Genomic DNA, 72,089 nt, shown 5'->3' with positions numbered 1-72,089 from the left:
GTCCCCATCTGTATCATCTATCAGTTGTCAGCACAGGGAAGGGATTTCTTTTTTGAGTTTGTTAATTACTACAAGGCTTGTTAAAAAATGAGTTAAGAAGTTACTGACAAGTAACTTAGTTTAATTGTAGAGGATCAAGCAGAAACTGAAGTACCCTGACCAACAGGGAAATCAGTGCCTAATTCTTGGTACCTTTGTTCCTTATTTATAAAAGCTAGTATATTTATAAGAAGATATTACACTCAAAGTGATACTCAGTTTTTGTAGTAGAAATGTTATATGGATAAAAGAATCTTCAAAGGGCTTGGAGTAATTAATAAAGAAGGTACGAATTTTGTAGTAAGTTCCTGATATTCCTATACTGATTTATTACTAAAACTTCAGATATAAGGGCTGGGGGTGTGGCTCAAGCGGTAGCGCACTCGCCTGGCATGCGCAGAGCGCTGGGTTTGATCCTCAGCACCAAATAGAGATTAAAAGGAATGAAGATGTTGTGTCTACCGAAAACTAAAAAATAAATATTAAAAAATTCTCTCTCTCTTTAAAAAAAAACTTCAGATATAAAATATGAATAACACTTATGAGTCTTTTGTATCAGTTCTTCTCAAACTTTCTTAATATATAACCCCCTTTTAAAGGAGAACGGTATCTCACAGACCTTTCAGTGTTGATTTACTATTTTGATTTTAATGTAGTATATTAACAAACATAGAACTAGGTGTAAATTCCTCAGGGTTGTCACTCTTTTGTAGCTGTAGATAGAATGCCTTTATTTTGTTTATTTTTATGTGGTGCTGAGGATTGAACCCAGTTCCTTTTGCATGCTAGGCAAGCGCTCTGTCGCTGAGCTATAGCCCCAGCCTGGGTTGTCACTCTTATGTAACTGTAAACTGATATACAGATTTTGAACAAACCGTAAAACCAGTTACATTCAAATTAGCAGCATACATTTGATGTGCTTGATGATATCTCTAATACTGACAGTATGTCCTACATTCTATTCTTTGTTTTATGAGGTAAAATTCACATAGTATAAATTTACCAATTGAAAGTATACAATTCAGTGGCTTCTGACCATTCACAGTGTTGTGCAACCATCACCACGGTCTGATTCCATAACATTTTCATCACCCCAAAAACAAATTCCAAACTCGTGAAGCAGTCACTGTAATTTCCTTTTTGACTTCATTGTACCATTGCTGCTGTGTACCTGTGAGGACTCGACTCTTATGCCATTTTTCTGCATTCAAAGCACTGAGAAATTCTGATTCATAATGTAATTTGACCACCCCCCACCACACCCACACACCAGTGCAGAGGATTGAACCCCAGGGCCTCATGCATGTTAAGCAAGCATTCTATCACTGAGCTACAAACCCAGCCCTGGTGTTCACTTCATAGAAGGCATCATTTACCTATCAAGCCCACTTTGATCCTTTTTTATCAGCCCTCCACTAAAATACTTGGTAGTAGTATACCCCTAAACAGAAATGTGAACACCAAAATCATGATACAATGCTTGATCAGCAACTGATCCTAAATATGCTTATATTATTTCTTAACACTCATAAAAGTGAAAATACATTATTTTAAAATGCCCACTGGGAACTCATGGAGCACCAAGACTATCTCAAGATCCCATGTTGAGAAGCACTAATATAAATATTCTTGAAGTTTTACGTGTGCTGCTTAATAAGAATGAGGAGCATGGGCATTTTAAATCTGTTATTATACTTTTAAATGTTTAAGATAATTGCCCTGCTGTCTGGAAACTATCTTTTTGGGAAAATTTTATTTGTATCTCATTTTAGTAAGAGCAAAATTTTATTTACATAAGTTTTTTCACTGGGAATATGAAAAATACTCCCTTTTGGAAACTTCAAATTGATAATAAAGTGAAATAATTTTATATTTAGCCCTTGCATTCTTATTTTGTTCGTATATATTACTTTCTAACTTAAAATAGATAAATGTAGGCTTTGCCTACAGAATGCGCCCATTGTTTTCAAGTAGTAACTTATGTGGGGGTTTTATTTTATATGCTTTTTTTTCTATTGACACAATTGCACATATTTTGGGGGTACGCTGTGATAATTTGATATATTTATGCAATGTGTAATGATCAGATCAAGGTAATTAGCATTTCCATCTCCTTCAACATTTATCATTTCTTTGTGTTGGAAACTTCTAGTTCTTTATATAATAAATAATAAGTTGTTGTAAGCTGTGGTCAACCCTACTGTGCTCTAGGACACTAGCACTTATTCTTCCTCCAATATAACTGTATTTTGATACCCTCCAGCCTCCCTGTCTACTCTCCCCCAAGACCTTCCTAGCTTCTAGTGAGTAGTATTTCATTCTCGGAGAACAGCTTTTTAAGCTTCAACATATGAATGAGAACAGTACTTATCTTTCTTTGTCTGGCTTTACTTTGGGATTTTTTAGTAACTTTAGAGTAATTACTTCCAATAATTGCGTCAGGATTTTTCTCTTTATACCAAAGTTAAACAAGTCAGGTTCTTATAAAATTGTAATATAAGTTAATTCAGGTGGATAATTTTTTAAACTGTATGTCAGAAAAACATCTTCTTCAAACAGGCACAACTTTTCAAGGGAAAAAAATTATACTATCCTAAAAGATCAGAGAATAAGTAACAAAGTGGCAAGAGATGGACTATGCCCAAACCATGACATGCTTTATGAACTAAGCTAATAAGATTTAATTTTATTCTGAAAGCCAAGGGGAAGTCATTGAAGCATTTTTTTTAAAATATAATTAGCAAGCATTTACTAAACTAGCCTTTTTAAAATTTTTTATCTAAATTTATTATATATTAGTGGATGGGATAAGAAAAGCATAAATCTTTTAATCTACCCTGAATTTTATCATGTATTTAAGAACAAATTAGTTATTAACCTTTTTCATAACTGAAATACCTTTGCTTATAGAGATATAGTTTTCAAGTGTGAAGTTGATCTTTATACCACTATACTAATGTGGTTAAATCTAGCCCTCAGTAGCCAAAACATGCTGTTTGAAAATTTTGTCAGAGGTTAACCAGATATGTTTAAATCCATGATTTTGTATGTTGCAGGGATACGGTGCTGGGTGTAGGTCCTCAAACACTAGGCAGGTGCTCTACCACTGAGCTACATCCCTAGCCCCCATGAGTTCTTAATGATATTTATAAGTAATGATAAACTAAGCACAGTGGCACACACCTATACCAGCCACTCAAGAGGCTGAGGGAGGAGGATCACGAGTTCAAGGCCACCTCAGCAACTTGGTGAGACCCTGTTTGAAAATAAAATAAAAAAGAACTGGGATTATACTTAAGTGGCAGCATACCCCTGGGTTCGATCCCCAGTGAGACAAAAATAAATGAATTAATTAATAATAATAATAAAAATAATTGGTCACATGCAGAGAATGGTAGGAGAACAATTCATTATCTTAAAAATTGGTCAAGAATTGAGTACCCTGCCTTTTCTATGTGATTATAACCAATGAATAACCAAATGGTCAATGAAGAACAAAATACTTTATAAATGTATTTCCACTAACAAATGATAAAGAAATGATATAAGTGTCACCATTTCACAGTCCCTACTGACTGAATAGATGGGGTAGTAAGCTTCATTGGTTCTTATAATCACAAAGAGAGGCATTTCTCTTGCCAAACACTCCCTGTGTATGGTCTTGCCAAGGATTGCGGAACCTAAGTCTGATCCAATCTCTGGATCCATCTGTCAGTTTTTAGAAAATACCCAAATCTGAAGGACTATACAGGTCGAATAACCTAGGTTCTTCCATAGATAAATTACAAAGAAGTGAAAGAATCCTGAGAAACCAATGAATTAAAAGAAAACTAAAAGACTACATTGTTTGCCTGAGCACAGCTGAACTGTAGAATCTAGGGAAGCACACATAGGTGCTGAAACCACAAAGAGAAAACAACTAGAAAGTAATCACTATAAAAATCAAATAACAGTTGCTTACATCTAGAGGGGAGTGTGTTATGTTTGGGGTGGAACACATGGAAAAGGCTTCTGGGGTGTTTGGCAAAGTTCTATTTCTGGATTCAAGTGATGTTCACTATATGATAATTCTGTTGGTCATACATTGTAGCAAATAGTGTTCCTAAGTATTTCTTGCTAAGTTGGAAAAATTGTAGGCATGGTGATGTTTTTCATTCACAATTCTCAAACTTTTTGGTCTTAGGAGAACCCCAAGTGCTCTTGTTTTTGTGGGTTATAACTAAAACATTTGCTATATTAGAAATTAAAGCAAAAGCTACATGCAGTGGTGCATGCCTGTAATCCCAGTGGCTGGGGAAGCTGAGGCAGGAGGACCACAAGTCAAAGCCAGCCTCAACAATTTAGCAAGACCCTAAGCAACTTAGTGAGACCCTGTTTCAAAAAGTGAGGGTTGGGGTGGGGGTGGGNTCAAGTTCAAGGGCAGCCTCAAATGAAGCCGCAAGTGGAAAATTTCATACCTGACCACAAGTGAGGGGTCACAGTCAAAACTCAGCCACACTAAAAAAAAATTTATAAAAAAAGATGGGGCTGGGGTGGTGGCTCAGTGGTTAAGCACCTCCGTATTCAATTCCTGGTACCCACCCCACCGCACCCCACCCAAAAAAAAATTAAAGCAAAACTTTTAGGATATATTTAATTCACTTAAAATAACCATCATAAACTCTTTATAATAGCCTGAAAGAAAAAATTTTCCAAGACAAAACACTAAAATTTTAGTAAGATATCATTTGCATTACTTTAAAAATATATATTTTTAGTTGTCAGTGGACCTTTGTTTTATTTATATATGTGCGGTGCTGAGAATCAAACCCAGTGCCTCACACATGTTAGGCAAATCTCTACCACTGAGCCACCACCCCAGCCCCATCTTTTTTTATAAATTTCTTTAATGTCTGTCTTAATGGACTAAAGGTAGATTCTCCCTTTTGTTTCTGTTTGTTTTTGTTTTGTTGTGTTGCTGGGTCTTGATACCAGGGGCACTTTACCCTAAACTACATCTTTACTCCTTTTTGAAGACAGGCTCTCACTAAGTTGCTTAGGGCCTTGCTTAATTTCTGAGGCTGGCCTTAAACTTGAGATCCTCCTGCTTCAGCCTCCCAAGCCGCTGGGATTAAAGTGTATGGATTGAGGGAAAGTATTTTAATAACCTTTTCAGATAATTGTGGATGTTTCTCAGTACTGTTTAAAGTGGTCATTTTGTAAAGCTTACTTGCAGTATGGAATCTGAAACTGTATCTGAACTTCCCTTGCTGTGCTAAGCAAAAACCATTGGTATGCTGCACAAGTATTTTATGCATATTTCCATTTTGTCACATGGAATATTAAAAATATATCTCAAGGTTGAGTTTAATAAAAAGAAATGTTCTCCTTCTTTCATCAAAGATGTTCTTAAGTCTTGAGTTTCTTCTTTTGTTTTAAATGAGTGTGTTGCAGCACAGAGCACAAAGGCTGCCGGTACACTTTAAAACCAATGCCTTGATTTGCAATGAGGCACCAGTGGTTTTATCCACCATTGCCTTTGTACCTTTGTGTACCATTTGTGTCAGGACAGTGAAGAAAGTATAAATAATAACTTGGTGTTATTGTGAAAATAACCTGCATCCTACAGACCTTCCGGAAGAGTCTCAAAAATCCCCAGCAATCCTTTTACCACATTTTTGAGACACATGAACTAGAGAACTTTGTATATTCTCTCTGGCTGTTATAAGTCAGCACTCATCTTGGTTATATTTTAGAGAGATATGAAAATAACTTGTGTTTTTAAGGAATTGACATACAATATGGCTTTTCCTGGCTTGTCAGGAATTAAGAACTTGATATTTTATGGCAGTTTCTTTTTGGGTGTCATCAATTAAATAAAATATTTAGGACTGTAGTGATAAGGTGAAATAGTGATTGACAGTGTGATTCAAAATAGTCTATTTCCCATCATCTGAGAAATATATATGCCCCTTTACTTTCTGGATTACTGTAACTGAATACATTTCTCTCATAAGTCACATCCCCAGCCCTCCAAAGCATATTTTTAAGGTCATCCTTACTAAGGTCTGGATTTTGGGAAGGGTTGGGGGAGGGGGGTGACCGCTTTTTGTTTAATTAGCACATGTCTGCCCATCCCAGCAACTTTGGAGGCTGAGGCAGAAATATCACAAATTTAAAGTGAGCTTGGACAACTTAATAAGACCCTGTCTCAAAATATATAATAAAAAGGGCTAGAGATGTAGCCCAATAGTACAGTGTCCCTGGGTTCAATCCCCAGTACCCTCCCCCCCACACACACACACACAAAAAATAGCATGCATGTTAGATTAGGTTTGTTTTTTGTTTAACTCACAACCTAGACTACTCCAGTATCCATTTGGGCTGAATGAATGTAAATTATCTTCTCAAATGTAGTTTATTTTTTGTGGGCTTTTAAGGACATTGTTAAAGAAATCCTTGCCTGAAGACTTAATTAGTATTAATATCATTTGTTGAGGTATATTTCATGTTCATAAACTACAGAAGCTAATTTTTGAGAAGAGTAAGTGATATCCCCTTCCAATGAATAAGATTTGTTGGGGAGATTATGTTGAGGTGATTAGGTTGTGTGCGTCCTTTTGTTTCTATGAACATTATTGAGTTCCTTTCATTTTATCTTCTTTGATTCTGCACATTTTGCATAGATTTTCCTTGGATGAATTCAGATTGAGGTGTCTTGCATTAGATCCTGGTAATTTAATAAAACAACAGTGTTTTATGAATTAAGCATATATGTATGTATGTAGTACATTCATGCATATTCCTGTTTGTATTTCCATAGATGTTCTTTAAATTAACTCATGTGAAGTATGTACTTGTCTTTCATTTGTGTGTGTGTGTGTGTGTGTGTTGCTAGGAATTGAACCCAGGGCCTTGTACTTGTGAGGCAAGCACTCTACCAACTGAGCTATATCCCCACCCTAACACTTTTTTAATTTAAATGAGCATAACAACCAATGGAACTTTAAATTTTGTATAGAAAATGAGATGTGCTTGCATGCCTGTAATTCCAATGGCTTGGGAAGCTGAGATAGGAGAGGATTGCAAGTTCAAAGCCAGCCTCAGCAACTTAGTAAGGCCCTAGCAATTTAGCAAGACCCTGTCTCAAAATAAAAATGACTGGGGTGGCTCAGTGGTCAAGCACCCTTGGCTTCTATCCCTGGTACCAAAAGGAAAAGAAATACGTTTAAAATACCTAGCACATAGTTGGCACCCACCCAGCAAAGTGATCTTTCCCTTTGGAGGAATGTGTTTCATCTTACCTATTGAGGAGCCTTCTTGAGACGAGTAGATGTGCCTCTTGGCTAATTTCTTCACCCCAAAAAATGTGGATTCATTTTTTCGCTTTTCTATGAGGCCTACCTTAAATACTGTAACCTGTAGCTCTCTCTATCCTTATATGTACATATATACACTTTCTTAATTCTCCTTATTCTGCTCTAGTTTTTCATAGTGTATATCATATTCTAACATAGTTTATAGCTTATTTATTGTGTTGAGTATTATTTGTCTTCCCTTACTATAATATCAGCAGCAGTGGTACGCAGGGATCTTTGTTTTGTTTGTTAGAATGGTGCTTTAGCACATGTTAGGCACTCACATTTGTTGTTGAATAAATCATGTTTCCTAGGTGATAGGAAAGAGACACTCAAGACTTAGGGTATTCTCATGTCACATAAATAGTCTGGAGCAGAATGGCACATAAAACCACTGATAAAAACTCTCTTCTCTGACCTTCAAGTCTGTGTTCTTTTCATCAGCCTGCCTTTCTTCGCATTTAGTTTAAATATTGATGCAGCCTGTCAGCATTTGGTCACACTTGGAGAATTCAGTAGTCATATAGGTGTGTAGTCAACTGTTTTCTTACTGTTTCCAACTGCTGCTAATGTTTTTCAGAGCCTCGTGTTCTTAGTTTGGAAAATTCCTTTTGAAGTGTATTTATAGTACTGGAACTTACATTAAGTTCTTATGTTAATTATGCATATATATTGTTTATAGTCAATTATGAGTTATATGGTTATGTTGATCCATAGAAGTGATGGAACACAGCAGTTAATCAAGATAGGATGGTGACAACTCAGTCCAAACTCAGAACATTTAAGTACAGTTCATCCAGTCCCACATGTACATTGTGGGGAAGTGTCTCCATGGTGTTGGCTTTTTCCTGGGATGTCATCTACATTTTGTCTACCCATTTCCTTTGTGAGAATTAGCTCAAAAAACATAACACCAGTTTAGGATGAAAGAGATGGTAAAATACCTGATACTTGTAGTCATTTCCTACGAGTTTGTTTAAAAAATTTTTTTAGGGGTGTTCAAAAATAAGTTTTTTGATATGATACATACTTTTTTTGTTTCACATTTTGTTATACATGCGGCAACAAATCTGTTACAGTTTACTGTCAACTGTTCCTCAGGTGAAGTGAGTGTTGTGTTTTGTTTTTCATGGAAACAAATGCATGATTAAGCTGGAGGAACTTAAAAGAGAAAAATTTTCAATAGTTGAATGTCCAGATTGTATTTAGCATTTTTCAGAGAAGGGCAGAACACCAGAGAGGGCATATGAAATAGCAGATCCCTAAGGCAAACCAAACTGTTTTTGTGTCCCATACAGACAAATATTTGAATGGGTGGTAGGGTGTAATTTAGAAAAGTAACAGTAATATATGTCTATGTGAGCATTACTTTGAAACAATTATAAGTCTAACCATTAAAGATTTTTCTACCAGATAGGTATAGTGTAGATTCCAGTTTAGATAGGCAGAGAACCACAGTAACATAACCACGGTTACATCTTCTCTTACTATGAATACCTGTGTATTAAACTAGAGAATGGTATTCATTCTGCTGCCCTGTCACATACACCAGTGGTCGGGTAGGGTGTGAGCACTAAGATATATAATGACAGTGTTTTAATATATAAATACCATGGGTTAGTAAACCCAGAAAAATATTAAGATAAAAATTGAGGCGGGAGAGTTGGACTTCTTAAACTGGCAAATTAAATTTGGTTTTTGCAGACTTTGTTTTTTAGAACCATTTTAGGTTTGTGTAAAAATTGAGCAGAAAGTACAGAGAGTTCCTCCACAGCCAGTCACCCTGCCCTCCCCTGTTTCCCCTATTTATTAATGTTTACTCTTTGTGGTGTACAGACAAAGGTGTAATGGCAGGTACTCCATGACAGTGTTAATACAGAGGCATTTCACTGCCTTAACATCCTGTGCTCCACTGTTCAACCCTCCCCACAACCCCGCACTCATCTTACTACTGCCTCTGGTTTGCTTTACCTTTTCAAAAATGTAAAAATATCATTGGAATCATTCAGTATGTAGCCTTTTTAGATTGGTTTCTTTATTTAGCAATGTGCATTTAAGTTCCTCCATGTCTTTTACTACCAAGTTTGCCACTTATAAATAAGACTTTTATAAACATTTGTGTACAGGTTTTGATGTAGACATAATTTTTCAATTCATTTGGGTAAATACCATGGAGCTCAGTTGTTGAATCATATGATAAGAGTATGTTTATTTTTATAAGAAACTACCAAACTGTCTTCTAAAGTGGCTGTACATTTTACATTCTCACCATCAGTTTCTGTTTCACGTTTTTGCCAGCAGCTGGTATTATCAGCGTTTAGGGTTTTAACCATTCAAGTAGGTGTATAGTGGTGGTATCTTTACTGTTGGTGTAATTTGTAGTATCCTCATGATTCATAATGTTTGGCTGCTTTTCATATATTTACTTTCCATCTGTATATCTTCTTAGGTGAGGTCTGTGTATCTTCTTAGGTTTAGACTTTTTGCTTGTTTTTAAATTGGGTTCTTTTCCTGTTGCTGAGTTTTAAGAGGTCTGTGTGCACCATAAACATACATTGGAGAAAAGATAGCCTCTTCAACAAATATGCTGAGAAAACTGAAAATCCATATGTAACAGAATGAAATTAGACCCCTGTCTCTCACCCTGCACAAAACTCTGCACCTACTAGGAGAAAACGTAGACCCAACTCTTCATCATGTCAGCTTAGTAACCAAATTCCTCAACAAGACTCCTAAAGCAAAAGAAGTAAAATCAAGAATCAATAAATGGGATGGTATCAAACTAAATTAAAAGCTTCTTCACAATCATAAATGTGAAGAGAGAGTCTACAGAATGGGAGAAATCTTTGCTACCTGCACCTCAGATAGAGCATTAATCTCCAGGATACATAAAGAACTCAAAAAACTTAACACCAAAAGAACAAATAACGCAATCAAGAAATGGGCTAGGGTCTGTGGGTATAGCTCAGTTGGTTGAGTGCTTGCCTAGCATGCGCTGAGACCCTGGGTTCAATCCCCAGCACCATAAAAAAAGAAAAATGAAACAGAAGAAATGGGCTAAGGCCGGGCATAGTGGCACACACCTCTAATCTCAGAGACTCTGGAGGCAAGGGGATCACAAGTTCAAAGCCAGTCTCAGCAACTTAGTGAGGCACTTAGCAACTCAGTGAGACTTTTGTCTCTAATAAAATATTTTAAAAGGGCTGGGGATGTTGCTCGGTGGTTGAGCACCCCTGGGTTCAACCCCCAGTACCAAAGGGTGGGGGGGGGCCTAAGGAACTGAACAGACACTTCACAGAAGAAGAAATATGATCAGTCAACAAATATATTTTTTTTAAAAATCAACATGTCTAGCAATTAAAGAAATGCAAATTAAAACTACACTAAGATTTCATCTCACTCCACTCAGAATGGCATTATCAAGAATACTGGTAACAATAAATGTTGGCAAAGATGTAGGGGGAAAGATACACTCACTCATACATTGCTGGTGCAACCACTCTGGAAAGCAGTATGGAGATCCCTCAGAAAATTTGGAATGGAACCACCATTTGACCCAGTTATCCCACTCCTCAGTAAATACCCCCAAGGACTTAAAATCAGCATACTATAATGACATAGCCACTTCAAAGTTTATAGTGGCTCAATTCACAATAGCTAAGCTATGGAACCAACCTAAGTGTCCTTCAACAGATGAATGGATAAAGAAAATGTGGTACCTATACATAATGGAATATTACTCAGCCATAAAAAAGAATGAAACAATGGCATTTGCTGGTAAATGGATGGAACTAGAGACTATCATGCTAAGTAAAATAAGCCAATCTCAAAAGAAACGAAAGTCAAATAATATGCAGATAGTGACTCACAATAGGGGGCAGGGGGTTCACCAGATTGGGGGAGGGAGGGAGAGAAAGGAGTGATGGGAATGGAAAAGAAAGTAGAATGAACCAGACATAACTTTCCTATGTTCATTTATAAATACACAACCAGTGTAACTTTACATCATGTACAACCACAAAAATGGGAAGTTATACTCCATGTAATATACAATATGTCATATCTACGGGGGCTGGGGTTGTGGCTCAGTGGCAAAGTGCTCACCTAGCACATGGGAGGCCCTGGGTTTGATCATCAGCACCACATTAAAATAAAGGTATTGTGTCCAACTACAAAGTATTTTTTAAAAATACAAAGAACACATTTTAAAAATTTTTAAAAAGGTATTTGAATATATTTAATACCACTACTATGTCAGATTTTTGGCAAGATTTTCTGCCAGCTATAGCTAGTTTTTGTTGTTGTTGTTGTTGTTGTTGTTTTTCATAAGCAAACTTGATTTCATTTGTAAATACATTTTCTATCAATCTTGGAAATTCTAAGAATTAGTAAATAGAAGGGTGAAAGCCAAAAATTCTTGAAGTTCCTTGAACATTTTCCAAGTCCATTTACATTTACATTTATTTGGGTAGCTTATTAATTGCTTTGCTTGAATATACCCTTTTCATGTAGTTAATGCAAAGCAGTGCTGAAGCCTGATGATTGGTGGACTCAGAGATGGTGATTGTGTTTGTGATCACTTCCTTTGTTATATATATAATTCAGTGTTTAAATGTGGCTTTTAATGTATTAACAGTAGTCTGCACAAAATGCCTCTAGTACTCTGAAGTTTGAATGTTGTACCAAATTGATATTAAAAACATAAATTTAAAACAATAAGTATGCTCTGGCCCTACAATGTTCCTCTTCAGGGTAACTTAGAGAACTAAAAAGACAAACAGCTCTTGAAAACCAGGACTAAATGAAGTGAGTGTTTAAACTACTTTTATTTTTGTTCCTTTAATACCTAACTAAAAGGCTATCACTTTCTGAACTTTGGAAGTCAGTTGTTTTACCACGCTTGCTACATGGTAAAGATCACTATTAAGTTTGTAAATCTGCTAATATCAAGATAGTTCACACCAATTTAAATTGTTAGAAATGTATGGTAATATTCTTTTCAGTATGGGGGAAATAAACCCAAAGCCTCACACATATTAGGCAAACACAGTACCACTAAGCTAAAATAATTTTATTTTGAAACACAGGGTCTTACTAAGTTGCCCAGGCTGGCCTTGATCTTGCAATTTGCCTGCCTCAGCCTCCCAAGTAGCTGGGATTACAGGTCTCTACCACTATACCCAGGGTATGGTGACATTATAAACAGAAGTATTAAACCTCTGTCATGAGGATTGTTGTCCCTATATAGATCTGCTTATTAACATGGAGTTTTAAGGGAAATGTATTTACATATATAATTATTTTAAATTATAAATTTGGGTTCCCAAATACCTAGATGTTGACTTCCTTTCCTTAGGTGATTATCTCAGCCTACATAATCTACTTTCTTACTCAGCTATTTTCATAGCAGAGTATATTGTTTTGGTCTTTTAATACTGACAGCATAGCAGAATCAAGTCCCATAAAAGGCAATTTAGAGACCAACAGATTCTTTTTGATAAAGAAGGAAGTGAAGGTGGCAAAAATGCTAGTATGTGATGTTTTTTTTCTTCTTCTTCTTTTTGGAACTTCATTTGCAAATCACAAGATACAGAATTTTTTATGCCCAAAGCTTATTTCTCTTAACCACTACACTATGTTACTGTGTAGTGTCTATTTCAAAGCCAACCTTCAAGGTTGCACAACTGCCCTTGTCTTTGGAATGTTAGTTAAAAATGATTTTGCAGCTCTATAGAAAAACTTTCCAAAATTTGAAGGAGAACATGACTTCATCAGTTGAAGGCTTTTTATGTTAATTAAAAACTTCAACATGGATCAAAGTAAGGACTTAAAATGAGAAATCCCACACAGGTATTCTGTCCTCTGGTTAAAGAGGCCAGTGGTGGTAGGGATCTTGGTAGAACTCCACTTGTCCCTTGAGCCACTCTGCTTGAATAAGTCCTGGATGGTCTCCATGCCCGGCTTACTCTTCAGTAGTTATCCTGGGGTCTGTCTCACTTCTCCGTCTTCTCCAGGGATTCCCTTGATATTCTTGTCCTGTGTTGGATTCCCATGCTCTCCCTTCCATGCTTACCTTTCTCATGAATTACTTTTATTTTGATTTGAAGCACAATCTTTAATGGCTCCTTGAAAAAGGGAGCATGGATGAGAGGTTTCTTGGCCTAATATTCCCCAAAATAGATTTGTCCTGCCCAGCCCTTGCTTACCTCTGGCTGGGTAGTCTTCCAGGTTGAAGTTCATCTCTCTTCAGATTTCTGCAGGAACTCCTCTCAAGTCTTCTCGTTTCCATTGTTGCTTTTGTGATGTCCAGAGCCTTCAGACTCCTGATCCTTTATATGTCACCTATTGTTTTGTCTCTTGGTCACCATTCTGGCAGCTTAAGGAATCTTTTTGTCCTTGGGTGGACCTTTTCATTCTAGCAACTGATATTCTTAAGTTCTAGGAAGTTTCTCTGAATTTTTTTTTTTTTTTTTTTTTTTTTTTGATGATTTCTTCTTTCTCCCCAATCTCTGTTCTCTTTCTAGAACTTCTGGAACTGGATGAGGGACATTTTTCACTGGCCTGAGCTTAAATTTGCTCTCATATTATCCATATAGGGTCTTCTCTGCCGTCTGTGGCGATTTTTACTTTATTTCTAATCTGCCAGTAGATTTTTGCCTCTAATGTCACAATTTTATTCTCTAAGATCTCTCTCTTCATGTACCTAGAATGTCTCTTCAGTAGGCTTAATGGTATATCTTTTTTCCTGGGTGGGAGGTGGGGTACACTGGGGATTGAACTCAGGACCTTGCTAGTCACAAACCTAGCCCCTTTTTTTCTTTTTTATTTGGAGACATACATGGTCTCACTAAATCGCTGACACTAACCTTGAACTTCAGCTCCTGCTTCAGCCTCCTAAATAGCTGGGATTACATGTGTACACCACTGTGCCTGTCCCAGATTATTTTTGTGTACTTATTTAGCTCTCTCTCTCTTTCTTCCATGTGAAAGGCTTTCTTCTGATATCTGGTACTCCTTGACGGCTCACTATCAAGATTAGAGACTCCAAAGCCAGTTGGAAGCTTGAAGAGTTTGGGTGAGGCTTGTGGGCTTGAGGCATTGCAGGAGAATCATTTGCCACTTTTGGGGTAACCCCCATATCACTGTATCGTCAGCTATTTCCTTTGTGACTACTGAGATTCTTGAGGGGGGAATCTTTTAAATTCCTGCTTAAAGAGAACCATTTGTATATGACATATCTGGGTAGATGCAGTAATCGAAGACACAGCCCCCTTCGGGGTGGAGGCAGCCACTTTATCAACCCATTTGGTATGTAGTGCCCTTATCCTCAAGTGTGCACTCAGCTGGCTTGGTGTCTCTTGAGAGATGGACAGACATTTAGAGGCACAGAATAGGGGAAGATATCTGGTAATCATAACTTTTCAAAAAAAAAATCTTTGTTGTTCTTCCTCATCTAAGCCTCCCACTGTACCTCAGTGTCTAAGCAAGTGCTGTAAATCAGGTTGGTTTTGTGTATTCTAAAATTTTTTTGCTATTGTCTTTTGTCCTCTTTTCCCTATTCTTGTGGGAATATGAGGTAGTGGTTGTTGTTTTTAATGCACTCTTAACCTGACCATCCAATGTGTGTATACATAACTAATACAAGTGGCAACTTTAGCAGATTATTGAGACAATTCAAGAATTTTAAACAACATTATATATATTAATATGGAAGTTATGCAAATAGATTAATAAATACCTCTGTTTTAACAAATGACTTGAAACAATGGGAATAAATATAGTTGTTTCCGTGGGAAAATATGTAACTGGTACCTCCAGTGAGGCCAAAAATATGACTGCATTATAACTTAATTGTTCCCTGTAGTTATGTTCTATAAAGTCACCAAGAACATACTGAATCATTTCTGTTTGGGGAAATACAAAGTTAAGTTCCTGTCAAACTCCAGTCACAAAATTTTCATCAACCAATCAGTATATAAACTTGCTTTATGTGTGTTTCTGTTTAAAGGTGTTATATTTAATGCATTTTGTTGATTCACTAATCTTGAACTCTGGACCAAAATATAGCATTGGATTCTTGGCCAAAAGCACCGTCACTCATGCCTCAACAAGCTTTATCTGAGATACACATTTTCTCTATCAAGCACATCACAACCTTCTTGCACATAGGCACACTAGACAGCACTTCAGCATTGTGCTCAGGGCTACTCTAAGCAGTAAAATCAACAAAATGCCCAAAATTACCCAAATACTACCCAAAAAAATGCTACTAAGTAAAACATCAAACGGACTGTACACTTGTTTACACTGTGAGATTTAAGATAAGAAAGCAAAGTGTTACAGTGTTCAGCCTCAGCTGGAAATGTATGTCCAGTAACTCAAATTTTTCTCCCCTCTGTATATCCATGTAAAACTCCATGAGCAAATACTGATTTGTGAGTTACAAATATATTTTAGTAAGTAGTGAATTCACAAAAACAGAATCCATGAGAGGGAGGACCAGTTGTATATCCTGTCCCCAGTCCCTCTAGTTCTACAGGGAAAGGGCATTTATAATTCCTTTAGAACAACCATAGCATATTAAGTAACGCATTTGTGCAAACAAATATAAAACTGCTGTTTTTTAGAGCTTTTAGTAGCCAGTAGAATAGATAATAGCCAGTAATAAACTCAGTCATTAATACATCACCTCACTGACATTTACAGCCTTATGAAGTAGGTGTTATTTCTATTTAAAAGAAGAAAAATCTAGTTTGAATGACTTCAATGCTTTATACTCCCACAGCTAATAGAAGGAGGAGTTGGGATTTGTCTGTAACCTAAAAGCTTAACCATTACTTGGTTTTGAACCTCAACTCAAAAGAACCCTTGTCCCTGCTGCTAGGTCACTGAAGTTGTTTGTGGGGAAGGGCACTGTGCTACAATGACAAGATGTGTGTATGTGTTACCTGATTTATATTTAAGGATAATTCTCTTTTTTAAAAAAAAAAAGTTGTACTGACTGTTGTCATGATTATTTTAATTTTAGTCTTTTGCCCACTTTTAACTCTGATTTACTAATATAGTTAAAAATAGAGAAAAATAGCATATTATAATCATAGAATTTTAGAACTAGAGTTTCTTTGTAGATTGTGTAATATAGTCCAGTTGCTTTACACATGAGAAAACTGAAGCTCCTAGAAATAAACTTGCCAGAGTCACATGGTTAGTTATCACCAGTGTCCAAATTGCTTAACTCCCAATCTCTTTTCTCTGCCTAAGTTTTTCATAGCCCCTTTTATTCAGAAGATTGTTGTAACCAAATTTGGCAGACTTAGTTAAGACAAAATCTACAGTACTGTTAGCTACCAACTTTTTACATCTGACTTCTTGGATTGAGCCCCTAAACCCAGGATATTTGCAGGGGAACTGGCAAGGGAGGAAGCCGGCCTAGGAAAGCACTTCCTTCTCTTTACCAGTGGCACTGGCTAGTGACCCTTCAAAATGCAAGTGTTTTTAGACTTTATAATTTTTCATAGGAAGCTGGAAAATCAGATATTGTTACAAAATATTGGCAGCCATGTCAAACTTTAACCCATATACTGCAAGACCCAAACCAGAAATAGAAATGTCTGTGGGCTGTTTTGGGGTGCTGGCTTGAAACCTCTGTCTTAGCAGATTTTTCTTATGCTACAGTTTTCAGTTCTCAACACCACTAGTGACTATGAGAAGGAACCCAGTTTTCAGTGACAGATTAAGTGAATGCTCTTGGGTTACATGTATAAGTCAAAAACCATTAAGTGACTAGGCACAATCAGTCTGGCTGTTTATTTTGTGAAATTGTTTATGTGTATTTTGGCCTCATATTACCCACAATGCAAAGACCATATGTGTTTATTACAAGTTAGAATTGATTCATATTTGGACGTTAGAATTTTGCAGTCTCATATGTTAGCAGACTTGCCATCCTTATCTAATGCATGCAAGGTTCTGGCACAGCATTATCACATGCTGAAGTATGTATTTTATCTTGTTTGAAGGCAGTAGACAAACTACACACCACCTGTTACTCGCCTTCTCAGTACTCTAAAAAGTAGAATGTCCCCAAATATATCCAAAAATCTTACCTTACTCGTTTCCTGAGAAAATAATGGAAATAATGCTTTTTCAATTTAAAAAAAAAAAACATGAATGAATATGAAACTAAGCATTCTAAATCTGAAGTACAACTGCAGGTTATTGATGAACTTCTTTCCCATTCATATCAGAAAGTAACAGGTAAGAATAAATACCTGGAGAGTTCTGGGAGGAGCAATATCATTTATCTATATATTCAAAAATACACAGATTATAAATGTGCAATTTAGTGAGTATTCACAAAGTAGACATGCTTGGGTAACCTGCACACAGGTTAAAATGTGAAATATTTATAACTACTATTAATGGGTACTTGGCTTTTCATTTGTGAACTATTACATTTAGTGCTGCCATAAACATTCTTGAACATGTTCTTTGATGAGTTTCATATTCATCCCCATTGGGCCACATACCAGGCATGGAGTAGCGGGTCGTGGGGTATCCACAGGTTTAAGCTTTAATAGCTGCTGCCAGGTTTCCATTGTGTTTTGATCATTCAGACTCCTTGAGCAGCATGTGAGTTCCACATTCTAACCAACAGTGATCTTGGCTTTTCTGTTTTTATTCTAATGGGTGTCTGTCTCATCATTGTTCATTTCCTGAGTGATTACTGAGATTGAAACCTTTTCATTTGCCCATTGGCCATTTGGATATCCTCTCCTAAAGTACATTTATTTCAGGTTATTTCCACAATAGCTTTGTAAACTACTTAACCAGATTTTTTAAAATGAGTAGTTTGCATGTGTTAATATTCTTTTTTAAAAAATATATATTTTTTTTAGTTATAGGTGGACACAATATCTTTCTTTTCATGTGGTGCTAAAGATCAAACCCAAAGTCTCACACATGCTAGGCAAGCACTCCACCTCTGAGCCACAACCTCAGCCCAGCATGTGTTAACTTTCTTATTCAGAGAGCTAGTTAGCTTCCCCGTTGACTCCACTGCACAAATAACTTCTGAGAGATCTCTTGATATATGTATAAAACCAAAATGACTTTGGCCTCCAAAGATTTGGCCTCTAACTTTTGATCCTCCTGTGTAACTATGATTAGAGGCGTGTGTCACCACTCCCAGCTTGCCTTTTGTCTTTTTGGGTTCATAAATTCTGATTGGTAACAGAATAGCTGTTAGTAAATATAGCATTAGTAATTAGAAGAAGAATGGAGCTTAAATTGCCTTTAAAAAAATTTTATTTTGAGAAAGGGTCTCACTAAGTTGCTTAGGGCCTTACTATGTTTCTGAGGCTAGTCTCAAACTTATGATTCTCTTGCCTCAGCCTCCTGAGTTGCTGGGGTTACAAGGTATGAGCGTCTGTCCCTGGGTAAAAAATATTTTATATGTACAGTTTTGGGGAATTTTTTCCTGCTTATAGATTAATATAAACATTCACAGATTTGTGGTCAAAAATTCAAAACTTATAGAAATATATACCATAGATATTGCAGGTCTTCCATAATCTCACCTTTGAGAGATGATTAAATTTGGTTTTATTCATACAGATTTTCTTAAAATTTACTAACATATATTACAACTGATAATATACTTTATACCGTTTTACCTCTTGCTCTTTTAACCTAACAATAATTGTCGATCCTGAATTTTTAAATTTTTTAGAGTTTATGATAATTGGATACTCATTATTGAAAGTAAGAATGCCTTAGTGGATAGATTTTTAAAATATAACTTATATATTAGTCTCATTAACCATCTAAGCAGTGGCTCATTTTCTGGCAAGACTCAATGTCCATCTTTTAATTTACGTAACATTTGTGTTTCCTAGTATACAGAAGAGTTATAACTAGAAGAATCTAAATTTAACAGGTTGAAATTGACCTGTTAATCCTTTTTCCTAGTTGAGATAGCATAATTATGAAGCTTCAGTCTCCAAGCTGGTAAATGCACTCTCTGTTCTTTGAAACTCATGGATTACCTACTCTCTATAATGTGATGGTGGCTTCTCTCATCTCAGATGGGCAGATGACAGTTAGGTCATGGACATGTGCTCAGATACCTGCAAATCTGCTGGTTCTTCAAGAGTTATGCTTATTTCTAATTTGGTAGTTGCAATGGACAGTGTCATTAAACCCTTCCAAAAGCAAGTATCTTGGTCTCTGGAAATCTCTAAGATGATTTTTAATTTTTTTTAAAGCAGTGAGGCTAATTTAAAAATATAGAGTGTAAGGCTATTTTTAAAAACAATAATAGGCAAATTAAATAAAATAGTTTCCAAAGTGTTCTGCTTTATAGAGGAGCATAACATCTAATCTACAAACAAAATTTTTATTTTCCTTTAATCTATGGCAACTTTTCAGATTAATCATTATTATATTTGAAGGTCTGTAGTTTCAACAAACTGCACCTTATGTGGAGAATTATTGAACTGCATTTTCTCTATCCACGCCAAAAGGACTAATGTACAAAATAATGTTACTAAATAAAGGTGGTGTGCTTTTTTTAATACCTTCAATGTGGTTTTTTGCAAAATCAGTCTGGTTCTATGTTTGGGGTTAATTGGCTGAGTTTCCTGTACTAAAGTAGTACTTTGCTAGTTGAGGATTGTCTTCCAGTTTTATAAATGTGACTTTCTGTTCCATTGGCACCAGATGGACGTTTCTGTATGGATTATAGGCTTGCAATCTCAGGAACAGAAAATAGACATTCTTCTCTAGAGGCTTTTTTGTGACCGAAGTAGCATCACATAATAGCTGTCCTTAACAAGAACTATGGAACAGGGAGAGGTTTGAACATCAGTGTTATCACATGAAGGGAATGCTCTGCTGTGTCATTGCCACCCTGAGAGTGAAATCTTGGTTTTAATAGCTAATCAAGGGCTGGGGTTGTGGCTCAGCTGTAGAGTACTCGCTTAGCACATGTGAGGCCCTGGGTTCGATCCTCAGCACTACATATAAATAAATAAAATAAATATACTGTGTCTAACTACAACTAAAAAATAACTATTAAAAAATAGCTAATCAAATAATTGTAAAATAAATTATTTTAAGTTGGGCCCCTACCCCCCCAAAAAAATGATTCAGAATAATCCAACCATTAAATTTGCTTTGGAAACACTAGGAGATGAAAGAGTATAAATTTAAATGTCTAATTCCTCCTTTCTATGGATGGTGACTATCCAAGACAAAGTGACTATTAACCCTGTTTTTCACATGTTACCACTAGTTGTTTGGGGAAACAAAATGGTTCCCCATTTGCTCTTCTGGAAACAAAAGAAATAGAGCTGTAGTTCTTCAAACTGTTTGTGTAAATGGTCAAATTACTTTTAAATTACTTTTGTTTTTTTAACAGTCTTGTTTCCTGAGCTGAGAACTCATTACCAGACTTACCCCCAAGTATATTTTGTCTGCTAAATTAGCAAATCAAAACAAAACAACAAAAACTCCACCATAACTTGCATGTAGGTTTCTAGCAGTAAGGAAATACATGTGACAGATGCTTAGCCATTGTTGTGTGAGCAAGTTTCTTGCAATAAACATAAACAAGAATTGATGAGACCTTGAGGAGAGTCATTACACCCTAAACAGCAGGTCTGTATAGGGATTGTCTGTTGGAGGTTGGAAACCTCCTAGGATAACTGTGGGGTTGCTATTGCTCCCTAATACCACATTTTGTAGCTAGCTTTCATATTTTAGTTGGGGGGGCGTCCTTCTGTTGATGTCTTCTATATTACCGATGTTTTAAATGTGTTCCGGAGGAAGTAAAAACCAGATTTCGATGTTGAAACAAAACCTTGTGAAGGAGACTTAATCCCTTGTTTAGGAATGTGGGGATTTATAATTAAACTAATTTAATTTTTAGTAAGGTCTCGAGCCAGTACTGGCAAGCATAAAAGTTTCTTTAACACATATTTTATGGCATATATAAAATTAGCCTTGCTGAGCATAGTGGCGCACACCTATAATCCCAGTGGCTCAGGAGGCTGAGACAGGAGGATCTTGAGTTCAAAGCTAGCCTCAGCAATGTGAGGCGCTAAGCAACTCAGTGAGACCCTGTCTCTAAATAAAATACAAAATAGGACTGGGGATATGGCTCAGTGGCCAAGTGCCCCTGGGTTCAATCCCTGGTACATCCCACCCCACCCCCACCAAAAAATTAGCCTTATCTTCCATTTCTTGTGTTTGTGAGCCATGTGGGGGGGGCGGGGAACAGGTACTGTTTATAGACCTTCATTACTTGGTGTCTGACTTTACAATTGCAGTTTTCTCTGCGCTTTTGAATTGAAGAGAGTAAGTGGGACCCCTAATCAAAGACCCAAAATATTTTGAATGAAGGGTAGTTTTGTTGTTTTGAGGATAGAAGATGTTGTTTTATTCTTTTGGTGGCTCTCTGAAGTGACACTGAAGATCTTAGAATGTCAGTATTTATCTTTCTTGTTTCCTTTAGGTTAAGGTTAGAAATTTGTTATATCAGGTTAAATAAAATAGCAATTCTGCCTTAAAGGCTTTCTTGCTTAGTGGAAAAGCTGTGATTTATAAAGCCACAGTGTAACAGAAAAAGGTGATCGTGAAAAGCCTTGGGGCAAACTGGCTGTGTAGTATATTTTAAGCAATTTATATAGGTTACTTTAATTATTATCTTTTTGTTGTTCTTATTAGAACGGCCATTTTTAATAGTAGGATCCTCCGAACTGCTTAAACCAAATCTTGCTTGCTAGTGTTGAAAATAGGTTCGGATTTCTTCTTAAAGTCCAAACCATTTCTTTAAAGGCTAACAGATGTTTACTGTCCTTCCATCAGTGAAAGGTGATAGTTAAGTGTGGTCTTAACTAGTTCCTTTCCTCTTTGCCTTGAACATCATGTTCAGTGCAAGTAGATTTGCTTGCATCCACTTGGGCTTTTGACCAAAACACACACCCATACCCTGCCTACCTCTCTGGAACTGGTTCAAGATTTGGAGAGAAGGGTTTATTTGGGGGTGTTTCCCTTGTCTTATCTCTGGGTGAGCAGATGCTAGGGTTGAATTTATTTTGGCCCTTTCGTTTTAAATTTGGAAGTGAAGCAAGAGTTTAAAGTACAACAGAAGAGACTGCCGAACTTTAGACATGAGGGATCCGGGGAGGAAGGTGCGTACCTGCATGCTGAAATATTCTTCTAGAGTTTCTCTCGGGAGTGATGGTCCTTATGCAGATAGATAACTGTAAGCTAATAACTACCACTCAAGAGGAAAATATTTAAAACTATGTAAAGATCTGTGTAGCACTCAAATTGTATGTTTGTGTGCTTAATTTTGGCAGCAATGCCTCTTGTATTCATACTTGTAAAATTGATGGTAGAATCAGTGTATTTTGAATTTTATTTGAAAGCCTTTTGGAAAACTTAGGAAGATGAGTATTTGCCAGGAAAAATGTTTCATTTGTTATTGATCTTCAAGGGAATGACTGAAAAAAGTATATAGATACCTTAAGCGTTCTGTCATTTTGTCTTCTAAAGCCTCAAATAAAGAGAGCTACAAATGGTTATCAGATAAAGGTTACCCAGCTTCTCAGAGATGAAAAGCAATTCTCTTCATTGGTTGTTAAAATTTATCTTTATCCAGTAATTTCAAGCACAGTGTCTTGAGTAGATAGGAGACCAGACTGACTTCTTTCTTTTTTTTCCAGAGCCTGGCCCAACTAGAGAATCTGTGCAAACAACTGTATGAAACAACAGATACAACCACTCGACTGCAGGCAGAGAAAGCCTTGGTTGAATTCACCAACAGCCCTGACTGCCTGAGCAAGTGCCAGCTGCTCCTCGAGAGAGGAAGTGTACGTAAGATTTGACAAATCCTAGAGGATAACAGAGGCTTAGGGAAAATATTCTGGTTCTAAGCTTAGGAATTCGTCAGGATGGCCTCTGTTCCTTGATCTTCTACATGTCCCAGCTCGCTCCATTTTTTTTTTTATATTTATTTATTTTTAGTTGGACACAATACCTTTACTTTACTCATTTATTTCTATGTGGTACTGAGGATTGAACCCCGGGTCTCACACATGTGAGGCGAGCATTCTACCGCTGAGCCACAACCCCAGCCCCTCTCCATTTTATTTTTGAAAAGCATCATATTTGCCAGATTTGCATATGACCTCTACAGGAAAATTTCTTGAAATGTGTATTAGAGTCCTGTCCCTGTTCATCTTGCAGAAGACAGGGCTATATATAAATGACCTCTCCTACCTAAAGTCCTTATCACTGTATAAGACCCTCAATCTTTTGTGTTTTGCCTCCTTCATATCATAGCTTCTGCTTATTACCTTTTACAAGTCTAGGAAATAAAGACCTTGACAATGAAAATTACAGGAAGTTTAGCTTTCAACATTAGAACCTCTTCCAGCTTAAAAATGGCATGGTAGTAATCAAAATAATACTTCTAATGAGACATAATTTGATAAAATTACTAGTTTTTGCAAGAAGGACGTCTTAGTAAGATCCCATCAGGGTACCATGAAAGGGCATGGAGAGTCAGAATCACAAGTAGTTATTAGCAAGTAACGCTAGCTTGCTTGCTTTCTCTGTGTGCATGTATGCACATGGCATGCACATGTTGGGGATTGCACCTAGCACTTCACACAGACTAGGCAAGTGCTCTACCACTGAGCTACATCCCCAGCCTTCTGAGACAGGAATCTGAATTACCCAGGCTGGCCTCGAACTTATGACCCTCCTGCCTCAACTTCCAAAGTAGCTTGGATGACAAGCATGCGGCACTGTGCCCTGCTAGCACTAGTCTTCTCAGCACAAATGGTGACATAGTCAGGTGCAATTCTCCTGATTGTCCTAATGTCCAAAGAACTTTAGGCATGCCTAGCTACATTATCTTGTTTTACAAATGAAAAGGAAGAAACCAATAAGTGCGAAAAGTAGCTAAAATTATTATCATTGTAGTAAAAGTTTTTAAAATTAGAAATGATAATCCAATATTATATCCTGATAGGAGGGTATCATTTTAAAAAAAAGTTTATCCCTAAAAATTGGTTTATAAAAATTACTTTCCATCTGGAAGGAGATGTAAAATAATGAAAGCAGTTAATCTGTTGAGAGGGCAGAATTCTAGATAACTTTATTTTTTCAGTTTTCATTACTATTGTCATAGTGTTGTTTATGTAATAGGTAGTACAAATTTTAGTTCAGATTATCCTTTAGTAGCTAAGGATTATAGAGAGTGAATAGTGGTCTATTCTATTCTAAGCTTTCTGAATCTAATATTTAAGTCATTTATCCTTTGCATTTGCCTGTGGGAGATGCACAGCCAGCACTTCCAGTTGACTTCTGCTAAAGCTCCAGTGCAGTCTCTGACTGCTAACTCTGGGGCCTTGTTGACAGTTCACAGACTGGAAAGCAGAATTGGTACAATATGTGCTGTGGTTATGGTAGACTCTTGCATTATTAGTGGTTTGACCTATCAGTCTAAATTGTGTTCTAAGTGACTTGAATAAATATCACATGTCAAAATTGCTTTTATTAAAGATTTTTTTATACCATGGTATATTACATAATTCTCACAGCTGTGAATAGCCTACTGTCTTTAGGACTTTTATTTTCATGGAAAATTATTCTTAGACTCAGGTGGCTCAGGCAGGAGGATGGCAAGTTAAAAACCATTCAGGGCAACCTAGTGAGACCCTTGAGACCCTGTCTCAAAACAAAAAATGAAAATGGTTGGGAGTGTAGAACAATGTTACAGTGCTCCTGGGTTGGATTCCCAATATGATTGATTGACTAATGATTAATGAATGAATGATTGATAGATAGATAGATAAATAGATAGGGCTGTTGATGTAGCTCAGTGATAGAGCATTTGTGCAAGCCCTAGTTCAATCCCCAGTACTGCAAAAAAAACTATCATATATATTCCCCAGAGTTATAAATGATCAATAGGTTTGCTGGTGGAAAGAAATAATTTGGAGATTAACCGTGCAGCATAATGTGGTAGTTTCCTCTAATATTTTTCTTTTTTCTTTTCCACTACCATACTACAGGAATATTTTGAGGTGAAACATCAGTATAAAATCTCTAACAAATCTTGTGACTGAATTACCAATACAATTTTAAGTCCTTCTTCCCCCTCTTTTACAGTCATCTTACTCCCAGTTACTGGCAGCTACATGCCTTACCAAGCTTGTGTCACGCACAAACAACCCTCTACCGTTGGAACAACGAATAGATATTCGTAAGTATGGAATTTTCTGATCTGGCTTAAAGAAATTAATTTGTTTAGTGGTGTACTAGTAATAGATAAACGTAAAAAAGTGTTTGTTTTTTTTTTCCAGTTTTATAATAGATATGGGCTTGTTTGGTAATGTGCTAAAATTGCTAAGCATACAGAATATCTAGAATCCAGGTTTTTCCCAGAATTTTTGGCCTATGAAAGTAAAGAGGATCTAATACAATTACTTCCAGATAAATCCCAAGTCATCCCTTTAGTTGTCAGATTTCTTTCATTTAGTTTTTATTGTCACCTATAACTCAAAAAACTTTTCTAGGGATTTTGAATTCTGTGTAAGACCATGTTATCTAGTCATGTAGGAGTAGATTCAAGGCTGCTATGCTTCATATGAATTTGAAAGCCCATCAATAATATTAAATATGAGGTCCCAGCATATTATTTCTCAGCATAAACAATTAAGAGAGTAAAGGGTGAACAGTCTGATATTATGATTTCTTGACCTATGCTTGCTTGAAGACAAACCCCCTTCTCTGGCAGAGCTGTCTATTAAGTGGATGTTTCTTCCCACAGGGAATTATGTGCTCAACTACCTTGCCACACGGCCAAAGTTGGCTACTTTTGTGACGCAAGCACTTATTCAGTTATATGCCAGGATCACAAAACTGGGCTGGTTTGACTGTCAGAAGGATGACTATGTCTTCAGAAATGCAATCACAGATGTCACAAGGTTTTTACAGGTATAGCATATGTGTTTGATATAATAGGAATGGGAAAAGCAACAGAAACATCTAACTTATGTTAATCTACTTAAAAAATTACACAAAATGGGGTTTTTGGCATATTCTCTTCTTCGTCTTTTTTGTCCTTATTGTCTTTGCATTGTCGGCACAAACAAACCTTGCCTCTTCTTTTCAAAAATGCCTACATAATATTCCCAGTGAAATGCCATAGTTTATTTATTTAGTCTCCTATAGCTGGGCATTTTGTTTGTTTCCATTTTTTGGCTGTTAAATATGTTAAGTCTATTCCAATATATATATTTTGTACTTGAGTAAGTGTATTTGAAAGGCAAATTTTTTGCCTTGGAATTAATTCAGCTGAAGGGATAGTTAATATTTTCAAATAACCCTCAAAATGTTATATCTCATTTATACTTCATCAACATTTTCTAAGTGTATCTACTTCATACACCTCAGCCTGAGCAGGGCATAGTGGTGTACTCCTATAATCCCAATGGCTCAGGAGGCTAAGGCAGGAGGATCGCAAGTTCAAAGCAAGCTTCAGCCAAAAGCAAGGCACAAAGCAACTCAGTAAGACCCTGTCTCTAAATAAAATACAAAATAGGGCTGGGATGTGGCTCAGTGGTCTAGTGCATCTGCGTTCAATCCCAGTACCCATCTGCCAAAACAATACCTCAGCCTGAGAAGCTAAACATTTATTTTTCTTTTAAATAGGCAAAGCAATTCATATCTCATTGTTTGTTGCAAATGAGACATGACATGTTTTTATTTATTAATTTAATATTTGTATGTACTTTTCTGTGAACTCCCTATTTTACGTTTTTTTCCTCGGGGTCTTTGTCTTTTGTCATTTACCTTTCAAATGTGTTTTGCATTTTATCTTATAATAACGTATATGCTGTAGTGCTTATCGGAACTTTTTAAAACCAAAGTTTTAAATCTTGCTGAGGTCAGATTTAGCAGTCTCGTCCAATGAAAGTTAGCTTTTATGTCCTGTAAGGCAACAGGTTGAAACTGATTTCTTGCTGCCTTGTCTAGCCAGTTCTATTAGTGACCAAAGAATCTGTCATCCAGTAGCATGAGTGTATCCCAGATGCTAAAATCAAGCACACATGCCAACTCTTTCTGCCTTAACATATTTTTTTAACCAGGACAGTGTCGAATACTGCATCATTGGCGTCACAATTTTATCTCAGCTAACCAATGAAATTAACCAAGTAAGTGCTACAGCCTTCCTCATTGAAGTAAGTGACATATTTTTTCTTAGTCTTGGTGTTTTCTGCTATGTGTGGGATGATCTTTTTTGGCCGTTGTGTGCTTTTGCGGTAAGTGATTAATGCCCTTTTGAAACAATCTTGTTCCATTGGGCTTTCCTCTGTAAGTGCAACCTAAACTCATTCTTTTTGTCCTGGTCCCCTTCTGTCTCCAGAATATTCCACCCTCCCATCTCAGCTTTTCTCATTGGTATTAATGTTCATTCTAAAAATGAGAATAATGGTCCTAAGTTAAAACCAGGAACCTTAAAAATAGAACCAGCATCATTTGTGTGCCCCTTTTTCCTATATACATTAATGCATTATAGCCATTTATACATTACTTATTTCCCTGTGTTACTCCTAAAGATTTTTTCCTAGATTCTTTTTAGAATGTATGAACCATTCTGCTAATACCAGTTAATTTTTTTCTTGCAATTCTGGGGGTCAAATCTAGGGCCTTTCACGTACAGGCAAGCACTCTACCACTGAGCTGCAACCCCAGCCTGCGTGGGGTTTAATTTTTTAAATAGTCATTGATGTCACATAGTACTACAGAGGAAATACCAGTGGCTTTTGTTTCTGTTTGTGTTTTTGCTCTGGCTTTTTTTTTTTCCAGTTATTTATTTTCATATTCAGCTAAAATTTTATAATTATTGAACAGGCCAATATTAATATTAATCATAATATCTCACCTTTAAGTTGTCAGTGTATTAATTACATTAGCACTATTGTTGCTATTGCTCATAATTATGCAGACATTTTTATTAACCCCAAGAAATTTTAACTGTGAGTCAGTACTCTTTTAATGCACTAGCTTATAGCCTATTAAAATCTGAAATCCATGTGTTTTCTGTCACAGAAATTATCAGTAATTATCAAAATAGTAGTTTATACTTTTAAGTGGTTATGATGTACCAGTTCCTTTTCTTAGCATTTTATATTAACTAATTTTAATCTCATAGCAGTCCTACATAATAGGTATTGTAGTTATCCCATTTTCTGGATAAGAAAACTGGGGCACATAAAGGTTAAATAATTTGCCTACAGTTAAATAGTAAGCAAGAGCATCTGAATTAGAACCCAGATAGTCTTGTTCCAGACCTTGTGCTCTTAACTGACTGTTTAACCAGTATTTCCTTTCTAGTAGGAGAGCATTCATTAACCAGAGATTGTGGCCTTAATGTTCTCCTCTTTGTAGTTTGTCCCCATAAAATATATAAATAGTTGATATAAAATCTTGCATGGCTTTGCTTCTCTTTCTTAAGAAAGTGATGAAGCAGGGTGCGGTGTAGCGCCCCTGTAATTCCATTGATCAGGTGACTGAGACAAGAGGATCGTGAGTTCAAGGTCAGCCTCAGTAATTTGGTGAGGCCCTAAGACCCAGTGAAACCCTGTCTCTGAGTAAAATATAAATAAGGGATGTAGATGTGGCTCTGTGGCTTTAAGCTCAGTGATTTGGTACCTTAGTTCAGTTCCCGGTACCAAAAAGAGAGAGAGGGAGAGAAAGTGATAAAAACATGTCTGCCATAGTTTAAGTGTACTCTGTATTATGATCAGTACAGCAGATTATATATGGTTCATGATATATGTTGTAGCAGCTCCTTTGTTATCTAAGACTACATGCTAACACAGTGACACTGAAACTAGAATACCATTCATTTTCCATAATTTTTTGGCTGTCAGATTCAATTCAGAAAGTATATTTCTGTCAATTCCTGTTTGCACTTAGAAATAAAGTCAAGGAAAACTTTGTTTGTCTGTCAGACATTTTGCTGATTTGATCAGCAAACAGATTTACATTTTTAATAAGGAATCAACTAAAGATACCCTGGATAACCTTGAAATTCTTGCATTCTATTTGTTGAGTGCCTACTATGTGTTCAAAATAGAAGGCATGTTAAAGAAGTAAAAGATTTAGTCCTAGTCAGTGTGATGACACAAGCCTGTAATATCATCCTCTCAGGAGGTGGAGGCAGGAGGGTCACAGGTTGGAGGCCAGCCTGGGGAATTTAGCAAGGCCCTGTCTCAAAATTAAATGGCTGGGGATGTAGCTTAGTGGTATAGCACCCCTGAGTTCAGTCCCCAGTACCAGAGGAAAATAAAAGATTTGATCTTTAATTACAAAAATATTTATAACTTAGCTGAAAAGTCATGAACAGAATTAAGTAAAAGACCAATACACCACTCATTGTCATTTATTTTAAGTCATGACTGTTAAAGACTATTTTGGAAATTCAGCAGAAACTTCAGCCCTGAGTGGTTTGTTTACCAAAAATAAAGGCTTGCTATTCTGTTTTTGAGACTAAGCCACAATATGACATGACAGTAATTATTAGCAATGTCTGCCAATAGTTTGTTAAGTTTTACCTCTCCAAGTACAGAGGAAAATAAAAATTTGCAGTAAAAATATTTATCCCTTCTTTTGTTTTTCCTCTGTAAGCTATGAGAAAGAGATCCTAGCTAGCTGTCCTAGCAGGACACTGAAACTAGAATTGGAATATTTTCTCACTAGATGATTTAACTATAATTTAAGCTTTAAAAATGTGTTTTGTATTTATGTTGCTATTATTGGAAATCCTCTGTTTTAAAGTCTCTGAAAAATTCTTTCATTTGCTTTTTTTTTCCTATTAATTCTAAAACTGGCATTGGTCTATTCTGTTTCTACACAGGCAGACACCACCCATCCTTTAACCAAGCACAGAAAAATAGCTTCCTCTTTCCGAGATTCATCACTATTTGATATCTTCACGCTTTCCTGCAATTTATTAAAACAGGTATAGTCATGGGTTGGGTCAGGCTTCCTACTTTTCTTTTGAAAGGATGAGAATATGTGGGAATTTGTTAGGGGACAGCTCCAAACTGAGGGCATTAGAGTTTTGCATTGCTTTAATCATTCCTCTCTCATATACTGTACATCTAGAGATATACAAAAAGCCAGCCAGATTAACCACTGAAGTTAAAGAAAAAGACTGTGATTTTCCTACTTCAAAACTATTCCCTTAGGTAAACAGCAGTAAGTGAACACTTATCCCATTCTCCTATCTTAAAGGAATCAAGAATTTACCACAAAGTTAGAGATTTTGCTGTTTGCTTTTTTATAACCACATAAAATCTCTATTCAGAGTGAAAGCATGTTAGTTTTATGGTGTTTGGATTCTTGGTACTTTGAAAGTAGGTTCAGACTGCACTGTTACCACACAAAACTAGGCTGATGCTTCTGTCCCCTGCTGAGTTAGAAACAGCAAATAAACAAGCAACATCTGTAAGGAAAAGTAGATTTTGAATTTTTAACATCCATTTAGATTTAATAACCTGAAGGGATATACAGTATCACATAAGGAAATTACCTATTTTAATGTAGAGAGTTGGTTTTCAATTCATTTATTGATAGAGTTGAAGAAAGAAATATTAACCTACACATTTGTAACAATATTTGGGTTCTTGGTCCCTGTGAGAAATTAAATGGGGTTAGCTACTAGCTTTTGTTCATTTTTGGTTTTTTTGGGGGGGGGGTTGTTTGTTTGTTTTGTTTTGTTTTATTTTGTTTTTTTCCTCGTTTTCCAATATTTCCCAGTTTAATTTTTAAAGGCAAATTTGGATTCTTTCTGTTGTCACTGTTAATGATACTTATCTTTTACTCAGTTACTTAGTGTTACCTCTGAATTCCCGAATATTCCTGAGGTTTGGCAAGTTGCCTGGCAAAGCTGTTATACACCCTGAATGGGGGAAAGCTTTGGAGAAAACCCAGGGTTGAATCCTCTTCATTGATCCTATCAAAAACAAATGGCCAGCCAGTCACTGAGACACAGCTGGTATAACCTTGGAGTCAATAAACATGCTCACTGTGGAGCTATAATCAGTTGTATAGTCTGCAGGCACACTGCAGGTGAACAAATAAAAAGCATTGGTGATTTTGTTTTAATTATGGTTAAAAAGATTTCTGGTGATCATGGTAAGGATGGTGCTGAAAAGAGGGAGGAAGGAAGGTGACAGGTTGTGAAATTTCCTCAGAACTCCATCCAGAGTTTTACCATAGCCATGTCTAGAAATTGTTAGCCTCTCACAGGCAAATTTCACAACCCATCTTGCTTCAAATTCCCTGTGGCCATTTTGTCTCAACATATGAAAAATAAGTTTTTTAAAGTTTATTTAAGGCCAAGGATGTAGGGGGAAAGGTACACTCATACTCTGCTGGTGGGACTGCAAATTGGTGTAGCCAATAGGGAAAGCAGTATGGAGATTCCTTGGAAATTGGGAATGGAACCACCATTTGACCCAGCTATCCCTCTCCTCAGTCTGTACCCAAAGGACTTAAAAACAGCATACTACAGGGACACAGCCACATCCATGTTTATAGCAGCACAATTCACAATAGCTCAACTGTGGAACCAACCTAGATGCCCTTTAGTAGATGAATGGATTTTAAAAAATGTGGCGCATATATACACAATGGAATATTACTCAGCAATAAAAGAGAATAAAATCATGGCATTTGCAGGTAAATGGGTGGAGTTAGAGAAGTTAATGCTAAGTGAAGTTAGCCAATCCCAAAAAACCAAATGCCAAATGTTTTCTTTGATATAAGGAGGCTGATTCGTAGTGGGATAGGGAGAGGGAGCATGGGAGGAATAGACAAACTCTAGATAGGGCAGAAGAGTTAGAGGGGAAGGGAGGGAGCATGGGGTTAGAAATTACGGTGGAAAGTGATGATCATTATTATCCAAAGTACATGTATGAAGACACGAATTAGTGTGAGTGTACTTTGTATACAACCAGAGACATAAAAAATTGTGCTCTATATGTGGAATAAGAATTGTTGCTGTCATATATAAATTAAAAAAAAAAAACGAAAGGGGGGGAAAGTTTATTTAAGTACCAACTGTACGTTTTTATAATAAATGTTATTAGTAAAAAGGAACAGAAGGGATTTTTATAGTAAGATTAACATGATAAAGTACAGCATCTTTTTGTGTGGAAAACCATCAGTTTGTTCTGCTGAAATACAGTCCGCCTTTTCTGGCTCAGCATCCTGCTGCTGAATCTGGGAGCAAGCTGGGAAGAGAGGAACAGTTGTTTGGGGCTCATTGTGTGCCAATTTTTCCAGGCTTCAGGAAAGAATCTGAACTTGAATGATGAAAGTCAGCATGGCTTGCTCATGCAGCTGCTCAAACTCACCCATAACTGCCTGAACTTTGATTTCATCGGCACATCTACTGATGAGTCCTCAGATGACCTATGTACAGTACAGATCCCCACCAGCTGGAGATCAGGTAACAGAGAAATCGCACCACCTGTATCAGCCTGCCCCACAGCTCCTCAGCATGTTCATAGGATAATCCAAAGAACCTCAGTGATTGCTTGTTACTTAAAGCTTAGAATTTTGATAATTTTGATGTCTATTTTTATAATACAAGGGAGAGGTTGTTGGAGGAATCTTATAGATCCCCCAGCATGGGAAAACTCTTAATAATGAATAAGAGTGGGCATGTATGTTCTTGTATTAATCATTAAGAGTCTTGTTATCTATTTAGAATAATACTGCCTTTAAAAATAGTATCAACCCAGCTACTCAGGAGGCTGTAGCAAAAGGATCGCAAGTTCAAGGCCAACCTGGGCAACTCAGTGACACCCTGTCTTAAAATAAAAAAGGTCTGAGAACATAGATCAGAGATAGAATGCTCCTAGCCAGTACCAAAAATATGTATATATCATACAAAGAACTTGAGCTTACATTTGTTTTTATGTTCCTAAGGAAAAAATTTTAAATTCTTGATGTGGTTGGAGGTGTTAGGATTGTCTAAAATTCCCTGAGAACCAAAGAATGAATGTTTCTTATAGTTGCTGCAATTGATATTTTAAGGGGAAAAGTGGAAAACAAAAAGATCCTAATAGTTACCACTTGCTAAGGAGATAGACATTCTGTAAGATAAGTAGGCAGCGGGATGTGCTCTCTTAGTATCTTAGAACAGAATAATATGATAGTACTCTGTGGACAAAGTAAAAGTGATGTCATTTGTCTTTTTTCAGCATTCTTAGATTCTTCAACTCTGCAGCTGTTTTTCGACCTGTATCATTCCATCCCTCCTTCATTCTCACCTCTGGTGAGTCAGAACCACTATTTCCAACACAAACTGTTTCTAAAAAATAGCAATGAGTGTTCATTCATTTTGTTTTATAGGATAGAAATACTAGGGTTAGTTATCTAGCCTTATGAGATTAAGCTTACAGCCTAAAGGTTCTGGCAATAACAGTTTCATTGTTTTTAAATTATTCCTGTCTATTGGCCAGTTGCTACAAATGGTCAAGTTCTTTTTGTTCATCTTGTGTCTGTGTTTGACTTTGTACTATACTTCACATCCATGTCACGGGCTAGAGCATGAGGATTCATCTGATACTATCCGGCTGAACCATTAAGATTGTGCTGAGAAGTTTTGACAATCCCCCAGGCAAATGTTACGTAGTGATAAATGGAAACTGTAATGGAAAAACTAATTTGCATACTGTCCTAAATAACATTTGAAAGATATTAGGAATGCTGTATTTCCTATAGCAACGATTAATCTCAAAATCATTCAGATTCTAAAACCCTATTGGTCCAGTGTTTAGATTGTTGGTCTGAAATGCTGTTGTACATAAAATATACATAAGAAAATACAGTGAAGTACTGGTTGTTCTACATGGTGTCCACAGTGGACTAGTTTCCTGGCAATTGTAATACTTTTCCAAATTAATATGGACCTCTGATTTAGAAGAAATGTGAATTCAGTGCTGTGTGCATCATTCAGGTCACTGCAGGAGAAGGGAGCACAGCCATGAGGGCTAATTAATGAAAGGATTGTTTGCAAAGGTATGGGCAGAATTGAAGGGAATTCAGCAAATGGTAGTGGTGCATGATCACCCACAGGAGCGGGGGCCTCCAGGAACGGAGGAAGGAAACCCTGAAGAGAGCTGAAGTTGTAGCCAAGGGGAGGACTGAAAGCAATAATTGTGGTCATTCATAGAGAAATTATGCCAACCCAGCCCAACCAGAGGGTGGGGAGAAGGGCTCCTCTTTTTCTGCCTTCTGACCTCCTGCTGGTACTTCCCAGTGGCTTAAGCCAATCAGAATCCAGAGGACAAGGGAATGCTGCTATTGTTGAGAGGTCATATAGTCCCAGGGGACAAAGAGCAGGGTGGAGAAGGATACAAAATAGATTTGGGGGGAGCAAACAATGTAAATATGTAGCACAGCAGGGAAAATGTTTTCAGTGTAAAAGTTGTTTTTTCAGGGAATAGATCTGACTTGACTTGTTTATGTAGTGATGTATATGATATATAAAGCCTGATTAGCCAAAAGTCTTTAAATTTTAAAACAAAAAAAAAATAAAAATAAGTCTAAAGTTTTATTTAAAATATAATTTTGCTTCATATTTTCTAAGCAAGAATCATTAAAGAAGCCTATGGGATTGTCTAAGAATAGTGTCTAAGGGAGCTTTCCAAGCTGTTAATGTAACCAGGAGTGGTTGCTGTGATCAACTTAGATCTGATACTCTTTCTTTTGTAAAGTTGTTCCAGATACCCTAAGGAATATTATAGGCAGGAACAAGGTGTGGTAAAAATAGCCGTACCATCCTAATCACTGTATGTGTTGTGTCCTGCTCAGGTATTATCCTGCTTAGTACAGATCGCTTCTGTCAGGAGATCCCTGTTCAACAATGCTGAGAGGGCCAAGTTTCTCTCCCATCTTGTCGATGGTGTTAAACGAATACTGGAAAATCCACAGGTAAGATTTTTGAGAATTTATATATGTATAGAATTAATGTATGACTAACTATAGGAGTCAGAAAGAAGTTCATCTAGACGCCACACTTAGAAAACTCAGAGAACCATTTCATCTTGATCTTTAAGAGTTCTGTGAGTCTACATTTTAATCAGATTCTGAGAGTATTTGCCCCAAAGAGGAGTCAGTATCCTCCAGCTTCAGAAATGTAGGAGTCTTGGGAAGAGATCACTTTGATACAAAATAATAAGGATAGAGTTAGTCATTTTCCCCCAAGAAATTTAGCCTCTAAAGTTTGGATTTCGTTTTTGTTTGCAGTTTTTTTAATATATAAAGATACTTAGATAATTGTAAATAATAATGATATAAATATATGAAACATTTGTATAACTTTGCCATTGTAGTAAATTACAGTATTTTGCTTAGTGATCAGTTTGACAGATGTAGAAATGAGAAATTTTATTAGGTTTTCTTTGGTGGGAAATACACAGGCCAGTCACATCAGAGGTGGTGTCCTTCTGCCATTAATCAGCTTTAGAACCATAGGCAAGGGTTATGGTCCCTCTTGGATTTCCTTTGCAAACTCTGCCTATTGAAACTAATAATCCCATCTTATTGGTGGTTATTATGAACACATAAAGTGTGATTAATCACATTTTCCATTTTATCTTCCCCCGTGTTGTTGCCAGAGTTTATCAGACCCAAACAATTACCATGAGTTTTGCAGACTACTGGCTCGATTGAAGAGTAACTATCAACTGGGGGAACTGGTAAAAGTGGAAAACTACCCTGAGGTCATCCGATTGATAGCCAACTTCACAGTGACCAGCCTACAGGTTTGTCTTGGATTGCTTTTGTGTTTCTTCTTAAACATTGGAATCTCTTCTCTTGCTTATTGATTTTGATCTTTTAAGGATACCTCTTACCTTGGCAAAGGTTATAAGTTACCCTGCAAAGTAGTTCCTGTTGTAGCTTCGTCTTTTAAGTTTACAAAAGTGCAGGGAGGGGCTTGGGTTGTGGCTCAGTGGTAGAGCGCTTGCTTGCCTGGCATGTGTGAGGCACTGGGTTCGATTCTCAGCACCACATATAAGTAAATGAATGAATAAATAAATAAATAAAGGTTCCTAAACCAAAAAAAAAAAAAGTTTTCTTTTAAAAAAATTAATTTTTTTCAAAAAAAGTGCAGGGAGGGGGCTGTGGATGTAGCTCCATGGCAGAACACTAGATTCGCTTGCAAGGTTCTCGGTGTGATCCCCATCACAACCCAAAAAAAAAAAAAAGTGTAAGGGATACGATTAAAGAAACGTGGGAATTACAAATATAATATTCAGATTAAAAACAGAGGAAACTCCCTTTTAACCTCTCTGAAAAAGACAAAATAGAACAGGGGGCTAGACCAAAGAATAAAAAGTTAGTAGCCTCTCTTTTTAGTCTTGTAATATAGATTTGTGGGTCTCGAACAGTTTTGCATCAGAATCACTTGGGAGCTTGATGAAGAATACTGGTGCTTGAGTCTCACACCCACCCCACCCATAGTTTTCAATTCCCTAGGTCCAAGGTGGAGCCTTGACATCCCTATGTCTGACAAGTTCTCTAGGTGATTCTCATGCATACTGATAACGGAGAAACACAGAGGGCTTTCTTTGTGGGTTAGGTTTACATAGCCAGTATAGAACTGTCTTCTCGTTAGATGCTTACCCTCTAAAAATACTAATAACTTTAAACTAGTTGCCACACATAGAACAAAGCCCATAAAATCTTATCCTCTTTTTTAAAACTTCTTTATCCTGGCTGGACCTGGTGGCTTACACCTGTAATCCCAGCAGCTTGGGAGGATCATAAAACAAGGCCAGCCTGGGCAACTTAGACCTTGTCTCAAAATAAAAAAATTAAAATGGTTGGGGATGTAGCTCAGTAGTAGAGTGCTCCTGGATTCAATCCCCAGTAATTAAAAAAAATTTGAAAAAATAAGTCTTTCATTTGTGACAAGTGGTCTGGAACTATGTATACAGAAATGAAAAATATGCCTTCTGCTCCTTTGGTTGTCCTTAGCACTGGGAATTTGCCCCAAATAGTGTGCACTATCTCCTGAGCCTGTGGCAGCGGCTGGCAGCCTCTGTGCCATACGTCAAAGCCACAGAGCCCCACATGCTGGAAACATATACTCCTGAGGTCACAAAAGCCTACATCACATCCCGGTTGGAATCTGTGCACATCATACTAAGGTAAGGAAATTTGGACTGATTCCTTCATCCCATTATACACACCCACTTGGCAAAGGGGGACTTGACATGAGTTCCATCAGTGCCAGTACTGTTTATGGTTATCCCTCCTTGTCAGCCTAGCAGCATAAAGTCTGAAAGAATAGTCTTTCTTTTAAACATCCTGTTCCTGTCCGCCTTTTCACTGTCTATAGAAATGTCTTTGAATACAAAGCACATTTGTATGTTTGTTCTTGCCACTGGTTTTCTTCAAATGTGAGAAATTTATAGGACATAGGTGATAAGAATTCTTAATATGTAAGTTATGGTGCTTAATGTTCACTCCTAAAGAAATAAGTCCAGTCATCAACTCTGACTTCAGAGCTTACTCAAAGACAAAAGAATTCAAGGCAGCTATCACTGATTGCAGTATATTAACACAGGGTTTCTGTCTACATTAACTATTAACTGGATCAGAAACCTATAGTTAAAGAAATGTCAGGTTCTTTTAAAAATGACCCATATTAAATGAAGTTGTCTTTGTTTGGGGACTCTGAATGTCTGATATGTCTTTTTTAAAGTCACATTCTTAATTTCCTCAAAGTCAAGAGCATTTGAGTTAAAGTTTTAACTGCAATTTGAGTCATTTCAAAATCAGAATATTCATGAAGTTCACTGGAAAACATTGCTATATGCAGCAGGTTTCCAGGAGGCAGTGTTAAGGTAGAGAAGTGGGCCCAAGGAGTCAGGTAATAGCAGTGTGCTTTTGGTCAACTTTCTTCATTGCATTATTATAAAACACAAATAATAATAGGCCTACCTTATAAGGTTCTTACAAGGATTAAATTAATATAATTAATATAAATTAATATAACCTGGCCTGGTGTGTGGGACATTGCAAACACAGTCAGCTGCAAACCAAGATGGAACAATAGCAGCACACCATAGAACAAGGGGTTAAAATCTAAGAGCCAGTAGATAAGGCAAGACCTCATACAGATCCATTTTTCCCCAGGTGCAATTCTGAAATCCAAGAAGATGCAAAGCTAAATTTTCTCAACAGTTTGGTGGCAAAATGTGATATGAGCTATTAGACCATTTATAGACTTATATTTTTAAATCCTGTTTAACATGACTGTTCACAATATTCATACATTTGCTATGGGAATATTAAGTCTAATAAGCCACAGGGCCCATCAAGGGCTTTATATTACATGGGAAAAGCTTCATATTGCCTTCCTCAAATCTGAAAATTTCTGAAATCCTAAACACATCTGACCACAATAGCCTCACATAAAAGACTGTGTACTTATAGTCCCAAAGTTTATTGTAGTTAGCAACAAGTGAAAGGCTAAATAAAAGAGCTCAGAGAGGTGAGAAGATAAGGCTGCCAGGTTCACGGCAGACAAATTATTAAGGGATGGGAATTCAGGTGGGAAGATTTACTGCTAACAAATATAGTATACCTAAGGGAGACATGCCAGAGCAAAAGGCCTCTGCCTTCTTACTTTTAAAATATACTTCCTTGGGGCTGGGGCTCAGTGGTAGAGCATTTGACTCACGTGTGTGAGGCACTGGGTTTTATCCTCAGCACCACATAAAAATAAGTAAATAAAGATATCGTGTCCATCTACAATTTAAAAAAAAAATTTAAATATCCTTCCTTAGGAAAAAGTAGTATTGTTCTCTATGATAGGAAATGATAATTCAGTAGGCATATTTTAAGAGAGCGTCCTTCCTTTTACCCCTTTGCAAGTAGAGATGGCCTGGAAGATCCCCTAGAGGATACAGGTCTGGTCCAGCAGCAGTTGGACCAGCTGTCCACCATTGGGCGTTGTGAGTACGAGAAGACATGTGCGCTCCTCGTACAGTTGTTTGACCAGTCGGCCCAGTCCTACCAGGAGCTGCTGCAGAGCGCCAGCGCCAGCCCAATGGACATTGCAGTACAAGAGGGTGAGTATATTGAGTATATTGTGCAGAAGGGTTCTAGACCCCTGAGGAGATGCTATCAGAACCCTTAACTGCATGCCACCCTCCTTTGCAACCCCACCCCCATTCTTCATCCTCCATGTACACAGGAGAGTATTTGTGAATGAATGAATATCACAGGGACAAGGGAAAAGTAACTAAAATCACACCTGCAGTGAGGGCTTTTAAATATAAAGAATTGCTGCATTCTAAAAGTAATGACCTTGTCTACATGGAAACATTGATTATCTGGTGAATTTCCCCCTTGGCATCACTCTTACTAGAGCAAGGGAATAGCCATCATGTGCAAGGAAAGTAAGACGTTATGACTTCACCAGAGTTTCCTTAAGATTAAGGAAGAGTGTCTTGGTGAAATTATCCCTGGAGGGGTCACTGATGAGGCTTCCTCCTGCCACAGGGAGGCTGACGTGGCTGGTGTACATCATCGGAGCTGTGATAGGTGGCCGGGTTTCTTTTGCCAGCACTGACGAGCAAGATGCTATGGATGGCGAGCTTGTCTGTCGGTAAGACCACTCCCCAGCCACTTTGGATGCCCTGTTGACGTTCACTTACAGACCAGTCTTAGGAAGCAGAACACCGTGAAAATAGGCCTGCTACAGCTCCAGCTTCCAGCCTTCATATGTGCAGTGAGAGCTCTGCCTACAAACTTATCAAAAAACATTTCAGTAATAATTCAGCAGGAAATGATGAGGACAGAATTAGGAAAATTAATGTGGGAGTAACCATTAGTTCTGTTTAAGGATCATGTCTCAGCGTTAGTGGAATGTAGGCTGCTTTTGCCATGCCAACACAAGTTACAAGAGAAACTGGTTTCTCAAGTGTCACCAAAGGTAAAATTATAGAACTACAGACTTTCAGATCTATCTCTCAGCCATACATCCATTCATCAAGTTATTTTGCCAGTGTGTTGGCACATACCTGAAATCCGGGCAACTCAGGAGGCTGAGGTAGGAGGATTGCAAGTTTGAGGCCAGCCTCAGCAACCCTGTCTCCAGAATAAAAGCTGGGGTGTAGCTTGGTGGAAGAGCACCCTTGGGTTGAATCTCTGTTACCAAAAGAAAAAAAAATTTTTTTTCAAGTTATTTTGTATCTGTGTAATCTTCATTTTATTAAAAACCTTTTAATGAACATTACAACTTATTGAAAACTTTTCGAAGTCAAAGAGAAGAAAGGTGGCACATAACTAGTGATTTCTGAAAGTTTACATAGCAGAAATAAAAGGCAGAATTTTTATTTATTTATTTATTTATTTATTTAAAGGCAGAATTTTTTTAAGGCAGATGTTCTCCAACATGTTGATCTTAGACCTACCTTACCCTCTTAAAGAAAAAAAGGCATTGAGGTCCCCAGAAGAGCAGTTGGGGTTTTAAAACAATATGTATATTAATTTATTGTAAAACACTAATGAGCCCATTAAATGCTAACATTGTTTTTTTTATGAAGAAAACTATTTTTCAAAAAAATTAATTTGAAGAGCAGTGTTGTTTACATGTTTGCAAATCTTTTTTTTTTTAATTTTTTTAATATTATTTTTTAGTTTTCAGCAGACACAACATTTTTATTTTATTTTTTATGTAGTGCTGAAATTGAACCCAATGCCCTGCGCATGCCAGGTGAGCACGTTACCGCTTTAGCCACATCCCCAGCCCCAATTTGCAAATCTTTTTCATGTCTGCATGGTGGAATTCAGCTGGATTCTCATACCTACTTCTGCACTCAGTCTGTGTGTCTCATGTGGCCTGTAGCCTCTGGGAAACCTACTATACACTCATGAGATTATAAGCAAAAAGGACCAAAAATGTCTTTCTACTGTTGTGAATGATTTTGTGACCTTGCAGAGAGCTACTACTGTAAAGAGTTTTAAAAGTTCAGATGTTCTCTTTAGGGATGCACACACTTTAACCTGATGCCGTAGACTTTACTGGTCCCCAGACATCTCAATCTATAATTTTATTTGCAGTGCTGTGGATTGAACCCAAGGCTGAGCTGTACCCTCAATCTATAATTCTTATTCCTCTGAAATTCCCTTTTTGTCTCTTTCTATGCCCATTTGCCTTAGCTGCCTTAATCCTAACAAGAGTCTCCATGGTATTGTCCATTGGCGTTCTTTGACGAACTGAGCAAAGATGAAATGAGAACGATCAAGTGTGGTGGCACACACCTGTAATCCCAGCTCCTCATGTAACTGAGGCAGGAGGATGGCGAGTGTCAAAATAAAAAGTTTTAAAGGGCTGAGATATAACTAAGTAGTAGAGCATTCCCCTAGCATGTGCTAGACTCTGGGTTCAATCCCCAGTACTGCAAAAAAAAAAAAAAGAAGAAGAAGAAGAAGAATGAAATTTAATGCCTTTCTGATTTTGCTGTCTATTATGGTACTGTGTGTATCATGATATATAAATTTAGTTTAGATGGTGTCTTATATTTCTTAGCCCAAGTGTTGCAACACAGTGACTGAGTCTAATTTACTTATGATATGTAACAAATAGTTTGCTGCTTGTTCTCACACAATGAAAATGTCAGATGACTCACATAAAGTAACATCATGCCTATTCATTCAATATTCTTTCACTTGCATTCCATTATGCTTTTTGGGGAAGAGAGCAGTGTAGGCAAAAGAGACAAAAACACGGGTGCACATCTCTCTTTGTCCTTGTCCCTGGACGTGCTATGAACATGATGTTTCACATATCTGTATCTCCTTCGTGGCTCTGAGAGAAAAGATTGAGAACCCTGGGCTAGTCCCTCATTTGTATAGATGAATGGAGTGCATAAAATTGTTCTATCCAATATCTCAGAAATTTTAGGAAACACCATGACCCGTCATGCCAGTGTGTTCCATAGTTTTTAAGCCGATTCTTAGTTCTACCCCTATCCAAGATCTTGGTGACAAACATCTCACTACTCATTCCTTAGTTGTGGTTCCTGTGGGGCAAGAAATGGAGACTGTTTTTTCCCTCACCCAAGCTTACAACCTGCAGAGAATGCCTTTCAGATAGGCTAGATAAGGAGAAGAGGAGGTATGTTTGGCTGTTTCGGGGTAGGTTGGGGTGTGTAGGGTGACGAGGCTATCCTGCTGTTGAGAGTCATTGCTCCTCTTCCTCTAGGGTGCTCCAGCTGATGAACCTAACAGATTCTCGCTTGGCTCAGGCGGGTAACGAGAAGCTGGAATTGGCCATGCTGAGCTTTTTTGAACAGTTTCGTAAGATCTACATTGGGGACCAGGTGCAGAAATCCTCAAAGGTAACAGACTTACAATTGGCTCCATTTAGTTCTCACTTCTCACACGTGAAATTGCTGATTGAGAGAAACTGTTGAGATACAGTCTCCAGATTTTAGGTACTGGGATACTACAAATGTTTTCTTTTAGTGTGTAGAATTCTGGAGACTTATTGAGGAATTGTGTCTGTTCCTCCTGAATTCCATATGCTTAACAAATGGCCAGTCAAAACATCTGTTGTTCTTCCCCAAATTGGCAGTTCTTAGTCTCTATACATGAATTAATGTTCAGAACAGCAAAAGGTTTTGGCAGACTTTTTGTGATTTCAGGATTGAAGGGGACCAGTAAGAGAGCTCAGCATCTATCCAGTATTTTGTAATACTTAGAAACTGGCTCATCCCTTCAACAGAGGTTCACAGGATTGTTTTCAATTTTCTTCCCAGATCTTACTCCCTGAATATGTACAAAAACAGTCCAGGTATGTGATTGTTCTAATATTCTCTGGTTACTTTCTTTTCCTTTAACATGACACCAGCTGTACCGCCGACTCTCAGAAGTTCTCGGCTTGAATGATGAGACCATGGTCCTAAGCGTCTTCATAGGAAAAATGTAAGTGTTTCAGCTTGCCCTCAGCAAGAGGCCCTTGCAGTCGTGTTGCAACTGTACAATGTGATCTGGGCATTGTGCTGCCAGTGCCTGGGTATTACAGCATTGATCGTTTGCGTCAGAAAATTGTGCCTTTGAGTGTGTGACAAGCTGTGGTTAGAGATATGGCCCGGCCCCAGAGCATTCCAGGCTTGTACAGAATCTTCTCTTTAGCCTCTGGGATCACAGGTGAAACCTTGTCATGGCATTAGCAAAATGGCTGTCCTTCCCCATTGACTGGTGCTTGACCTCTCACCTGATCCCTGAGCTACCCAGGATGCCCAGAGCAGGCATCACTTTCTGATGCTGATTTCCATTAGTTATGCCCCCAGGGGAGAGCCCCACTTTCAGATGGGCTTACTCCTGTCAGGAAGCATCATACCCACTGAGGGTCTTAAATCTCCAAAATCTGGTGCTATTATTTGAATTGTCTTCAAAGTTGGCGCTCCTGATTGGCCCTTTTTTTTGTTTTTGTTTTTGTTTTTAAGTTATGCCCCTTTAGTTACATTTTCCCCTCTTTAGGAGCTCAATTTATCAAAGCGCACACTAGGAGCCAAATATATTACCCAGGGCTGTGTGCAAAGTGATGTTTTGCCTCCTTCCAACTATCCCAGCCCTAAACACTCATATCCATGAGCTGGTTAATAATTTAAGATGGAAAAAGCAAAGGGGGTCTAAAGGACTCTGCCAGCCAAGAATCCAGAAGCAAGGGCTACTAGAATTCTGCAGCTGACAGTGGATGGTGCAGGTGCAGAATTGCATACGTCTGCATGTTATCACTGCCGCAGAAATCTCTTACCCTTGCTGCAGAAATCAGCCCTGGAGTGCCCCAGAATTCCAAGGGCCTGGGTATGGGCCAGTGTAGCTTTGGAACCAAGTAGTGAAGATTATCTGAAGGATAATTTTTCTAGTCAACCAAATGTAAGTACGGAGATTTTATACCCATTTTTTTTTTGTGGTCGTGATGTCTGTGAATTGGTGATGCAGATGTGTGGTGACTTGATGGATGATATTCTTCTTCTCCCAGCCTTCAAGGAGACCAGGCAAATCAAAAGTGTCTCTTGCTTTTTTTTTTTGTTTTTGTCCTCCAGCATCACCAACTTGAAGTACTGGGGCCGTTGTGAACCAATCACCTCCAAGACACTACAGCTTCTCAATGACCTGTCCATTGGATATCCTTTTCTAAACTGGCTTCTGTGCACAGCAAAAAGTATGGCATGCTAATCTTGGAAATTATGGCCTCCTGCTGTTGCTACTTTCATTAACTATAGTATATACTTGGGTATCCTCCATTTTCCTGAAATTAAAGCAGTACCCACACAGAATCCAGAATAAAAGTTCCCAGCTGATTGGTGGAAGCATCCTGATGATGTTAACCTTTGCAACTATAAAGTTTGAATTGTTCTTGGTGAGCTTTTCACCAAGAACAGTAAATCCTATAAAAGTATTTGAGCTATTTTTCTCCTCAATTCTCCCAAAGGTTGTACACAGCTGGTGTCATTCTGAATAGGAGAGGAGCTTATTCTTGATACACAGTGGTTACCTTAGGCAAGAGTTTAGGGCTCAAGTTAAATTCTCTCTTGGAACCCCCCACCCAGAAAGCTTCTCTAGAATATTCATACTTCATACGAGAAACTGCTGGGTTTTATCGATTTCCTTACAGATAGGTGTTTAATATGACTGTTCTCTTATTGATCAGTTAAATACTGCTTAGAAGAGAACAATTTTTTTCCACTTGGCAATAGTATACTCAAGTGGATTGGAAAAATAGATGTTTGGGTAAACCGTACTTAATCCAAGGGGTTTTTTTCCATCTTAAAGATTCTTGGTTGGCTTCACACTTTCCTTGACTTTGTCTTTACGTACAGTAGTGTAAGGAAGTTAGTGAAGCTTAGTGCGGTACAGTTCATGCTGAACAATCACACGGTGAGTGATTCAAACCCCTCTTCCATCCTCTCTCCATCGTCCACACACATGAAGGAGAGGTCAAGCTGAGGTCCTGGCTGCCACCACAGCACAGGCTGTTCCCACTCCCATCACACTGCCAGATTACAGTTCCAAGCATCAGAGCTGCTTTTTGGGATCAGGGTGACCTGAGTTACGTTGACATCACCTGCTACATTTATACCTGAAATAAGTTGTTAGCAGGCAACAACCACAATAATTTTAAAAAGAAAAGAAAAATACCCTTACATCCTTAAGGAATGACCATGGAGCCATTAGCCTAAAAGGGCTCAGTAATTCTCAAATTACTGGCTTGCATTCTGCCTCTAACCCATGTTTTCACCTTTTTAACGTGTTTTCTTTTTTTCAATAGAGCGAGCACTTTTCATTTTTGGGTATTAACAATCAGTCCAACCTGACTGACATGCGGTGTCGGACTACCTTCTACACAGCACTTGGGCGTCTCCTCATGGTGGATTTAGGTACTGCAATAAATCCTGAGGCTCATGAATTAATCTGGCACTGTTTAAATTTTTATTTGAGAACAGAAAACTGTATGTGGGGGAAATCTTCTCTGTTGTTTCAGTAATAGCAAAATCATCTGGAATAACAGTCAAATTTCACCAAGAACACATCATGCTGGCATAGTCCCTATAACTGGAAGAGAATACTGCATACTCCCAAAGTTTCTGATATGCTTATGGCTATAAAATTCTCATCTGTAAAATAAGAGAATTGTGCTTTGAGACTCCTGAACGCATCCTGTTGGCCTGATACCTCCTCCACCCCAAGTTGAGGTGCAAACCCAATAGAGACGATCAGCAAAGGGTTTATTGTTCAGGTTTCCAGCACATATGAACCAGGAGGGTTTGATCATCTCTGCAGCACTGATGGTGATAAAAGTAATTTGGGGTCAACTAATAACTGAAGCTCAGTGGTTATTCTAATTTTAAGCTATTTGAATTTAATCCTACTAAAATGACATTATGAAAAATTACTAAGTAAGCATGAAGAAAGCTTCCCAAGTACCTCTTTCAGGTTTGAGTCTTGCCTAGTTCTCATACCAGCCATTGTCCTTTCTTGACTGTCTCTTAATTCTTACTGAAGGCTAAGTCACATCGTACCTAATACACATACCTATATCTCTGATACTGAGACTCAACCTCAAAAACTTAGGCTATCCCTGCACTAGAAAGTTTGTTGTTTTTTAGTTTCCAAATTTGTTCTTAAATTACTGTGAACTCTATTAGGATGACGGGACCCTTGGAATTACTCTGGGGCCTACTATTCTTTCATCCCGGCTTATTTCTCAGGCACATGCAGCTTGGATTGTTTGGAATCAGGGTAACACATGGGGTTGTTTCTCTTTCAGGAGAGGATGAAGATCAGTACGAGCAGTTCATGTTACCACTCACAGCAGCATTTGAGGCTGTGGCCCAGATGTTCAGCACTAACACTTTCAATGAGCAAGAGGCAAAGGTGAGTCTGACACCCACCAGCTAATCAGCTTCTGGTGGAACACGGTCCCTGAGAGAGCCCAGGCTAGCAAGCACTGCCAGAATAGTGCTCATCCTTATACTACCCACTGGTTAGCACTAGACTTAATCTTTTGGGATTGTGAAATTGAAGAACTAGTAGAGATTTATTGAAGTCTAATATTTTGCATTAAAGTATATTAATTCTGAAGCAACTCTTAAGACTTTTTAATGTGCATTTTCAGATATATTAGCATAAAGTTATTTACAATTTCCTGACTTTTCGGTCACCGCTGTATCTTTAATTATGTCCCCATTTCATTTTTGATAATGCTCATAGGACGTCTTTTTTTTTTTTTTTTTTTGGTACCAAGAATTGAACCACTTACCATTGAGCGACATTCCCAGCCCACCTCCCCCTTTTTTTCCCCCCCTATTTTGAGACAGGTTCTCACTAAGTTGTTTAGGGCCTTGCTAAATTGCTGGGGCTGGCTTTGAATTTGTGATCCTCCTGCCTCAGACCCGTGAGTTGTTTGGGGATTACAGGGGTCCACCACCACTGCTTTTCTGGATCAGTCCTGACTGAGAGTTTTCAGTCTTATTAGTCTTTGCAAAAAACAAAACATAGTTCTGTTTTACATATTCTATGTGGTTTATATTTTATTCATTTCTACTCTATTCCACTTTATTCCTTTCCACTCTCATCTTTGTTTTCATGTTATTTTCTTTAGAGTTACCCAGTTCTGACTTATTTGCAGCCCTTCTTTCCTGGTATAATCAATATATAAAACTATCAGTGCCTCTTGGCATATTATTCCACATTTATTTTTAATTGTGGTAAAACTTTACTATCTTGACTATTTTATGTATATAGTTTAGCAGTGTTAAGCTGTTCTACATTGTTGTGAAACAAATCTTCAGAATCCACAAGGGTTTTTAAAAATTTTTGTATACACATGATGATAAGTTTTTTTTATAATTTCTCATTTCTGTTAAGATTCCTGCTTCGAATTTCTATGTGTATGGATCTTAAGTTACTTTTAGTTGTTAATATCTGGCTCTCAGAATTGTCATTCATTGATCGTTGCTTTCCTCATCTTTTTACTTCACACACACCTGCTCTCCTGACCTAGAGGTAACTGCTCAAAATCATAAGATACCAGGATGTTACTATATTGGTAATGCTTTCTACTGCACTCCTAACAGCACCGTGGCTGAGTAGGAGAACCACCAGATAGGGTATTGCAAGGCTTTACCTGAATTTGTGAAGTTCTCCTTTTTTATCTTTAAGTATCATAGTTTTCCATCTTCACATCAGCAGGCTAGTTAGCAACATCACTTTGTCCAACTCTCTACCCTTTGCCCTTGTGTTTTTGGGGTCTGATGAGTACAATTCTAAAAGATGAGGGTAAGTGTGAACATATTGGTGACTTAGGCTACAGTATTCACCAGTATCAAGGACTTAACCAAGGGGGATCGGTGAATATCAGGTCTTTTCCCATCATACTAGTTACATTAAAAGCAAGTAAAAATTACCCACAAGAACCTCCTTGACAATGGACTATAGCAATCAGACACATCTTTGTCCATGTCCCATGAAACAAGTCTTTTATTTTTTTTTTTTTATTTTTTTATTTTTTTGCATTTTTTAATATTTATTTTTCAGTTTTCGGTGGACACAACATCTTTATTTTATTTTATGTGGTGCTGAGGATCGAACCCAGCGCCCGACGCATGCCAGGAGAGCGCGTTACTGCTTGAGCCACATCCCCAGCATTTTTTTTTTTTTTTTTTAATATTTATTTATTTTTTAGTTCTTGGCGGACACAACATCTTTGTATGTGGTGCTGAGGATCGAACCTGGGCCGCACGCATGCCAGGCAAGCGCGCTACCGATTGAGCCACATCTCCAGCCCCGAAACAAGTCTTTTAGACTGACCATGTTTTAGACTAGAAAATTGAGCTCCTGGTATCAGCTCAGAAATAGAACCATATGCTTAAAGCACTCTATTCAAAAAAGTGTGGTAATTTTTGCCAAAAGAGTGAGGATCCCCATGTGTTCTACCTTCTTGAGCATATTGATAACTGTTGGCGTTTAAACGCAATCTTAATGCTGATAGAACACCCCGCCCCCCAGTAGAAATTTTGTTGATGGAATATTGGGTTTGACATCTTGGTGCATGCTTGTGAGTCCTAAGATGGGCCTTCCTACCACCTAGCAGTATGAGCACTGGCAAGTTATTTGACCTCTTCAAAACCATGTCTCTGTCAGTGATTTACAGCCCCAAGGTTTGACATAATAGTCTTATTTCCAGACCCCAACCAAAGAGAAGGTACTTTGTAAATTCCCCTTATCTTCCTTCTGGTAGGGTCTGCATTTGAGTTCTTTTAGGACACAAACCTTTAGGATATATTCTTTCTTTTCTTCTGTGGGCTTTCCCCCTACCCCATTCTTTTGGAACAGCTTTTTCCCCCCCTTAAATTTATCATTTTAATATCTTTAAAACTTATCAGCCTTGATTTTTGCTATACTGAGCCACAGGCCATCCTGTTTTCTTAGTACAGCTTGTATGTCCCTTATCTGAAATACTTAAACCAGAAGTGTTTCATATTTTTTTTACTTTTTTTTTTAATATTTGCATACACATAATGAGATATCTTGGGGATAGGACCCGAGTCTAAATACAAAATCATTTGTTTCATATCACTCAAAAAAGTTTTGGATTTTTGAGCATTTCCTACTTTGGATTTTCATATGAGGATTCTTAACACAATAACAAGCTTTCCAGAACTCATTTTCCAAGTGAAAAGATCTCATTCTAGCATGGAGGAAAGTGATTCAAAATATTCAGTAAATATTTGTTGAACTAGAAGGAAGAATTTGATTACAGGGTGTGTGAAATCCCCCATTGTTTGGCTTTTCTTCTATTTTTACATTTTTGTCTTCTGTTACAGCGAACTCTAGTTGGCCTAGTGAGAGACCTGAGGGGGATAGCTTTCGCCTTCAATGCCAAGACCAGCTTCATGATGCTGTTTGAATGGATGTATCCTAACTCAAACTAGAATTATAGTATACAAGCCTCAACTGGAGCATAACTTGGTGAAAGAGTTATGGGAGTTGGGGGGGTTGGCAAGGGAGGTATGGTGAGGCAAGAAGATGAGGAGTTTCCCATAAGGTCTGCCATGTGTCTGTCCTATAAGCTACTACTTCAAAGTGGTCTAATGACACAATGTTGCCTGAGGTTAGGACATGAATGAGATCATTTCCCAGTTTCTCTTATAGGGCCCAGATATATAAATTCCTGTGGAACTGTTGCATGTAAACTCCATTACTTTTAGAAAAGAGAGATGGTTCCATGTACTCCCCACCCCCGAAAAAAAATGAAAGGAAGAAAAGAAAAATAGTTTTTAGTATTAGGAAGTCTAACTTTACTTCATAATCTTGAACAGATCATTTCAAATCTGTGTGCCTCTGTTTAAATAATTACGACAAGGAAATAGTTTATCCCTGTCCCATCATAGCAGTGGTAAAGAGTAAATAACAATACGAAATACACTGTGCTTTGCAGAAAGAAAAGCACTGTATAATTTAAAGTGTATCATTAGATACACTTTACAGACTAAAAGAGTACAAAATCACTTCAGCATTTTCTAGATAGAATGATTCCCAGGTTAGCAAGCAAGAGACAGGAAAGTAGAGGACTATAATTTGAGTTTATACTTGGCTAGTGCTGACAAATTATTTAAAATTCTGTATCTTTCTGGATTCAGAAATTCTTCCTCAGCTTCTTATTTACAGATACCCATCCTACATGCCAATTCTCCAGCGGGCCATTGAGCTCTGGTACCATGACCCAGCCTGCACCACACCTGTGCTCAAGCTGATGGCTGAACTAGTTCATAACAGGTAAACAGGTGGAAGACATCAGAAGGGCACAGCTACTCTTTAGCTGAGAAAGCCCTGAGAGAATTTTCTTAATCATGCTTTGGGAAGACTGTGGGAGATAACATGGCACTGCTATCAAACTCGAAAACCCATAAAAGTTGGTTTTTCTTTGAAAGAAGAATATCAACCACACAAAGCCATAGCGCCTTCAGGAAATAAGTCACCTGTTAGTCTCAGGGTTTCCATTCTTATGAAAAGGTGTTTGGCAAACAAGATTCTGATTTCCCTGCCTACAGATACAAAAGTTAATGTGGTAATGGTGTCACATCTGGCACATTTCAGAGTAGAGATAGTTGAGAAGATTATGAAATAACCTTCTTTAGAAAAGTCCTTATTTAGACAAATTGAAGAGGGATCAATAAAGTTTTGCTTTTGTTGAAAAGTAAGAAATACTTCCAAAATACCAATTTTAAATTTGCCTGACAATTTAAGGATGGTTAAAAAGGAAAGATCAGCACCTTAGCTTTGCTAGAATTTCAGGTATATGTACGTCTGTCTTGGCACTCTGAGAGAATTCATTTTCAAAACTACCTTAGAACTGGGTGTAGCTGTGCACCCCTGTAATTCCAGCCACCCAGGAGTCTGAGCAGGAAGATCACAGGTTCAAAGCCAGCCTTGTCAACCTAGTAAGACCTTGTCCTCAAACTAAAATTTTAAAAAGATCTGGGGATATAGCTGTCATAGAGTGCCCCTGAGTTCAATTCCCAGTACCTCCCAAAAAAAATTTAAAAAGAATTATTTATTTATAAAATAGATACTTGAGAGTACCCAGTGTCTGCCGGGCCACTTCCTTATCTGTTGTGCTAGGCAGAAAAGAAGACAATTTCAGGTTGTGATTAAGTGCTGTGGGAAAAAAGAAAAATTGAAAGGAATAGGAAGCTCAAAAGGCCTCTTAGAGACTCAATGACAAGATGACTCTGGTAGCCCTGCAAGGGTAAGGCGTGGTCTAAACTGAGAACACAACTGCAGAGTACTAAGAGAGGCAGAGTTTGCTGGGATCTGAGACAGACAAATGCCACTGTAATGACAGCCTGGCAAGGCAGGCTGTGATAGAGAGAGTCAAACCAGTAGGCAGAGGCCCAGTTTCCTGTGTCCCACACAGCAGTAGAGGAATTGGCATTGATTCTCATTGCAGCGGGAAGCTTCTAGGGCATTTTAAGCAAGGTTGTAAAATGATCTTGATTACATCATCTAAAGGTGTTGTTCTAGCTGCTACTGTATAAAGAATGGGGACCACTGCAGGCAAGAGTAGAAACAGGGAGGTCCTTTAGGCAGTGGGTGGATTCAGGGCACATTTTAGAACTAGATCTTCATGGATTTGATGGAGACGGGGGGAGTCAAGAAGGGCTCCTGGATTTGAGACTTCACCAACCTTTGTCAGATGCTCACAAGTAGAGCAGACAAATCCCAGCTACTAGGGAGGCTGAGGCCAGCCTGGGCAACTAAGTGAGACTCTGTCCCAAAAGGGGATGGGGGTGTAACTCAGTGATAGAGCACTCCTAGGTTCAATTCCCAATATCACCACCACCGCCACCCCATTAAAAAAAAGAAAGAAATTTGACAAAAGAAGAGGTTTTATGCTCTCATGAACAAAGAACTCAAAACAATATTGTTGGAAAAAAATCTTCCTTTTCTACCTAGCTTCTATTGGAGCAATCCAAGTCCCTTTGTATCTTTTCTTCTTCTAAAATGATAACAATGTATATACCCCTCCCTCCCCTCATTGCCACTGAGGCTATAAGGGTGATTAAATTATTGTCTGAAGGGCTGTAATAGGAGCTATATGTTAAGTGAAATTGGGAATTATCAAAGAGTAATTTTAGATGTTGCCTCTTTTTGTTTGCTTTGGTGCTGGGGGATTGAACCCAGGGGCACTCAACCACTGAGAGACATCCCCAGTCCTTTTTTAATTTTGAAACAGGGTCTCAGTAAATTGCTGAAGCTGGCTTCAAACTGACATTCTCCTGCCTCAGCCTCCCAAATTGCTGGGATTACTGGCATGCGCCACTATACCCAACTTGTTTGCTTTTTGGCTTTTCTTTTTCAGTGCAAAGGATGGAACTCAGGCCTTCACATATGCTAGGCAAGCATTCTACACTGAGATACCACCCAGCTCTGTTTGTTTCTTGAAAATATTTTCAATTTGAGTAGCAGAAACATGAATACAATATGTTGGGCTTCTGGGGATTAGCAACATTACTGTATAAATATCTTCAGCAAACTTGGTTATCCTCACCTTGGGACAAGTTGTCTGTATATTCTACTCCAGTAAGAGCCTCATGTACCCCTGTTTTCCAAGAAAACACTTTTGACTCTTTCTCCCTGTATATTCTCTGCTCAGATCCCAGCGACTCCAGTTTGATGTCTCTTCTCCCAATGGCATCTTGCTTTTCCGAGAAACCAGCAAGATGATAACAATGTACGGTAAGTACTTTAGAGCAACAGGCCCCTGGAAATAGTCAAGATAGCATTCCCAGGGGTGCTTTGTTCCTTATACATATGTATCACAGTGCCAGTTGCTAGCATGCTGGAATTTGTATACCTTTGGAATAGGAGGGTCAGGGTGGCATAAAAATATTAATTCTAATGTGGCTGATTAAATATTTATCTTACATGTCTACTCAGGCAATCGCATCCTGACACTAGGAGAGGTCCCAAAGGATCAAGTTTATGCCCTAAAGCTCAAAGGCATCTCTATCTGCTTCTCTATGCTGAAGGCTGCTCTCAGTGGGAGTTACGTCAATTTTGGAGTCTTCCGTCTCTATGGAGACGATGCCCTGGACAACGCTCTACAGACCTTCATTAAGCTGCTTCTCTCTATTCCCCACAGTGATCTCCTGGTAAGCCTTAAGCCTCATTCATTGATAGGATCTTGCCCCTCATCATTTTTTTTTTTTAACCTAAGACTGTGATTGAATGTTTCTCCCAAGAAACCACAAGCTAACCCCTTTCTGCTAACAAACTTTTTTTTTTTAACCAAGTGAAAGGAACAAAACTATTTTATTTAAGGTCTGCTTCCTCCATGCCGAAGACCACACTAACTAGGATGATTTTCTTCCTCCTCTGCCATAGGATTACCCCAAGCTCAGCCAGTCTTACTATTCACTACTGGAAGTCCTGACCCAGGACCATATGAACTTTATTGCAAGTCTGGAACCACATGTTATTATGTATATTCTCTCTTCCATTTCTGAAGGACTTACTGCACTTGGTAAGCAACACAGTGGGCTGACTTATACCACTTAACAGAAGGAAAGAATCTTGCCCCAATGTTCAAAGGATTATTGTTTTAGGAAGTACACCCCAACAACCAAGTATGATAGTCATAGCACATTCTCATGCAGCAAGTTCTTATTGATCCCCTCCTAAATACCAGGCACTGTGTGAGATACTAAGGATACTATAATTAACAACATATAGACCCTGTCTTTAAAGAACTTTGTACCTAGTGAATTAAACAGGCACACAAATGGATATCTGCCTGTTTACTATACTTACACACTGCAGTGAGGTGAGTGCAGTGTGCCACAAGCCCTCAGGAAGAATACCTAAACTCCTGGCTTTGAGAAGATGTGATCAGGGAAGGCCTGCTGAAGGCTTGACAGCAAAGCACCCACCAGGCTGGGCCAGTGGCACACACCTGTAATCAGAGCAGCTCAGGAGGATTGCAAGTTCAAAGCCAGCCTAGTAACTGAAAGAGGCCCTAAACAACTTAGCAAGACCATGTCTCTGCATAAAATATATATTTTATGTATACATATATGTAATATATAAGGGCTGGGGATGTGGCTCAGTGATTGAGCACCCTTGGATTCAATCCCCAGTACAAAAAAAAAGCATACATAGCAAATCTGCACAGGTGTTACCCAAGTTGCTAGCCATGAGCCCTGCTGGCAAGGAGGAGGCAGGAATTCCAGATAGCTACAGTAATGCAGAAGAGTTAGGAATGAAGTGAGGCTGAATTCTGAGTAGGTACAAAAATGAATGTCATGAAGGGCCCTTCTAGTAATATTAGGGTGTGTTTAGACTCTTTCCTGAAGGCAGTAGAAACTCCATAAGTTTTTCCATCCTAGTCCATAGTCCATACAGTTCCTATTGACTGTTTTGTTTCTACGTTACCTCTCCAAAGTTTTTGTGTATATGTGTATACATATGCATGTGTGTGTTTTTAGAGAATAAAACACTTTTTTTTTTTATATTAGGGTGGGCAAAACAGAAATAAGGTTAAGTTAACTGCAGAATAATCAAGCTATATTACAAATGTACACAGAATGACTTCTAGATTATCTATTGTGAATTATCCGTATGTCTGGGCCATTTCTATGATACACATTTACTTCCATCAGGAGCTTATCCATATCGAGGACAGTCCAGTCAGGTGTCAGATCTTGCTTTGGAAGGCCATTTTATATCTTCTTAAAAACAGAGGGACCGAGCTGGGGTTGTGGCTCAGCAGTAGAGCGCTCGCCTAGCACATGTGAGGCCCTGGGTTCAATGCGCAGCACCATGTAAAAATAAATAAGTGAAATAAAGGTATTGTATCCAACTACAACTAAAAAATAAATATTAAAAAAACAAAAAGAAAAATAGAGGGACCTCACTGGGCACAGTGTCACACACCTGTAATCCCAACAGCTGGGGAAGCTGATCCAGGAGGATCACAAGTTCAAGGCCAGCCTCAGCAATTTAGTGAGGCCCTTAGTTACTTAGTTACTTATTTAGTGAAGCCCTTAGTTACTAAGTTAGTTACTTAGTGAAGTGCTACCTTAAAATAAAAAGGACTGAGGATATAGTTTAGTGGTGCAGTGCCTCTGGGTTCAATCCCTAGTACTGAAAAGAAGAAAAAAATAGAGGGACCTCAGCACTCCAGGAATCAGAGATTTATTTACTCTTTGAAGTATTTATCATTCAGCCCATTTGCTTCACCTAGTCAGCATTCAGTCCACATGGGTTGTGCTATCATGTTGCCTTGATAAAAATTCACAGATGAGTTGAGCACAATGGTGCACACCTGTAATCCCAGTGACTTGGGAGGCTGAGGCAGGAAGATTGCAACTTTGAGGCTAGCCTCAACAGTTTAGTAAGACATTAAATGGGCTGGGGCTATAGCTCAGTGATAGAATACCCACAGGCTCAAGCCTTAGTGTATATGGGGTGGCGGGGGGGGCAGGGGCAACAAAGGCTGGCTTTCCCCAAGATGCTTCAAAGATAACAATACACTCCATTCTAAAAAATGTAGATGTCCACAGGCTATATGAAGTTAGTTTTAACGCCATACCCTCTACACCAGGTAACTCGGCATAGGCCCACACCTCAGCCTTGTTGGATTCTAATCACAGTGTTTTCAGTTACTAGCGCTGTGTGATTTTTCAGCAAGTTTCACAACCTCTCCAAACTGTGCTGTTCTTGTGTGTAAGGTAGAACACATACATCCTAGAGTTCTTGAGAGGATAGAGATAATACCTATAATGTACTCAGCACAGTATTTGGCACAAATGAAGTGCTGGATGAATGTAAACTAGTTGTAATTTTTTTAAATTGAAAGTAAAATTTAAGAAAATTCCACAAACTAAAAATACACACACATCTTTCTAAACTATTTGTGATTTTTTCACAAAGCAAAAGACATATATCCATAACACATTGAGCCAGTAATTTAATTAATATTATTACCATACACTCAGTATCAAACTTAGAAATTGGACTCGGTATGGTGGCAAACACCGGTAATTCCAGGTCTGTGGGAGACTAAGGCAGGAAGATTGTAAGCTCAAGGCCAGCCTCGGCAACTTAACTAAATGCCGTCTCAAAAATAAAAAGTCTGGGGCTGAAGCTCAGTGGTAGAGCACTTGCCAGCGTGCTACCAAAAAACTTAGAAGTTGGGCCTTGCTATGTGATAGTATGATGGGATAAGAGGTTAACAGGAGACATCCTGAGTTGGGCTTTGGCTGAAATGACCACATGCCCAGTCTTCATGGGGTACTTCTCTGGGATCTAGTCAAGCGTGATCCCTATTGCCCAAGTCACCTTCAGCAGCTCAGTAGCCCTCTCTTCCCCCTGCCCGCTTGGCTCCAGACACCATGGTATGCACAGGCTGCTGCTCCTGCCTGGACCACATCGTGACATACCTCTTCAAGCAGCTGTCACGTAGCACCAAGAAGAGAACAACACCCCTGAACCAGGAGAGTGACCGCTTTCTGCACATCATGCAGCAGCATCCAGAGATGATCCAACAGGTAAGGAAGCTGCCAAAGGTTAGGAAGCAGTGACAAGGTGTCCTACAGTAGAAGAGAGTGGAGGCCAAGCAAGATGATGAATTGACCTCTCAGTTTCACACTGCTAAGGTAGAATTCATGTCTTAAAATCAGTGGAGCTGGATGCTCATGCCTGTAATCCCAGAAACACAGGAGGCTGGGGCAGGAGGTTCACAAGTCTGAGGCCAGTAACTTAGCAAGACCCTGTCTCAAAAAATAAAAATTAGGCAGGGGATGTAGCTTAGTGGTAAAGCACTGGAGTTCAATCTCTAGTATCCCCCCAACCAAAATTAAAATTTATAGTGGATTTTGAATTTACTAAATAATCATTGGATATAGAAAGTCTAAAAAAAAGTCAGGTTCTGAATTGTTGTTCTGAATGGCACAAACCTTTTGTCTTGATCCTATTTCATGCACTGTCCTCTTCCCATGCACTGCTGCCCATTGGTGAACACTGAGTGTAAGTTAGCAGTAATCAACCTTCTTTCTGGCTTATGCTTCCATTTGCAAAGCTAGAACAAGAAAGTAACTGACCACACAGATCACACATATGTCTCCATATTTTATTTGTCTGTAACAAAAACAAGATTTGAAGGAACCTGCAGAAATACAATACTAAAATGATGAGAAACTGGGATTAGTAGAATTTTTCATATTTAAACCAATAGTGTTTTAGACGCTCTCACCATTGTCTGTTCCTCAATAGCAATGAAATAATTCACAACTCCATCATATCCACAAAATGTCAAAAAAGCTGTCTGAGACCAGTACTTGGAAGCAATACTCTAAGGTGGTTTCGCCTACTGTAGTTGGTTTACTTGACTTCATCCCAGTCCCCACAAGTCAAAAATAAACTGGGAAGGTCCATTTGTAAATGAAATTATCAAGTCAGTTTAAAGAACAGGAAATCTTAGATGAAGAAAAACTTACCTTGAAATAAGACTGAAATTAAGCGTCACAAAATATTTGTCTGGTTTACCCTACATAGAAAAAGCTTTTCCTAATACCCTCCTCTATTTGGGATCTATCAACTTATTTTGGGTAACCACATACTAGGTCACTGCCTGGTTTTCCATTTTCAGATGCTGTCCACGGTGCTGAACATCATCATCTTTGAAGACTGTAGGAATCAGTGGTCTATGTCTCGACCTCTGCTTGGCTTGATACTACTTAATGAAAAGGTAGGAAAGCCAGCTTCCTAATGGCAGAGACAGTGGTGACATACATTGGCTGTCCCAGGCACTATGAGAAAGGCTTATAGAAAGCAGGCATGGTGGTGTATGCCTGCAGTCTCAGCTACTCAGGAGATTAAGGAGGATCACAAGTTTAAGGCCAGTCTAGGCAACTTAGTGATACCCCATCTCAAAAGAAGGGGCTGGGAATATAGCTCAGTGGTAGAACACTTGCCTAGCATGCATGAGACTCTAGGTTCAATTCCCTAGTATGGCAAAAAAATAAAAATAAATAAAGGCTAATAGAAATATCCCAGAATGCCGCAGTCTGGCTGGGCACAAAATCACGAGCCACCACACAGCTTGTAGATTCAAACAGCAACTCTTTATTCCCGAACTCACACCAGCCGTCTACAATCACGTTCTGGGGAAATCCACGTTCTCTGCCCAAATCCACCCCCACTGGGCTTCTGTCTCCCAAAAAATACTGTCTGAATCCCGTGAGAACTCAAGGGGAACTCAGGCAGCAGGATACGCCCTATTCCCAGCAGGAATAACCTTAAACCTGGAACCACCCTAAACCCGGATTGTCCTAAACCGGGAACACCCTAAACCCGGATCTGCCCTGGTCCTTGAGCAAGGTCACCTTACATGCAATGTCACTGCAAAATGTCCTATTTCCACAAGTCCTTCCACTAAGCAACATGGGGTATGCTGGCAAGGAAATTGTCATACCTACTTGGCTAATGGCTCCCAGCACCAGAAGTATGGCAAAACAGGGAATTTGGGCCATTTACTGAGCATACCCTATTCCTGCTTGCCTGATAGAAGTAGTCCATGTGGCAGTTCAAAGGGTAAAATTCATTTCCTCTAAGTAGTAAGAGGACTCCTTTAAAGGAAGAATGTACCTGGATACCACAGCACTTGATAACCCAAATTCTAGTTCCAGTTCCACCATAAATAAATAGGTCTTGATTTCTATAAAAGAAAACAGCTTAAGGTACTTTAGAAATTTAAAATTCCTGATTTTTAGTTGTGCACACTCCTGTAATCCCACCTGCCCAGGAGGCTTAGGCAGGAGGATCACAAGCTCAAGGCCGACCTGGGCAACTTAGCAAGGCCCTATCAGAATTTTAAGAAAAAAGAAGAGGGTGTAGCTCACTAGTAGAGTGTTCCCTCCTCATTATCACACACACACACACACACAAATACTAATGATTTTTCTAAGTAGGATATCCTGAATTTTAAAAAAAAAAGTATCTAGGGGCTGGAGTGGTGGCTCAGTGGTAGAGCGCTTGCTTAGCATGTTGTTGAGTCACTGGGTTTGATTCTCGGCACCACATATAAATAAATAAAATAGGCATACATTGTCAACTAAAAAAATTTTTTTTTAAAAAGTATCCAGTTTTAGTAGGTAGTGTATTCCATTCCTTCTTTAAAAACATTATTCCACCACTCTGTAGGTGAACAAAAGGCTAATCTGCCTTTCCCCCATCTTCCCTTACCTTCTGTTTCATTCCTTGCCCACAGTATTTTTCTGACCTAAGGAACAGTATCGTCAACAGCCAGCCACCAGAGAAGCAGCAAGCCATGCATCTGTGTTTTGAAAACCTGATGGAAGGCATTGAGCGGAATCTTCTAACAAAAAATAGAGACAGGTAAGCACAGAGGACCCTGCCAAGAAAACCTGGGCAGCTGTTAAATTTTAAATCATTGAAACAAGGGCCATTCTCTGTATTTGAAGCCCATCTAAACCAACGTTGTCCAATAGAAAGCACGCCACATATATAATTTTAAAGTTCTTAGTAGCCACATTTTTAAAGAGTCAAAAGAAACAAGCAAAATTCAATTCAATATTTTATGTAACCTAGTTTGTCTAAAATATGTCAATATATAATCAATACTTTACAATTGAGTCTTAACATTCATTTTATTGTACTATCTTAAATTCCATGTATTTTATACTTACTGGCACACCTCAGTTCAGAAGCTAAATTTTCATCAGTCATCCTTGATATCTATTTAGATTTCATAAATTTATTGTTGACAAAGTAGATTCCCATACCCAGGTTGTTCCAAACATACTTAGATGTTTTCTAGTAGCTGAACTGAATATCTGGGTTTTTTAATTCATTTTTATTTAATTCTAGTTAAGGTATTTTAATTTAAAATTAACTAAAATCTGACTGGAAAACTGAATTTTAAATTCTATTTGATTCAGTTCTAAGTCACACAGGCCACAGATGTGGCTAACATGTGGTTAGCAACTGCCATATTGGAAACACCAGCTCCATATCACTGATCTCTTGGCATTAATTAAGAGATGAGATAGCTTCATCCTCTTACCACCCTCTCTTTGTGAGGGGTTACTTAACACACCCCTGTGATTGATACTCGTTTTATACTGTCATGCTGAATTTCAGGTCCCCGGATTTGACCACCTCTAGCTTGCTATGAAATTGCCAGGTAGAAAGTGGGGCAGAACTTGGCCAGCTTTCCCTTATAGTTTAACAGTGAGATTAACTGACCTAGAACTAGAACCCATCTGTCTATTCCTTTGTTTTTCTTCTCAGTAGCCACTTCTCTGATGTCTGTCATATACATATATGTGTGTGTGTGTGTGTATATATATATATATATATATACACACACACACACACACACACATATACATATATATGTATGTATTTTTAAGCAAAAACTTTTCCCTACCACCCTCCCCCAACCCACATGCATCCTTTCTTCAGGTTCACCCAGAACCTGTCAGCATTCCGTCGGGAAGTCAACGACTCGATGAAGAATTCCACTTACGGCGTGAATAGCAATGATATGATGAGCTGACACCTCCTTGGACTCTACTTGTACAGAGCAGCATCCCTTTGGTGTGGCCCAGAGGGGCAAACAATTACAAGGGAAAGGGCCTGGCTGATCCTGGCTCCTTCCTCCAGGGGTGTGGGGAAAATGGCAAAGGTCAACTAGCTACTTCCCCAGGGAATAGGGGTGTGTGTGCACTCACTAGTGGGCAGGGCGCTGCTGGTTCCTGGGCAACTGGGTGGGAAGGGTGGTGGGAGGAAACAGAGACACAAACATCTGAGACTCCAGCCCCTTCCTGCTGGGGCCACCCAATGGGGGAGAACCCCCAGTGTCCTGCCACAACCTGCCTTGTATAAACATGTACATTTTTTCATAACATTTTGAACAAGGTTTATATTGACTCAAGTTTAAAAACAAAAAGTGTGACTGAAAAATTTTTACAGAGTCTAGTGCACCAATGCTGATGTGAGGGGTTATGTATGCGAGTGAAGAAAATGTGTATTCTGGTGGCCTGAAGCTTTACTGGACAAGGATGTGTGAAAGTGCAGAGATATATTTAGTGACACAGTGTAGAGAGGCAAAAAAAAAAAAAAAAAAAGTAAAAATTCCAAATGTATATTTTTTCTTATCGCCCTTTCCTTACCCCAGAAATGATCACTTCCTGTTGCTGTATTAACCCTTGTTATTAGGAACTCTAAGCCATGCCAGAGCACTGTCCTTCCCGTTTAACTGTGGATGCTGCCCTAGGTCCCCTGACCTCTTGCAGTGACAAATAACTCCAGCTAAAAGTGTTTGGTGTTCTTATCACCATCCTTTCTCCCACTTTGCTTACCCTCATCCTCAGACAGATGCCTCTTGCTTTTAAAAGTTGGATTTAACTATATGTTTTAGGGTTCTTGGTCTCTGTATAAAGGAGAGACCATAGAGAAGTAAATGAGCCAGTTGCTCTCTGGTTGAGCAATTTGGGTGAGTCCACCAGAGGCCTGACTGTGTGTGGCCATAACTTTGTCTTCCCCAGCCCTCGAGGCAGTGTGTGTGGGTGTGTGTGCGTGGATATTTATGTATGTACCCTGCACTCGTGAATGTATGTACTGGAGGAAGTTATGACAGGGGAGGGGTTCTTAATAACAAGGTCTACCTAGCATGAAGTATTTAACATTTTCCCACCCCTTGAAAATATACATTTTTATAAAATGAAAACCATAATAAATGTTTTGAATATAAAAAATTAACCTACAGAGGAAAATTAATGGAGAAAGCTATTTGCCTTGTACTTTTTCCACAATTATTGCTGCTAGTTGTTCACATCTCTAGTTCAGCTCTTGCCCATGGGACACTCATCAATTAGGTTTTGTTTTTATTTCTCTCCTCTACCCCCAGAAACAAGCCTGTTGATTTTTTTTTTTTTTTCCTTTTCCTCTGGCGACTGTGTGGTGACTCCTTTCTTGCGTGATCAGGTTGCGGATAGACTTGTAAGGGTGTTTGCTGCATACAGTGTAAGCATTGTGACCGCCAATAAACTTCAATGGTTTCTACTGACCTGGTTTCAGCAATCAAGTCTAGTGTGTGTTCAGGGACGTGTCTCACTCTAAACACAAAGCTGTTTGAAACATGCATTCTTAAAAGCCAGTGAGCGACAGGGGCCTCTCAGCCTTAAAAATTAACTTGTTTCTCGTCAGAGTAAATGCAAGTGGTGGCCACACCCATAATCCCAGTGACTCAGGAGGCTAAGGCAGGAGGATAGCAAGTTCAAGGCTAGCTTGGGCAACTTAGTAAAACTGTGTCTCAAAATACAAAAAAAAAAGAAAAAAAGTCTGGGGATGTTGTTGCCCAGTGGTAGAGCACCCCTAGTTGAAAAAAAAAAAAAAAGCATTGGACTAAGTCTCAACTTCGTTTTCAAAGTATGATTGGTTCGGCTGACGTGCATAGGGGATAGCATATGTTGTCCACAGCTGAATGAAGCCACCTCTTTACTAGCATGGTACTAATGTGGCCACCCGCAGACAAGCAGTAATTGAAGAAAGCCCAGCTTTGTTAGTGTCTTGACATCTGCTCTTCTGGTGTGGGCTGGGCTTTATTCAGTAGATCCTGACAAGTTCAAAGGCAAATGCTATCCCCTGGAATACTTTCAGACCTTATGGGCCAGATTTAGCAAATGAAGAACACTAATGAAATGTGAACTCCTAATTCCTAAGCTGCACAGTACCTAAGTATGCTAGAGCTTCATTACCAAAAACACTGGAAAGCAGGTGTGTACCTTACTGCAGGTTAATAATATCCAGTGAGGGGTTAGGGATGTGGCTCAAGCCACCTGGCATGCCTGTGGCCCGGGTTCGATCCTCAGCACCACATACAAACAAAGATGTTGTGTCCACCGAAAACTAAAAAATAAATATTAAAAAATTCTCTCTCTCTCTCTTTAAAAAAAAATAATATCCAATGATTCATAGGTTCAAGAGTGCCATCTTGTCTGACTTAAATACTCATTTTTATGCTGTTTCAGCCTTCTTCGAATAGGTATAACCTCAGTTTTGTTTTGAAGGCAAAAAAATTGTATTCTAATGGCACAAGCTCATATCTGTGATCCTGGCAACTCTAGAGGCTAAGATGGGAAGATCTACAAATTCAGAGACAGCCTCAGCAACTTAGCAAGACCCCATCTCACAAAGACAAAAAGGACTGGGAATGTAGCTCAGTGGTAGAGGACCCCTGCGTTCAATCCCCAGTGCCACCAAAAAACAAACCCAAAAAAGGCAAATAGAATTGACTGATATTAGCATCTGTAAGCCTAGCAGAGAGATAAAATAGTGAGTGGTGAAGTTCCATTATTAAGCAAAATTCTCCTGTGCTCCAGGGACTTAGAATTCTAATTCTGAAGACAAAACAGTAACAACTTTCTCACAGGTACTTGAAAAAGAGTCCCTTTTCCCCAACTATCTTGACATGCCTATCCATCTGCAAAATCCCAGAGCCCTCTTCCTTCCCTTCCACAAAAATAATTTGAGGCAAGAAACTCATCAGGCATGGTGGTCTCATCAGGACAGGCTGAGTACATGGCCAAGGGACTGTTCTCTCCTAATTGCCAATTATAAGAGCAGGTACCCCCCCCCCCCGTAGCCTTTTTTGGTAAAACATGATTATTAATTTCATATAATTCAACCTAATAAAAGCCAAGTTAAATCTTAAGTTCCAGTTTCTCTAGAAATCATGTGGTTTTTATTCAGTCAAAAAATGAATTTATGTAGGAGTCTCTAGACTATTACTAGGTACTTTTTCCTGAAACAAACTGTACCTTACCCAGAAACAACAAATTCTTTTATTTTTTTAATTTTTTAATTGATTTTTTAAAAATAAATGACAGCAGAATGAATTACAATTCTCACTACACATAGAGCATAATTTTTCATCTCTGTATATAAAATATGTTCATACCAATTTGTGTCTTCATACATGTACTTTGGATAATGATGTCCATCACATTCCACCATTTTTGCTAACCCCCTGCCCCCTCCCTTCCCTTCCCACCCAGTTGCCCAGGAACCAGCAGCGCCCTGCCCACTAGTGAGTGCACACACACCCCTATTCCCTGGGGAAGTAGCTAGTTGACCTTTGCCATTTTCCCCACACCCCTGGAGGAAGGAGCCAGGATCAGCCAGGCCCTTTCCCTTGTAATTGTTTGCCCCTCTGGGCCACACCAAAGGGATGCTGCTCTGTACAAGTAGAGTCCAAGGAGGTGTCAGCTCATCATATCATTGCTATTCACGCCGTAAGTGGAATTCTTCATCGAGTCGTTGACTTCCCGACGGAATGNCCTCCCACCCCTCTGCCCTATATAGAGTTCGTCTATTCCTCCCATGCTCCCCCTCCCTACCCCACCATGATTCAACCTCCTTATATCAGAGAAAACATTCGGCATTTGTTTTGGGGGGGATTGGCTAACTTCCCTTAGCATTATCTTCTCCAACACCATCCATTTACCTGCACATGCCATGATTTTATTCTCTTTTATTGCTGAGTAATATTCCATTTTGTATATATGCCACATTTTTTTTTATCCATTCAACCAGTGAAGGGCATCTAGGTTGGTTCCACAGTTGAGCTATTGTGAATTGTGCAGCTATAAACATTGATGTGGCTGTGTTAAAACAACAAATTTTTTTAAGAGAGAATTATTTTTTAATATTTATTTTTTAGTTTTCTGTAGACCCAACATCTTTATTTTTATGTGGTGTTGAGGATCAAACCCAGGGCCCCCGCGCATGCCAGGCTTGAGCCACATCCCCAGCCCACAACAAATTCTTTACTGTCAATTATTAACTGTTTTGTGTGTGTGCACTGGTTTTCTTTTCCCACTAAAGTATTAATCAAAAGAAGGGAGGCTGGGCACTGTGGTGAATGCCAGTAATCCCAACCACAAGTATGGCAGCAGATGCCTCTAATCCCAGGGACTCCAGAGACTTGGGGCAGGAGGATTGCAAGTTGAAGATCAGTCTCAGCAACTTAGACCCTGTTTAAAAAAAAAAAAAAAAAGTGGGGGGTGGCTGTAGATGTAGCTCAGTGGTAAAGAACTTCTGGGTCCAATCTTAAGTACTGAAAACAAATAAGGCTCAGGTTCACATTTTTTAGTTTTTAAAATTTTAGGAAGTAAGGACTCAGAATTTCTAACTTTCTGATGACAAATGATAGCCAACTAAGAAATTTTTTTCATTCTCCAAAACATGGGTTTATTAAGGATTTTTTACCTGCAAGTGAAAAAATGTTGAAGTACCCTATGAAATTTCATCCAGGTACACAGATACTTTCCAAAATATCCATGGTAATGGGATAAGAATGATAAATACAGGTCCAAAACACCACCCCCCGTGTCCTACTTGCCACCAGTCAACCCTGTCCTCATACAAAATTTTTGGTTATATCTAGAAACCTAAGCTGACATCTAATGTTGCCAAAATCTCAAGTGTCAAAGCAGAAGAATATAGTCACAGGGAAATTTAGAAGAATAAAAATGTATTTATCAGCCATAATTATGCAACTGTTAATTAGATTCTAGATAATGTCTAGAGGGGTTCTTGCCTTTAGCTGTTTTCTGGATCCATTACCTTTACCTTGGGTGCCTTAGATACTCTGAATTCAGTGGTTGTTAGCCACTTTAGTGTGTTTTCAGAACCAGTGGATCAACTAGAGGAAGCAGCTATCAGACAATTGGACATGAGACCATCAGGGTAGAGAATGGAATCAAGTTTGGAAAGTACTCCCCTTCCTCAGAACATAGTTCTTGGGAAAATTTAATGTCTGTCCTTTATGATGTGTTCATTTGTCAAATACTAAGCATCTATAAATAATTTTCTGATTGTCAGCAGTGGAAAAGGAAACTCAAAACAAAATGTCATCTGCAAAGCAAATTTATTTCCACTCTTAGGTGTAGATCCCTGATAGTTCAAACTGGCTTTAAAATACAGTCAACAGGTGATGCATGCTCCAGAGGCTGAGGCAGGAGGAGGAACAAAAGTTCAAAGCCAGTGTCAGCAACAGCAGGCACTAAGCAACTCAGTGAGACCCTGCCTCTAAATAAAATAGGGCTAGGAGTATACTTCAATGATAGAGTATGTGCTTAGTATGTGCCAGGTCTTGGTTCAATCCCCAGCACCTCTTATTCCCCCCCACAAAAAATAAACAGTGAACAGATCTTATAGCACCTTACACAGTTATACTTTCGAGATCCATGAAGACAATTCATGATGCACTTAAGCACATAGTATCTGTACAATCTAGCCTATCTCATTGTTGGGTTGCAAAGGAGTGAAGAATGACAAGTGAGGAATCTCCTAGACTCTTATTACTGTTTCACAAATTTGTCAAGTTAGACATCAGAATTCAAGATCCAGAGGGACAACCAAGCTCACTTGGATAAAAACTGACCAGCGGATAGTGTGTTTGTCCTATGTAAAGCTTAAAGAGATACTGATAAGTAATCACAGCTAGTAAAGGGGTAGGAGAATTTTGACCGAAAATTCAAGCTGAATTATTTCAACTGGAAAATGAGAGTACCAACTAAGATAATGGAAATGAAACCATTTTTCAAAGTAACTGGGCAGCCAGGTGTGGTGAAAGATGCCTGCTATCCCAGGCACTTGGGAAACACGCAAGAGGATAAGGTCTGGAGCAGTCTGCAACTCAGCAGGACCCTGTCTCAAAAGAGCTGGGGACCTAGCTCAATGGTACGGCGACCCCGGTTCAAACCCCAATATCAAAAGAAAAATGTAACAGGCCTTTATCATTTCATCAGAAAACTATTCCAGTCAACCATGGGGACAAACTTCACCAACCCAGCTACAAACACCGCAGTGGAATCCTTCCATTCAACTAGACATATGCAACTGCTGCCACACCTTCTTTGACGTCTTCCAACCCTCTTTTCTCATCTAAACTTAATGCCTTTTGTTCACCTACCCTTTCCCACATCACAAAATCGAGCCTCAAGTCCTCTCTAAAGTACCCGTCTACAGTTTCCATCCCTAAACCTGCTAATTTATTTGAGCTGTTCTTAAGCCGTCCCCTCCCTACCAATCAAACCAGGCTCCCTACGAGCCGGGACCCGACGATCTTGGTACGTCATGATGAAGACAAGGAAGTGTGAACTCTGGGTTGCGGGAGCGTCCGCACAGGCGGTAAGTGGAGAGAGCAGGTGGAACTATGCGAGTGACGCCCTTGCAGAGCCCTCCACTGCCTGGTGCAGAGCGGTTAAGCCCACACAAGCGCGGCAGACCTCTGCGGAAAGGGAAAGAGCAGAAGGCGACACGGTCCCGCCTCAACCTCACGAAGGAAATGGGGAAACGTCCACGACCGACAAGCGACCCCTCACTCTTCGTTTGCGCTGCCCCAGCAGCCGCCGGCCCGCGGACCCGGAAGTGGTTCTGCGCGCCCCTTGCGTCGGGAGCGGCGGTGTCCCCGTGCGTCTGCGCACACCGGCTCCAAGCGCTCCCTTCGTGCGGCGTCGCTAGACCAGCCCCGCCGTCCTGCGCAAGCGCAGTCAAGGACTCGGTCCTGCGGTAGGTTTGAGTTTGGGACACCGTCTTTACCTGCTCTGCGAAGTTCCAAAGCCACTTGTCAAAGCAACCTAGTGAGGAGTCTTTCCACCCCGGTGCGCTTGCTAGGAGTTAAGTTCGCTCGCACCCTGGAATAGGGCTGGGGGACGGGGGTTGGGGACTTGGTCGCTGGCTGGGAAGACCCCAGTGGAGCAGGCCGACTGAGAGGGATGCGCACCTGCGGCCAGGAGCGCGGGGAGAACGCCGAAGGGGCACCCAGGCGCACGGGGCAGGGCTGGCCAATCGAAGAAGGCACGGACGCAGGCATGAAACGTCGTTTGCCTTCCTAGGAGTTTCGGAAATAGGACTAGAGAGTGCAGCCCTGTATTACAGTGTCTAGATGAGGGGTGGAGCACGAGAGGTGACATTTGATCCTAAAAGCTCTTAATTTCCAAAGCCACTTGTCAAAGCCACCTAGTGAGGAGTCTTTGTTTAACCCACCAGCTAGTGGGTAATACATTGGAACAAGGCAAGGGTTGGGAAAAGGGAGTGGAGTGAGATTAAGGGAAATGGAGGTAACTGGGCTCTGTGACCAGTTGGATTTGGAGAGTAAAAGATGATTCTTGCTTGATTATCAGGTTCCAGAATAGAGCGGCCGCTAAATGAGGAAAAGAGGGATCGAGGGCAGTACAGCTCCTGAGTACTGTAGAGAAGGCGGGGTCTTTCAAGAGTCTCAGCGAAACTCTGATCCCAAGAGGATTCCCTGCTTTTGCACGCAGTGCCTGAGAGACATCAAACTGAGGAAATAATACCAAACACAAAAGTTCAGTAGGCGGGAGCACTTCCCAACTCATTTTACCAAATAGGCATCTCCCAAGCCGAAATCAGAGATTAAATGAAAAAAGCAAAACAAAGAACCCTTTAGATTACCATATTTTATGAATCCATATGGAAATATAAACAAGGCAAATCCAACAATATATAAGAGCTACCTTGACCAAATGTGATTGATTGATCTAGGAGTCAAGATCAAGGTTGAAAGCATTTGAAAAACAACAATAAATTTAATTTACCATATAAACAATATTAAGGAGAAATAATAGATGGTTTCAGTAAATAAAAAACATATGACAACAAAATTCAATTTTTATTCCTAATTTTTTTTTTCTCAGTGCTGGGATTGAACCAGGGGCAATTTACCACTGAGGTACATTCCTAGCCCTTTTTAATTTTTACTTAAAAGTTGAATAAAATGGCTCACTAAATTACTGTGATCCTCCTACCTCCTGAGTTCATGCACAGACATGCACCACCATACCTAGCTATTAATGAATTAAAAATATAAAAAAAATTTTAAAAGCTTAACAAGTGCTGGGGTTGTGGCTCAGTGGTGGAGCGCTTGTCTCACATGCATGGGGAACTGGGTTCAATCCTCAGCACCACACAAGTAAATAAAATAAAGGTATTGTGCGCATCTACAACTGGAAAAAAAAGGCTTTAAAAAAACTTTTAACAAGCTAGCAATAGAAAGAAACTTTCTGGTTGGGGGGGTTTGTTGTTGTTTGTTTGTTTTCTTTTTGTTTTTGTTTTACTTTTGGCTGAGCTGGGGATCAAACCCAGGGTCTCATGTATGCCACCATCTATAGCTCCAGGTCCAAAATAAATGTTCTCAAACTGTTAAAGGATATCTACAAAAAGCCTATCACCAACAGCACAGTAACAGGTGAAAACCAGTGTTTCCCCAAAAGCCAAGAAGGTAAGCATGCCCATTCTTACCACTTCTATTCAATATTTTACCTGAGGTCCTAACATGATCACAAGAAGGAAAAGGCGCACTGATCAGAGAGGAGGAAGTAAAACTCTACTCACAGATATCATGACTTAGGGTACAAAAAAGCTACTGGGACTAATAAGCAAGCAGAAAACACAGAATACAAGACTAATATACAAGAAAAGCCACAGTTGTGTAGAGTGCTTGCCTAGCACACACACAAGAACCTGCGTTTGATCCTTAGCAACACACAAGTACACATACACAAACTGTAATTCTGTATACTAACAGCAATTTGAGAAAGACATTTTTAAATATATACCATATGCTGTGGCATCCAAAACATGAAGTATGTAAAAATAAATCTGGGCTTGGGATGTAGCTCAGTGGATACAGAGTGCTAGTCTCGAATGCACAAGGCCCCGGCATCACAAAAAATAATAATAAATAAATAAATTTAACAAGATAGATGTCAGGCCTGGGCACAGTGGCTTGGGAGACTGAGGTGGGAGGATCTCAAGTTCAAAACCAGCCTCAACAACTTGGGGAGGCCCTAAGCAACTTAGCGAGACCCTGCTTCAAAATAAAAAAGGTTGGGAATGTGGCTCAGTGGTTAAGCACCGTGAGTTCAATCCCTGGTACAAAAAAAAAGATACAGATCTGTACTCTAAAATCTACAAAATACTGCCAAGGAATATTAAAGATCTAAGCAGATTGTAATACATTCATGGATTGAATAACTCAAAACTATGTCAGTTGTACCTATATTGATCTTTGCATTCAATAAAATCCCAATAAAAATCTCAAAAGTGTTTATTAAAGAAACTGACACACTGATTATAAAATTTACATGAAGGGCTGGAGCTGTAGCTCAGTGGTAGAGCACTTGCCTAGCATGTGTGAGGCACTGGGTTCAAACCTCAGCACCATGTAAAAATAAACACATAAAATTAATAAAATAAAATAAAATTTACATGAAAACGCAAAGAATCTGGAATCGCTAATGTATTTTAAAATAGAATAACAGAGCTAGTGGGCTTGTGATTTCAAGATTTTCTATGAAACTAGAGTTATCAAGACATTGTGGTATTGGCCTTAGAGCAGGCATATAGATCAATGAAACAGAATGAAGTCCAGATATAGAACAACTTTTACAGCTGATTTTCAACAAAGGTAAAACAATAGGGAAAGGATAATATTCAAAATTGGTGCTACAGCCAGGTATGGTGGTGCACACCTGTAATCCAGCAGCTTGGGAGGCTGAGGCAGGAGGATTATGAGCTCAAAGCTAGACTCAGCAATTTAGCAAGTCCCTAAGCAACTCAGCGAGACCCTGTCTCTAAATAAAATATATAAAAGGGCTGGGGATGTGGCTCAGTGGTTAAGCACCGCTGGGTTCAATCGCTGGTACCAATATATATGTTGGTGCTAGAGGAAATGGATATGCCATTGGGAGGCAGACATTGATCCTCACCTAAGAGTATTTACAAAAGAGTATACTCAAAATATTTCATAATATTTCAAGTTAAGCCAGATGTCTTAACAAACCAAAACCATTAAAAAAAAAAAAAAAGGGTTTCATCAAATCTTGAAAAGATACTATCTAATGGAAATAAAAAATCTTTGAAATACATAATTTGACCCAAAACAAGCATACAGCATATATAAAGAATCTCTACAACCCAATAAGAAAAATAACTCTTTTAAAATAGGCAAAATAGGCCTGGGGTTGTGGCTCAGTGGTAGAGCGCTCACCTAGAACATGAGAGGCCATGGGTTCGATCCTCAGCACCATACAAAAATAAATAAACAAAGGTATCGTGTCCAACTACAAAAATATGCAAAATATCTTGGTGCAATGATGCATGCCTGTAATCCCAGCAGCTCACACAGGCTGAGGCAGGAGGATCGAGAACCTAAGCCACTCAGTGAGACCCTCTCTCTAAATAAAATACAAAAGGGGATGAGGATGTTGCTCAGTGGTTAAGCATCCCTGGATTCAATTCCTAGTACCAAAAAAAAAACACAGGTAAAACAATGACTAGCATGGAAAGAATATCATACTGCATATCACTAGGCTGTAGGGTCGTTGCAAAGAATAAATATGATATATGTATTACTCAAAATAGCACCTGATCTCTGAAGAGCACTTACTACTGATGATTTTCATTACTTCATACTGATGATTTGCATTACTTCAATACAATTTTAATTTGTAATGAGTTTCA

At 38.7% G+C, this 72,089-nt stretch overlaps 2 protein-coding genes across 11 annotated transcripts in view; both read left to right on the top strand.

Annotated features, from left to right (window-relative positions):
* The first annotated feature begins 14,344 nt into the window (after nt 1-14,344).
* On the top strand, nt 14,345-62,604 carry Xpo7 (exportin 7). Of its 5 annotated transcripts, none has more exons than XM_015499524.2 (28): nt 14,345-14,451; nt 23,108-23,254; nt 25,563-25,656; nt 26,224-26,390; nt 27,545-27,610; nt 30,319-30,423; nt 32,754-32,919; nt 33,677-33,750; nt 35,292-35,411; nt 36,098-36,244; nt 37,461-37,633; nt 39,369-39,562; nt 39,996-40,101; nt 42,703-42,838; nt 43,351-43,424; nt 44,552-44,632; nt 45,323-45,386; nt 45,778-45,886; nt 46,777-46,883; nt 49,835-49,923; nt 50,679-50,786; nt 53,167-53,249; nt 53,451-53,665; nt 53,898-54,036; nt 56,901-57,061; nt 58,162-58,260; nt 59,782-59,909; nt 60,999-62,604. In XM_015499524.2, the coding sequence occupies exons 7-28, from the start codon at nt 32,805-32,807 to the stop codon at nt 61,090-61,092; spliced, it is 2,616 nt and encodes an 871-aa protein (XP_015355010.1). In that variant the 5' UTR covers nt 14,345-14,451; nt 23,108-23,254; nt 25,563-25,656; nt 26,224-26,390; nt 27,545-27,610; nt 30,319-30,423; nt 32,754-32,804; the 3' UTR covers nt 61,093-62,604. The 5 variants fall into 5 exon arrangements, with proteins under 5 accessions (XP_015355010.1, XP_015355008.1, XP_015355009.1 ...); XM_015499522.2 differs by lacking the exon at nt 14,345-14,451 and adding an exon at nt 22,437-22,570 and having other exon boundaries at nt 27,545-27,637; XM_015499523.2 differs by lacking the exon at nt 14,345-14,451 and adding an exon at nt 22,438-22,570.
* Nucleotides 62,605-67,405: 4,801 nt separating this feature from the next.
* The window catches only part of Npm2 (nucleophosmin/nucleoplasmin 2), a 29,002-nt gene continuing 24,318 nt past the window's right edge, over nt 67,406-72,089 (top strand). For 2 of the 6 annotated variants that reach the window (XM_048801627.1, XM_048801631.1), the window contains exon 1: nt 67,406-68,114. The gene's annotated coding sequence lies outside the window, so the exon portion shown is untranslated. Of the gene's footprint in view, nt 68,222-69,503; nt 69,847-72,089 lie in introns of those variants that run through there. The other 4 variants (XM_048801629.1, XM_048801628.1, XM_015499521.2 and 1 more) reach the window with 4 other exon arrangements.

This window comes from Marmota marmota, unplaced genomic scaffold, assembly GCF_001458135.2.
Source record: "Marmota marmota marmota unplaced genomic scaffold, marMar, whole genome shotgun sequence".
Lineage (NCBI taxonomy): Eukaryota > Metazoa > Chordata > Mammalia > Rodentia > Sciuridae > Marmota > Marmota marmota.
Note: the sequence above shows the minus strand (reverse complement) of the source record. Positions and strands in the feature narration are given on the sequence as shown.

Bases quoted from the DNA above. Each gene is read 5' to 3' on its own strand.
- Xpo7 (XM_015499522.2), top strand. From the start codon at position 22,550: ATGAGGGATCCGGGGAGGAAG. The intron at 26,391-27,544 runs GTATAGCATATG...TTTTTTAACCAG, and splicing joins ATGTCACAAGGTTTTTACAG to GACAGTGTCGAATACTGCAT. The intron at 45,887-46,776 runs GTACTGCAATAA...TTTCTCTTTCAG, and splicing joins TCTCCTCATGGTGGATTTAG to GAGAGGATGAAGATCAGTAC.